General features: G+C 43.0%; 2 protein-coding genes across 18 annotated transcripts; one reads left to right on the top strand and one right to left on the bottom strand.

Annotated features, from left to right (window-relative positions):
- The first annotated feature begins 28,055 nt into the window (after window positions 1–28,055).
- On the top strand, window positions 28,056–44,848 carry LOC127295038 (ultraviolet-B receptor UVR8). Of its 3 annotated transcripts, none has more exons than XM_051324943.2 (9): window positions 28,056–28,122; window positions 38,462–38,716; window positions 39,321–39,514; window positions 39,610–39,657; window positions 42,125–42,197; window positions 42,797–42,968; window positions 43,611–44,042; window positions 44,155–44,346; window positions 44,631–44,848. In XM_051324943.2, exons 2-9 carry the CDS (start codon window positions 38,464–38,466, stop codon window positions 44,707–44,709), a joined length of 1,443 nt encoding a protein of 480 aa, XP_051180903.2. In that variant the 5' UTR covers window positions 28,056–28,122; window positions 38,462–38,463; the 3' UTR covers window positions 44,710–44,848. The 3 variants fall into 3 exon arrangements, with proteins under 3 accessions (XP_051180903.2, XP_051180905.1, XP_051180904.1); XM_051324945.2 differs by having other exon boundaries at window positions 28,084–28,163; XM_051324944.2 differs by lacking the exon at window positions 28,056–28,122 and adding an exon at window positions 37,849–38,283.
- LOC127295039 (uncharacterized) lies at window positions 28,464–37,749 on the bottom strand. Of its 15 annotated transcripts, none has more exons than XM_071819069.1 (16): window positions 37,407–37,749; window positions 37,044–37,149; window positions 36,737–36,944; window positions 36,597–36,666; window positions 35,722–35,808; window positions 35,569–35,620; window positions 35,413–35,461; window positions 35,208–35,292; window positions 32,125–35,067; window positions 31,888–31,997; window positions 31,734–31,805; window positions 30,577–30,872; window positions 30,288–30,412; window positions 30,024–30,106; window positions 29,658–29,825; window positions 28,464–28,927 (listed from the first exon to the last, which is right to left on the bottom strand). In XM_071819069.1, the coding sequence occupies exons 2-9, from the start codon at window positions 37,099–37,101 to the stop codon at window positions 34,975–34,977; spliced, it is 702 nt and encodes a 233-aa protein (XP_071675170.1). In that variant the 5' UTR covers window positions 37,102–37,149; window positions 37,407–37,749; the 3' UTR covers window positions 28,464–28,927; window positions 29,658–29,825; window positions 30,024–30,106; window positions 30,288–30,412; window positions 30,577–30,872; window positions 31,734–31,805; window positions 31,888–31,997; window positions 32,125–34,974. The 15 variants fall into 15 exon arrangements, with proteins under 15 accessions (XP_071675170.1, XP_071675171.1, XP_071675167.1 ...); XM_071819070.1 differs by having other exon boundaries at window positions 32,136–35,067; XM_071819066.1 differs by having other exon boundaries at window positions 31,888–35,067.
- Window positions 44,849–72,089: the final 27,241 nt, after the last annotated feature.

Raw genomic sequence — 72,089 nt, 5'->3', positions numbered from 1 at the left:
TTTTGGATGCTGCTATAACTTGAAGATCATTTAAGATTGTTTTCGAATGGTGCAATTATTGATAAATACTTGGACTTTCCTTCGGGCGGTTCACATAATTTTTCCTTCAGGTGAGATTGATGATTCAATGACAGTGGAGCTTGATACGTCCAGTTTGCATCACTATTTTATATCATAATTTGCTGTTATTCATTGATATATTTCATATTTGGAGATAATACTTATGTTATTTCATCTATTTTGCATATTTCATGATTATTGGAGGATCGCGCACCGGAGTCAGGATTCTGCTGGAAAAAGCGAAGTCAGAATGCATTATTTCGGAAGATCAACAGTTGAAGGAAATTATATGAAAAATCCTATTTTTCCAGAAGACGAAGGGAGCCAGAAGGGGGAGCCGAGGGAACCCGAGGTGGGCCCACCTCATAGGCCGGCGCGGCCCAAGGCCTGGCCGCGCCGCCCTGTGAGGAGGGGGCCCACAGCCCCCTCTCGCCTCCTTTTCTTCGCGTACGCCTTCGTCCCGAAAACCTAAGCTCCAGAGGGTACATCGCGAAGAGACACAGCCGCCTCTGCGGGGCGGAGAACACCAGAGAGAAAAGAGCTCTCCGGCAGGCTAAGATCCGCCGGGGAAATTCCCTCCCGGAGGGGGAAATCGACGCCATCGTCACCGTCATCGAGCTGGACATCATCTCCATCACCATCATCATCATCTTCATCATCATCACCGCCGTCTCCACCGCTGCACATCATCACCGCTGTAACAATTTGGGTTTGATCTTGATTGTTTGATAGGGGAAACTCTCCCGGTGTTGATTTCTACTAGTTATTGATGCTATTGAGTGAAACCGTTGAACCAAGGTTTATGTTCAGATTGTTATTCATTATCATATCACCTCTGATCATGTTCCATATGATGTCTCGTGAGTAGTTCGTTTAGTTCTTGAGGACATGGGTGAAGTCTAAATGTTAGTAGTGAAGTATGGTTGAGTAATATTCAATGTTATGATTTTAAGTTGTGGTGTTATTCTTCTAGTGGTGTCGTGTGAACGTCGACTACACGACACTTCACCTTTATGGGCCTAGGGGAATGCATCTTGTACTCGTTTGCCGATTGCGGGGTTGCCGGAGTGACAGAAACCTAAACCCCCGTTGGTATATCGATGCAGGAGGGATAGCAGGATCTCAGAGTTTAAGGCTGTGGTTAGATTTATCTTAATTACTTTCTTGTAGTTGCGGATGCTTGCAAGGGGTATAATCACAAGTATATATTAGTCCTAGGGAGGGCGGTACATTAGCACAGGTTCACCCACACAACACTTATCAAAACAATGAACATTAATTAGCCGTATGTAGCGAAAGCATTAGACTTAAATCCCGTGTGTCCTCGAGAACGTTTGGTCATTATAAGTAAACAAACCGGCTTGTCCTTTGTGCTAAAAAGGATTGGGCCACTCGCTGCAATTGTTACTCTCGCACTTTACTTACTCGTACTTTATTCATCTGTTACATCAAAACACCCTGAATACTTGTCTGTGAGCATTTACAGTGAATTCTTCATCGAAACTGCTTGTCAACACCTTCTGCTCCTCGTTGGGATCGACATTCTTACTTATCGAAGATACTACGATACACCTCCTATACTTGTGGGTCATCAAGACTATTTTCTGGCGCCGTTGCCGGGGAGTGAAGCGCTATTGGTAAGTGGAATTGGTAAGGGAAATCTCCACTGTTTGTGCTGATTTTATTTCTGCCTGCTGCTATAATTCATTATGGAGAGATCTTCTCTTGAGTGTTTATTTGGGAAATCTACTACTACTGCAAAGGTAGTGGATGAGGCGCCAGGTGAGGAAGAAATACCATACAAAATACCTATGAAAATTATTGAACGTGTAGTGGATAACCGTTATACAGGGGATGGAACTGTCCACCCTGGAGATCATTTACTGTTCTTACATGAATTATGTGGTTTATTCAAGTGTGCAGGTATTGCTATGGATGAAGTGAGGAAGAAACTATTCTCTATATCGATGTCTGGTAAAGCGGCGCATTGGTATAAATTACTGGATAATGGGGATTCTCTTGAATGGAATGATATTGTGCCCCGGTTTTATTCTAAGTTCTATCCTCCAAGTGAAATTCACAAAGATCGAAACCGCATATATAATTTTTGGCCTCATGATGGAGAGAGTATTGCCCAAGCGTGGGGGAGATTGAAGTCTTTAATGCTCAAATGCCCCATTCATGAGCTTCCTGGTAATGTTATTATTGATAATTTCTATGCAAGACTTTCTTTTGAAGACAAGACCTTGCTGGATACTTCTTGTTCTGGATCATTCACGCGTAACAAGGAAGAGTTTAAAAGGGACCTTCTTAATCGGATCCAGGAAAATACTGAAGGATGGGAGAACGACAAAGATAGAGAATCAGGTATAAATTATGATTATAAATGCATTGAAACTTTTATGGATACTGATAAATTTCGTAATATGAGTGCTACTTATGGTCTTGATTCTCAAGTTGCTGCAAATCTTTATAAAGCTTTTGCCTCTCATTATGAATTGCCTAAGAAGAATTTTGATAAGTATCATGAACCGTATAAAGATAAAATTGATTCATCTATAAATAAATGTGTTGTAGTTGAAACTGTTGATCATGTTATTCCTGAAGCTTATATTGAAAAAACTCCTTTCCCTGCTAAAATGAAGGAGTACTCTGTTATAAATAGTGCGGTTCATAAAAGTGAAAAGAAACCTATAGAACCTGAAGAACAAATAAAAGTTGAACCTGCTGTTGCAATAATTAAAGATCTTGTGACTGAAAATGTGGAGGATGGTCATATTATTTTGTGTGAAGATGCCTCTAACATTGTTTCACATCCTAATAAGTCCAAGCAAGCTAGTGTTCCTATGCTATCTGTTAGAATCGGAGATCATTGTTATTATGGTTTATGTGATATTGGTGCAAGTATTAGTGCTATTCCTTATGAGCTTTACACGGAGATTATGCACGAAATTGGTTCTTGTGAACTTGAAGATATTGATGTGGTTATTCGGCTGGCTAATAGAGAAACTATTTCTCCAATTGGTATTGTTCGAGATGTGGAAGTTCTATGCGGTAAGATTAAATATCCTGCTAACTTTTTGGTACTCGGTTCTGCTGCTAGTAAATATTGTCCTATCATTTTTGGTAGACCTTTTCTAAATACTTGGGGAGCTATTATAGATTGCAAGAAAGAGAAAATTTTGACTAAATTTGCTGGTGAATCTTATGAGTTTAACTTCTCTAAATTTGCTAAAACTCCTTATAAAATTGATTCGCCTAATAATGATTTTAAAGTTGAACAGTGTGCATCTGTTGCTCTTGCTCCTAATAATCCTTTGCAGCAACATTTGGAGAATAGTGAGAGTGAAGTTTTTAGGGAAGAAAGAGATGAGCTTGATGAAATTTTCCTTCGTCAACCTATTCTTAAGCATGATTTACCGGTGGAAGATCTGGGTACAACACCACCACCAAAGGAAGATCATGTCTTTGATTTAAAACCATTGTCTGACAATCTTAAATATGCTCATATTGATGATAAGAAAATATATCCTGTTATTATTAGTTCTAAGCTTTCAGAGTTTGAAGAAGAAAGGTTATTGGAAATACTGAAGAAGCACCGAGGAGCTATTGGCTACACTCTTGATGACTTGAAGGGGATTTCTCCCTCTATTTGCCAACACGCCATTAATATGGAAGATGATGCGAAGCCTGTTGTTGAACCTCAGCGTCGTCTAATTCCTAAGATGAAGGATGTGGTAAGGAATGAGGTATTAAGACTTCTTGAAGCTAGTATTATATATCCTATTGCTGATAGTAGATGGGTTAGTCATGTACATTGTGTTCCTAAGAAAGGAGGAATGACTGTTGTGCCTAATGATAATGATGAGCTCATACCTCAAAGAGTAGTTGTAGGGTATAGAATGTGCATTGATTATCGAAACGTTAATAAAGTTACTAAGAAAGATCATTACCCTTTGCCTTTTATTGATCAAATGTTAGAAAGATTATCTAAAAATACTCACTTTTGCTTTCCTGATGGTTATTCTGGGTTTTCACAAATTGCTGTTAAAACTAAGGATCAAGAGAAAACCACTTTCACTTGTCCCTATGGAACTTATGCTTATAGACGTATGCCTTTTGGTTTATGTAATGCTCCTGCTACTTTTCAAAGATGCATGTCTGCTATTTTTCATGGCTTTTGTGAGAGTATTGTAGAGGTATTCATGGATGATTTTTCCGTCTATGGGAATTCTTTTGATAATTGCTTGCGGAACCTTGATAAAGTTTTGCAGAGATGTGAAGAAACTAACCTTGTTCTTAATTGGGAGAAATGCCACTTTATGGTTAATGAAGGAATTGTATTGGGACATAAAATTTCCGAGAGAGGTATTGAAGTTGATAGAGCTAAAGTTGAAGCAATTGAGAAGATGCCCTATCCTAGGGATGTTAAAGGTATTCGTAGTGTTCTTGGTCATGCTGGGTTTTATAGAAGGTTTATTAAAGATTTCTCTAAGATTTCAAAGCCTCTTACTAATCTTCTTCAAAAAGATGTACCTTTTGTTTTTGATGATGATTGTAAGGAAGCTTTTGAAACTCTAAAGAAAGCCTTAACAACTGCTCCTATAGTTGAACCTCCTGATTGGAACTTACCTTTTGAAATTATGTGTGATGCTAGTGATTTTGCTGTAGGCGCTGTTCTTGGACAGCGAGTAGATAAAAAATTGAATGTTATTCATTATGCTAGTAAAACCCTTGATGCTGCTCAAAGAAATTGTGCTACTACTGAAAAAGAATTGTTAGCTATAGTCTTTGCTTGTGATAAGTTTAGATCTTATATTGTTGATTCAAAAGTTACTATTCATACTGATCATGCTGCAATCAGATACCTTATGCAAAAGAAAGATGCTAAGCCGAGGCTTATTAGATGGGTACTTCTGTTGCAAGAATCTGATTTGCATATTGTAGATAGGAAAGGTGCTGATAATCCTGTTGCTGATAATTTGTCTAGATTGGAAAATATTGCTTATGATCCTGTTCCTGTTAATGATAGTTTTCCAAATGAACAATTGGCTGTAATAAAGGTGAGCTCGCGAGACAGTCCTTGGTATGCTGATTACGCTAACTTTATTGTTTCCAAGAACTTGCCTCCAACCTTTTCAGCTCAGCAAAGGAGGAAATTCTTTTATGACTTGAGGCATTATTTTTGGGATGACCCACACTTATATAAAGAAGGAGTGGATGGTATTCTGCGAAGATGCATTCCCGAATATGAATAGCAAGAGATATTAAGTAAATGTCATGGTAGTGCTTATGGAGGACATCACGCCGGAGATAGAACCGCGCAAAAGGTTCTACAATCAGGTTTTTATTGGCCAACTCTCTTCAAAGATGCAAGGAAGTTTATTTTATCTTGTGATGAATGTCAAAGGGTTGGTAATATCTCTAGACGCAATGAAATGCCTATGAATTATACTCTTGTTATTGAACCGTTTGATTGTTGGGGATTTGACTTCATGGGACCTTTTCCCTCTTCGGAAGGTAACACTCATATACTTGTCGCTGTTGATTATGTTACTAAATGGGTGGAAGCCATACCTACAAAAAGTGCTGATGGTGAGACCTCTTTAAGAATGTTTTTAGACATTATTTTTCCTAGATTTGGAGTTCCTAGATATATTATGACAGATGGAGGTTCTCATTTTATTCATGGTGGTTTTAGAAAAACTCTTGCTAAATATGGTATTAATCATAGAATTGCTTCCGCTTATCATCCTCAAACTAGTGGGCAAGTAGAACTATCAAATAGAGAAATTAAATCTATCTTGCAAAAGACTGTTAATAAAACTAGAAAGAATTGGGCTAGTAAATTGAAGGAAGCACTATGGGCTTATAGAACTGCTTATAAAAATCCCATGGGAATGTCACCTTATAAAATGGTTTATGGAAAAGCTTGTCATTTACCTTTAGAACTAGAGCACAAGGCTTATTGGGCTGTTAGAGAATTAAATAAAGATCCTAAACTAGCCGGTACTAAGAGGTTGTTGCAATTGAGTTCTCTAGATGAATGGAGAAGTGAAGCTTATGAAAATGCTAAACTCTTTAAAGAGAAAGTTAAGAAATGGCATGATAGAAGGATTATCAAAAGAGAATTTAATATTGGGGATAAAGTCCTATTGTATCGGTCTCGTCTCAGATTCTTTGCAGGGAAATTACTCTCGAAATGGGAAGAACCATATGTTGTTGAGGAGGTGTATCGTTCAGGAGCAATTAAAATTAGCTCTCTCCAAGGCAATGCCACACAAGTGGTGAATGGACAAAGACTCAAGCATTATATCTCAGGTGATTCTTATAATGTAGATGTTGATATTATTCGAGTGGAAACACCGGAGGCTTTCATCAAAGGTCAAATCGACAGTCCACCAGCACTCGACTTTGAATAGGTAACAGTACAGGTAATAAAAAGTTCGCGATTTACTTTCCGAACAATATTTTTGCTGTTTTTGAAAAATATGAAAAATTACGAGATCGAAACGGAGTGGAGGAGACGCACGAAGGCGTGCCCCCATAGGCCGACGTGGGCCCCAGCCAGGCCGCGCCGCCCTATGAGCTGGCCGCCTCGTCGCCTCTTTCCGACTCCGGTTCGACCTGGTACTTTCCTTATGACATAAAAATTCCTGCTATATAATCCCCCGGACCCCTGGAGGTCCGTATATCGTTTTCTCGACGTGTTTTGTTTCAAGCTATTTCTGCCAGGATCTATTTTCAATCTAGGAGCACCATGGCCTCCAACAATAAGGGCAAGGGGCTTTCGGAGGAAGAAGTGAAAAGGGTGTCGTCAAAACAAGAGCAACAAGCCGTTGGGAGTAAGCAAATCTTGGTGGGATCTGTTGACACTCGACGTTCTTTTTCTCATAACTTGCAGGGACCCTTACCACCTGCTCTTGGCCTCGACTCTTTCCCTGTGTTGGAAGAAGCTCTACGGACTACCGATGAGTTTTGTGATCAGTACCGGGCTCTAAGAAGAGAAGTGGAGATACTCCAGGAGGAGAATTATCGACTCCGTAGAATGCTGGAATATTACTCGATTCGCATCACAAGGTCGCCACCGCCAACTTCAGATAACAATGAATCTCTTCGAGTCTTAGTGCAGAATTGCCAAACTGAGAAACTGAAGCTGAAGGAGATCTGTAAGAAGCGAGGGAGGAGTTCATCACCACCAACACCGAAGGAGTAATTCATCATCGGTACTGGCATCCCCTTGGTTTGTTCCAAGCTTGGGGGAGTGCCGCGGTATCACATCATCACTACCTTTTACTTTTTACTATTAAGTAGTGTCATATCATGAGTAGGGAAGTTATCATATAAGATGGGTTGCAGTGTGGAAGTATCTCTCCTTTAGTTGGTTGTTTATGTATCCCTTGGTGTGAGTTATCGTTATGAAATATTAATGAGAAGTCTTATCATTTACATATTGCACATCGTATTTTAGTTTGCAATCCTTATTATATGATTGATCTTGATCTTAGTATTGGTATCACTTTGGGAGCATTGAATAAATCTATTTGGTTTTGGCAAACTTAGCATTGGTCAATAACAACAACACCTTGAGGTTTAAGTAGAAAAGAGAAATACATGTAGTTATTTCATTGTCTTCCTTTCTTGTTAGCTCATAGCTTATTATTCTGAAGTTAAAATTGTTTGTGCTTACAAGAAAGATGCATGATTGTTTCTATCACATGTATATTTGTTTGTTTCCCTCAACTCTTGTGCTTGCTAATTAACCTTGCTAGCCAAAAACCCGCACTGAGTGGGAATACTTCTCGTGCATCCAAACCTCAACCCAAACCTACGCCACTTGTGTCCACTATATCTACCTACTACATGGTATTTCCTGCCATTCCAAGTAAATACTTCGTGTGCTACCTTTAAACAATTCAAAATTTATTATCTCTTATTTGTGTCAATGTTTTATAGCTCATGAGGAAGTATGTGGTGTTTTATCTTTCAATCTTGTTGGGCAACTTTCACCAATGGACTAGTGGCTTCATCCGCTTATCCAATAATTTTGCAAAAAGAGCTGGCAATGGGATTCCCAGTCCCAAATTAATTAACCTAAATAGACACTCCTCCATGGTATGTGATTGTTGGACGGCACCCGAAGGATTCGGTTAGCCATGGCTTGAGAAAGCAAAGGAGGGGAGGAGTGTCATCATAATAAAACTAAAATAAAAAGGCACTCCTTCATGGTATGAGATTGTTGGCAGGCACCCGAGGATTCGGTTAGCCATGGTTTGTGAAAACAAAGGTTGGAAGGAGTGCCAACCCAAAATAAAACTTTATGGGAGCCGCTCTTCAAAAGTTTGTCTGGCAAGGGGGTTAGAGTACCCGCTACCAGTTGTTGACAACAACAAACACCTCTCAAAATGTTACTTTTACTCTCTTTATATGATTTCAAAACTGAAAAAGCTCTAGCACATGATTTAATCCCTGCTTCCCTCTGTGAAGGGCCTGTCTTTTACTTTATGTTGAGTCAGTAAACCTATTTCCCTCCATCTCAAGCAAGAATTTGAGTTGTTGTGATCAAACCATTATATTGTGATTTGCTTCATCATGTCTTTTACTCTTCCTTGTTTAGTGCAAGTTTTATCTGAATGAATATAGCTTTGCAAGTTATCAATGATCATGAGGAGACTATTATGATTGAGTATGCAAGTTGTGCCATATAAACTTTAACATGCGAGCGCTGCTCGATAGATAAGTATAACCTGTTAATTGTTCTCTGACCAAGAACAAAGTTTGCCATCACCAACTATGATTTCTTATGCACCTTTATTTGTGATTACCTTATACTTGTTTCAAGTTGAATTATATGAGGAAGATGTTTACTAGAATGTCTTGTGTGAATGAATATGATGCTTCTTGTCCGTATTTGATTTACCGACTCTTCACTCCATAAACATGTGGTCCTGTTTACCGAGTTCAGTTTCGCTTGGGGACAAGCGAAGTCTAAGCTTGGGGGGAGTTGATACGTCCAATTTGCATCACTATTTTATATCATAATTTGCTGTTATTCATTGATATATTTCATATTTGGAGATAATACTTATGTTATTTCATCTATTTTGCATGTTTCATGATTATTGGAGGATCGCGCACCGGAGTCAGGATTCTGCTGGAAAAAGCGCCGTCAGAATGCAATATTTCGGAAGATCAACAGTTGACGGAAATTATATGAAAAATCCTATTTTCCAGAAGACGAAGGGAGCCAGAAGGGGGAGCCGAGGGGACCCGAGGTGGGCCCACCTCATAGGCCGGCGCGGCCCAAGGCCTGGCCGCGCCACCCTGTGAGGAGGGGGCCCACAACCCCCTCTCGCCTCATTTTCTTCGCGTACGCCTTTGTCCCAAAAATCTAAGCTCCAGAGGGTACATCGCGAAGAGACACAGCCGCCTCTGCGGGGCGGAGAACACCAGAGAGAAAAGAGCTCTCCGGCAGGCTGAGATCCGCCGGGGAAATTCCCTCCCGGAGGGGGAAATCGACGCCATCGTCACCGTCATCGAGCTGGACATCATCTCCATCACCATCATCATCATCTTCATCATCATCACCGCCGTCTCCACCGCTGCACATCGTCACCGCTGTAACAATTTGGGTTTGATCTTGATTGTTTGATAGGGGGAACTCTCCCGGTGTTGATTTCTACTAGTTATTGATGATATTGAGTGAAACCGTTGAACCAAGGTTTATGTTCAGATTGTTATTCATTATCATATCACCTCTGATCATGTTCCATATGATGTCTTGTGAGTAGTTCGTTTAGTTCTTGAGGACATGGGTGAAGTCTAAATGTTAGTAGTGAAGTATGGTTGAGTAATATTCAATGTTATGATATTTAAGTTGTGGTGTTATTCTTCTAGTGGTGTCGTGTGAACGTCGACTACATGACACTTCACCTTTATGGGCCTAGGGGAATGCATCTTGTACTCGTTTGCCGATTGCGGGGTTGCCGGAGTGACAGAAACCTAAACCCCCGTTGGTATATCGATGCAGGAGGGATAGCAGGATCTCAGAGTTTAAGGCTGTGGTTAGATTTATCTTAATTACTTTCTTGTAGTTGCGGATGCTTGCAAGGGGTATAATCACAAGTATGTATTAGTCCTAGGAAGGGCGGTACATTAGCACAGGTTCACCCACACAACACTTATCAAAACAATGAAGATTAATTAGCCGTATGTAGCGAAAGCATTAGACTAAAATCCCGTGTGTCCTCGAGAATGTTTGGTCATTATAAGTAAACAAACCGGCTTGTCCTTTGTGCTAAAAAGGATTGGGCCACTTGCTGCAATTGTTACTCTCGCACTTTACCTACTCGTACTTTATTCATCTGTTACATCAAAACTCCCTGAATACTTGTCCGTGAGCATTTACAGTGAATTCTTCATTGAAACTGCTTGTCAACACCTTCTGCTCCTCGTTGGGATCGACATTCTTACTTATCGAAGATACTACGATACACCCCTTATACTTGTGGGTCATCAGAGCTGCAGGTAGAGCCAAGGGTTTTGAAAGATCGAGATGTCGTCTAGAGGGGGGTGAATAGGCAATTAAAAACTCTTACGGATTTATCTTGTAAGAATGCGGAATTAAACTAACGTTTAGTTTACAAGAACAAACCCTAAATATGCTAAGCCCAACTAAGTGTAACAATAGCAAGTAGAGCTAAGCAAGATAGGCACAAGATATATGTAGCACAAGTGATAGCAAGGTATATGTACTTCAAGCACGATGGCTATCACAAGGAAAGAGAGCTCGGGTATAGAAATAACCGAGGCATGCGGAGACGAGGATGTATTCCCGTGTGCCCTTCCTTTGCAAGAAGGTACGTCACGTTTGGAGGAGTGGAGGTCCCACGAAGGATTCCCCGTGCCACGAAGGCTCACCCTATTCTCCGAACCACACCCACGAAGGATAATGGCCCTTTCCTTATGGTTAGCTTTTCCTCCGCTCCGGAGATGGCAAGCTCCACAACCACTTCACAAGCTCCACGAAGGAGAAGCCCGGGCCTCTTCACAATCTTCTTGAAGAGATCACCGGAGCACCAACCGCCAAGCCAACTAGGAGGTCTCCCTCCAAGAGTAACAAGCTCACGGTCTCTCACTCGAACTAATCGTGGTGGAGAGCTCAACACTATGCAATGATGCAAAGCAAGAACACTAGAGGTGTTCAAATCCTTCACTCTCAAATCCCACCCAAGCAACAAATGCTAAGATTAGATTGGAGAGGAAGAACAATGGGGAAAGTCAACAAAAGACTCCAAGATCTAGATCCCAAGAGTTTCCCTCACTTAGAGGAGAAATGGATTGGTGAAAGTGTAGATCTAGATCTCCTCTCTTAGATCCCTCAAGAATGAGCAAGAATCATGGGGGGGGGGGGACAAGAGAGAGAGCAAGTTCTTCAAATGCAACAATGGAGGAGAGAGAATGGGAAGAACTAACTCAGCCCAAGGTGGAAGAAGGGCTACTTATAGCCCAAGAGCAAATATAACCGTTGGGGAAAAGTTGGGCTGAGTCAACCGTCGAGGAGGCCGGTCAACCGGGCCTGGGGCTGGGCCGTCCGGTCCAGGGCCCGGTCAGACCGGGCCACAAACCGGACCAGCCGGTCCAAACCGGGCGGCAGATTGGACCCCGACCGAGGTCACTTTGCGTCTTCCAGGAGGTCATCCGGTTGGTGCCCGATTGGCGCCCGGTTGGCGCCCGGCCGACCGGTCGGCACGCCGGACAGGCCGGTCGCAGCCGGGAGCTGGGCCGGACCCAGACCGGCGGCCTTACAGCAGCAGGCCCGGTTGGCATCAGTGCCATGGCCGGCGCGGACCGGGTGGGCCGGCGGGTGGGCCGGTCAGGCCAGTCGGCCGACCGGCCACTACCTCCCCTTTTTCTTTTCATCTCCTTTTTATTCTTTTCCCTTTTTCTTTAATAACTAATGCTCCCGAACTCCGATTGACATGAAACCAATTTTGTTGGAAATATGGAGACTCCTCACATAATATTTTATATGATTTTAGAGAGGGAGTCTTCCACCGTCAAGAGACGGTGAAGACGTCCAAACTCGAAAACGCAATAGAAGATGCATGCGGATTCCGTTTTCGATGAATTTGGGCTTGTTGTAAAGCTAGCAACAAGCTCAAGAACCTCACACAGAGAAACACCTAGAAGCAATAAGGATATGCAAAGTATGCAAAGGATTGAGCTCCCTAAGACGATGTGATCAAGTTACTCAACCGAAAGCCCCTCTTAATAGTGCGGCTATCTATCCTATAATCCGGTCTCCCAACATCCACCTTGAGACCGGTAAAAGGAAAACCTAGCAAGGCCATACCTTTGCCTTGCGCATCCCGCTTGATCTTGATGATAACTCTTCAAGCTTAACTCAAGCCGGAATGCCTCACTTGACCAATGTTGCTTCGTGAAGACTCACAAATGCTCCCCATACACTATGATGGGAAAGCTCCATTGATGCACATATTCACATGACCATTATCACCAAATGGACGGCAAGCTTCAAGCATGTGATCCACTTGAGATGCTCATCTTGAACTTGCCCAACTCAACCTTGTATCTTCTCATACTCACTTAAGATAGAGCATGCCTAATATTGAGTTCCACATAAGAACTCCATCTTCATTTCTTCTTCTTGATCATATCACATATATATCTTCATATCGATGATCTGATGCCAATACACAAGATGTATCTTTATTTACATGGCATCCATACTTGAATCCAACACATGGAATACAAGTAGAACCTATGGAATATTCCTTCATATAAAATCAATGAAAACATTAGTCCATAGGGGTTGTCATTAATTACCAAAACTATACATAGGGGCAATGTACCCTTACAGGTTTAGAAGAATCGAGTTGAGCATGTCATGTAGAAGGGAAGAGCCTGTAAATGCAGGTTACATGATCATATCTGAAATATTAGTTGATCAAGAGATGGCTGATTTTGTAGAAACCTTGCATATATGTAATCTCATTGTTTTCACTTTGCAAGTGTGTTAGCTATCAGGAATCATTTCTCATATCTCTGAAGCTGTCCATTTTATCTTGCAGTTTACCTGCACCGGGCGTGCCGCCAGCTCCGTCGACCACCAGTCCAAATGTCCAATGCAAATGTTGAAGCTAGGGAGTATGGGAGCAGGAGAGCACTGATGTCACTGATGTCGCTTTGTTGATTACCCCGCTTCAATCACATATTTCTAGATTGTTACAAGGAATGTTCTAGATAGTACTGATTATTCTTGATCTTTTTAAAGTCATGTTAGGCTTTCTAGAATGATGGGAACATATTGATATCTTCACACTTCAGGTTTAGCCGAGAATGCCTGACCATCTTGTGTCATTTTGATAATTGAGCACCATGGTCATATGCAAGTCTGAATTGGGATTATTTTTACTTCGAGGTTGGTAGTGTGTCTCCATATTTCCTGAAGGTATGTTTCATTTTTTAGCCATTTTGGATATGTAATTTTTTTATGCAGTAGAAATCAAAATAATTGTTCCCATCAATCACTCAGGAACATAGCTTGTGTCAGGCATTCAACAGAGGTAATACACTAATACCGAAGTTAGCAGTGATAATGGATGTTGTTCGGTTTGTCAAGTGTTGTGTCGTCCCGTACAGATATAAACTCAGGTATTTGTTTCATGCACATTTGTACTCGATGATGGCGCCGTGCAAATAATTATTGGTGTGTTCTTCCCTCTACAGATGTGTATAATCACTTTTATAGGTCTTGGTTCGTTGATTTAATAATTTATTAATTGTATCATTGAAGTGTAGTAACACATAATTTGCTGGTTGTCAAATGTTCCAAACAGAAAGACGATGGCAGCTTTGAGTCACTCAGTTGGTGGTATTACTACAATTTTATACGTTCTGTTCAAGTACAACTTAATATTGTGGAATGTGTGTTGGTTTTGCAATCTGGACATTGTGGAGGAGGCCAGCGTGAGGGGTGCGACAGTGAGCTCTCAAGAGATAATTAAGTACAGGTCGTGCGTTGTACGTGCAAATTTACTAGTATAAGAAAATAGGATTGGTCAAAGCAAGCTCAATAAGCAATTGTTGAATAATGAATTTGAAACATGATTAATCATTTTATATTACAGAGTTGGATAAATACCTTCTTGTTTGGTCTGTAGTAGCATTAAAATAGTTGAAGGAATAATGCAAGGAAATCAGTCAAAAATTTGAGTGGGTAACATCAACTATGAGAAAACAACTTGATGAAGAGCACATTGCACATAAGAGAGAACACTATGGTGAACAATATGTTGACCTGAAACATGGTACAAAAGTGCCACAATCGATAGCTGAAGATTTTAGTTGTATATAAAACAATGTCTTATCGCCAATACAAATCTGCATATTATTTTCTATGCTTCAGCATGCAGAATAACAGAGAAAGGGATGCAAAAATAATAATACTTTTATGAGTGTATTAGTGGTGTGCCATGCTCCAGCAAAGCCAGTATTGGTAGGGCAAAAGTTGCTAGCTGAATAGGACCGTACAAACTAAAGAACCAAAGTAGATGTCATGATAAAAAAAACAATAGGAGAATTAATTAATTAGTAACATAACATAGAAAAATGTACTACTGGTTTTGTCAATGCCTTGCTTAACATGAGAAATTCTCCAACTCTAATGTTGAGAATCGTAAATTTATGAAGGAACAAACCAATTAAAATGTAGGTGACCTAAAAGGATGGTAAAAGTTAAATGTAAGTGGATTGCCAGTCATGGGCATAAGCAGTCGAACAATATAAATCATTTGCCGCATAAACAACACCGTAGCAACATGAATGAGAGAGAAAGGGGCTTGGAATGGCATACCTTCTAGACTTCCTGTTAAGAACATACAATACTCCATTAAACAAATCGGGAAATATAATATTTTTGAGAGAATGAGTAACATGATACATCCTTGACATTGAGGTGGTTCTTGGCGCTCTAATCTGTTGGTAAAAAATCAAAAATAAATATCTGAAATATAGGTAGGCTGGAGCTGTCATAAGACGGCTCAATGATGAATGTTTCAGAAAGAATCCCCAATCAAAATGTTGTAGAATATTGGATTCACAGATGGATTCTACTTAACCAATTATAAATGAAGCCTATGTTGTTTCAGACTGCTGTGATGATGCTTAATAAAAGATAATTTGAAAACCCTTTGGGGCAAAGCATAGATAAGCGCATTGACATGCCAATTACTGTTGTATCCTATCATTGCAACCGGATTAGAGGACGGATGTTGGCAATTCCTAAAGGGCCTGCATTGGCGCAGCTGCATCGAGAGGAGCATCCGGCAGCAGCTCAATTTGTTTTGAGTAATAAACTGATAAAACCATAATCAAAACTATTAAGGATAGCTGTTTTAGTAGTTGCCAACGCCACCAGACATGAAATAAGTATAGCACTGTGTCCCTCCTCTAACCAAAGTTGGACGCTCTGCTTTAAGCAGCGCTCAAGGTAGTGTTGAGAGAACAGAAGCAAATTTGCAAGATCGAGAGATTGGAACTCACATGTACATGTCTGTCGGATTTTTTCCCTGAGTCTGCATCAATACATATGCAATTCAACTCGACAAAGCACACAAAATCAGAATCACTGAAAGAGGAATTGGGGCTCACATACCAAATGTTGAGTATCATACTGTCTTCCGGCAAGGCTGCAAGGGAGGAAATTGATTTTTGTCTAACAATTTGCACCATATCCTGAAAGTAGGCAAAGCTGATTGTAGGTAAACAAACCTTACAGTTTTCTAAATAACAAAGAAATCTTACCTGACAACAAAAGTAGATCCGGAAGAAACAAATTGATTCCATTATAAATCATCAAATTCTATTAGAGAGAGAGAGAGAGAGAGATTGGAGCAACAAATTCATACCGTTCTAGTGTGGAAGGAGTGGATGGATGAAGAGCATGGCCAGTAGGATTTGGAGGCGGCCGGATGCAACACAGGATGAAGATAAATGGGGCCATATGCGGGACCTGCACTGGAAAAGGATGAGAGGGGAATAAATGGCAAGATAAATTGGCAAGATAAATGGCAATAGGAGATGAGTGGCCACGCCGCCGGTTGTGCTTCATATGCTTTTTGTGGCTGCGGGAGCATTTGTGCCGAGGAGGCCGTACGTAGCATCGCGAGGCAGCGGAGGAGTTTGATCTTGATTAGGAAGACGAAACAGGGGCAGCTGTTACTGGGAGGACAGGAACGCGCCTTGCGCGATATCGTGTGCCTTTAAGACGGCGGCGGCGGAAGAAATTTCCGAGCAGTTTCTACAGGCAAACGGATTTATTGTGAGAGAGAGACGGAGTCCGTGTCGGCCGGTTCATGGGCCGGTGTCAGCCCATCTCGACTAGACGCGTCGTTCTGGCGAGCAAGAGCCATCGGTGGCTTCACGCGTGTCCGTATGGGCGAGTGGATTGGTGTTGTACGCTGGGAACGAAGCGGGGAAGTGAAAACTCCTAATCCGGTGACGTGGCTCGCTTTGAGATCAGTAAAATGGGGCCATCTATTAATAAATAGAAGATTATTAATTGCTAATATAACACGTTCTGGACCTAGGCGCTCCCGCGGCGCGCCAGGGTTTCTCTGACCTTGGTGACGGAGTTCGCTCCGGCGAGGGACTAATCCTACCCACTTCGTGGATAGATCTCCCCAGGGGCCTTCCGCCTCCGTCTTGGTTCCTGCTCGTGGTGTTCTTAGGTCCTGTTGGTTGTGCCCTACACGGGGAGTTGGCTCCTAGCAGGTTCTAGGGTTTCGGCGGAGATTGATCTGATTGACTTCTGCAACATGGCAAGTCCTGCGAACTCCAGCAATCAAGCCTAGCGGTTCTGGTAGTAAGAGGAAGGAGGCGATCGGCGAGATGCTGAAACGGCTTGGTATTGAGGACGATGAGTTGGATGACTTGGTTTTCGAAGAGGAGGATTCTCCTCCAATCCACGGTATTAAGTGGATGGCTCTAGCAAAGGTACACACAACAAATAACTTCAGTCACTTGGCTTTCGAGCAGCATATGCGGAACGCATGGTGATACGGGGTGGCTTTTGGACACCTCCTCAAGACCAACAAGCCCTCCTCGTGGCCCAATGACACGAGCTCGGTCCAAAGCTATACACCAAGAGGTGAGTTCTCTCCTTTCCACGTATACATTGGATACCTCATTGGATGGAATGCTACCTCATGCAAATGCTCTATGTGTCATCAGGTACAAGTCTCACCAAGGATCTGAAGAGGAACAAGCTCCATGGGTCAAGGGAGAAGAAGAAAGAAGGAAGAACCACTTCAGCCGGTGGCATCAGCTCAAGGCCGGCACTTCCGCCCTCCCCAGGCCGGCACTGCCGGTGGAAGCACCACAACACTGCCGGTGGATGCACCCCGACACTGCCGGCCGACGCACCCCAGCACTGCCGTCCACTACGCACCGGCACTGCCGGCCCACATCTGCTGATGTGGGCATTACCCTTCGGGTAACTAGTATTACGCTATCTTCTACGGCTCAACCACGGGCCCATGAAGATCACCCACCAACCAAGGTGGGCTGATATGTCGGTTCCAAAGAAGGATTCTTGACGTACAAGGCAAGAAGACGAAGAAACTAGGAAAGTTTAGATGTAGAACTCTTTGTAACTTAGTCGAACACGGATAGAACTCTTGAGACCTGGCTCGCAATGTAAGGGACAGGAGAGGGTCTGCCGAGGGACACACAATCATCGTAGCCATAACCACCGTAAGTCTAGAGCCAGGTCATCAGAAAACTTAGTCTCTCGACGAGATCTTAGTCGAAGCCTTCGGCTACTCTATTGTAACCCGATAGTTTCAATATTCAAGATCAGACAAACTGAAGTAAGGGTTTTACCTCATTGAGGGCCCCGAACCTGGGTAAATCTCTCTCCCCGTTTGTTTGGTATCCGATGTCTTGTGTCAGCCTGCAGGATTCTGTCTACCCTAAGCCCCAAAAGATGGGCATTGCCGAGGAGCACCCTCGTCAATAGGCATCGTCTATGGGAAACCTGACGGTACAAGGGATGTCATCGGCAACTTCAGTCATGTCAGCAGCGTTTGTGTTGGATTCACCAACACCATCAAGTCCAAGAAACTCAGTTCGATGTGGATCCTTCGAGTTCACACTAAGCGCTGAGGCCTCGCGTCCAATCTCTTCGGAGTCACGCGGCAGTATTGATACAACTTTCGGTGGTGTCCACTTCATCATCGACTCCAGAAGATTTATTTGACTTCCCAGTTCAAACGCGTCAAGCCCAAGGACATCGGTTCCAGAAAACATTGTTTCGCCAACAACTTTGGTAGTCTTGCCTGAAAATAACAGCGGGAGCAATCGAAGCCGCTTTGGTAGTAGAGAGGAGCAACGGAAGAGACGAAGGGATCTACGCCGTGAAGAGGAGGAACGAGCCGCAAGTCATCTTCGTCAGTGTGAAAGAGGATGCTATAACACGCAATCGAGCAAGAACCGCCTTCGTACACCTTACTTATCGGCCACGGAGCAGCTTGAAGCGCCATGTTATTTGCACTCTTATATCGACCCGAAGGATAACATCGAGAAGGCCACTCATCTACTCAAAAATTGTCAACAGTTCCTCGACATTCAGAAGTTTTGTGATGAGTTAAGGTTTGAGAGAGAGGCAAAAGCTCGTTTGGCAGAGAAAAGGGCGGTAACTTACAGTCACTCGAAGCAGCAACAAATAAAATTCGCAGAAGTGGCTATGGAGGAAGTACCCAATTATATCGACTGGTCGGATGAAAGCATCCTGTTCAGCAAAGCAGATCACCCGATAGCTGTCCCAACGCCCGGTGACGCGGCCTTAGTTCTTGAAGCACAGATTGGAGGATACACCATGAGTAAGGTGTTCATGGATGGAAGAGGTGGTTTGAACCTGTTATTCGCAAGCACAATGAAGGCAATGGGTTTAATGGTTGATATGCTGAAAGAATCTGATACATGCTTCCATGGCATCATCCCAACCCGACCCGCTTATCCCCTTGGAAAAATCTCACTAGATGTAGTCTTCGGCACACTTAGCAATTTTAGGAAGGAGAAACTTGAGTTCGAGGTGGTCGATTGGGAGTCACAGTACCATGCCATCCTGGGCAGACCAGCGTTTGCCAAATTCATGGCGGTACCTCATTATGCATACTTGAAGTTGAAGATGTCAGGCAATAATGGGACAACAATAACTGTTCACGGAAGTTTTTCTTGTTCTGATAACTGCGATAGGGATTTTCAGAAGATTGCTTCAAAGTTTGGAGTCAGGGAAGAACTTAATGCACTCGACGTTGTCACTGACCATACACAGCCTCCTGCCGATAATCGGAACGTAAAATCCGATGAATTTGACATTGCTAAGGAAGCCAAGAAGCATCAAGTGCATCCCTCTGATCCGAAGAAAACGGTTAACACATCGGCAGATCTTACTGTCGCATAGGAAGGCACGCTCATCGAGTTCCTCCGTGAGCGCTGGGAAATATTTGCATGAGAACCATCCGACATGCCAGGTATTCCCAGGGAACTCGCTGAGCACGCCCTCAATGTTGACCCCAAAGCTAAACCCGTACAACAGACATTACGTCGTTTCTCAGAACCAAAAAGAAAATCTATTGGCGAAGAAGTTAATCGACTCCGCAAGGCTGGTTTTATTCGGGAGCTCAAAGAAGCCGAATGGGTAGCTAACCCAGTCATGGTGCCAAAGAAAGATACAACAGTTCTCCGTATGTGTATCGATTACACAAGCCTCAATAAGCATTGCCCAAAGGATCATTTTCCGCTGCCTCGCATCGATCAAATAGTCGACTCCACAGCAGGCTGCTATCGTCTCTCCTTCCTCGACTCTTACTCAGGGTATAATCAGATCAAGCTCAGAAAACAAGACCAAGAGTTAACTGCATTTATAACTCCGCATGGCGTTTACTGTTACAATGTCATGACTTTTGGACTGAAAAACGCTGGTGCAACCTATCATCGGTGCATGCAAGCTTGCCTTGGAGAGAAAATTGGCCGAAATATCGAGGTCTACATCGATGACATCTTCGTCAAAACCAGAAATGCAGCTACTCTCATTGATGATTTAAGAGAAACTTTCGACAACCTCGACATATACAAAATCAAGCTGAACCCGAAATGCTTCTTTGAGGTGCCAGGAGGCCAAGTACTCGGGTACTTTATTTCAGCTAGAGGGATAGAAGCTAACCCTTTGAAAATTAAAGCTGCTCTTGACATGGAACCGCCAAAGAGTTTGCAGCAGGTGCAACAATTGGCAGGACGGTTGGCGGCGCTTAGCAGATTTATCGCAAAATTGGGAGAAAAGGCCTTGCCATTTTACCAACTGATGAAGAAATCTGAAAAGTTCGAATGGACGGCCGAGGCACAGGAATCTTTCGACAACTTAAAGAAGGTCCTGTCGACCTCTCCAATCCTCGTGACTCCACAGGAAAAGGAACCAATGCTGCTCTACATAGTTGCGACTGTGCAAGTTTTTAGCACTGTACTCGTCGTCGAACGAACAGAGGCAGGGAAAGTCCATGGCGTACAATGTCCCGTTTACTATCTTAGCGAGGTGCTTACACCGGCAAAACAGCGATATCCTCATCACCAGAAGTTGGCATATGCCGTATGGAGGACAACACACAAACTACGGCATTACTTCGCAGATCACCCGATCATCATTGTAACCAAAGCACCGTTGAAGAACATACTTATCAACCCAGAGGCTACAGGCAGAGTATCACAATGGGCTATCGAGTTAGCACCGCATGATATTTCTTATGTTAACCGGACAACAATCAAATCTCAGGTCCTCCCCGATTTCTTGGTTGGTTGGATCCAGTCACAAATCCCGGTAGCACCCGACATGTCCGGATCTTGGACGACGTATTTCGATGGATCGAAGCGGAGCACAGGTGCAGGGCCGGAGTAGTGTTAATCTCGCCACAAGGAGACAAAATGAGATATATTTTAAGGATGAACTTTCCGCTACCAACAATAATGAAGCAGAATACGAAGCACTATTACATGGGATGCGTATGGCCAAAGCATGTGGAGCCACTCATTTGGATATCTATGGAGATTCAAATCTCGTAGTCCAGCAGTCGATGAATTTATGTGATGCTGTCAGTGACAACATGATTGCTTATCATCAGTTATATCAATTGATGGAAGCCAAGTTTGAAGGTTGCGAGCTGAAACACATCAGCAGAGCCATCAACGAGGAAGCCGACGCCTTGGCTAATATAGGATCCACATGTTCCTCTATTCCAGATGGAGTCTTCTATGAAGTAATTACTCAAAGGTCCATTAAAGAAAAAACTTCGGCACCCCCAGAAGTATCGGCTACTAACTCGGGGGCTGAGCTCCAGGAAGTTGTCGAAGATCTTACGGATAAATCTACAGGGCAAGTTCTTCTCCTCGAGCCCTTATGGACTGAACCTTTTTTTAGCATATTTGATGGAACAACGATTACCAGATGATCCGACGGAAGCTAAACGCATCGTGCGTCGATCTAAGGCTTTTGCCATAGTGGATGGTGAACTTTATAAGCGAAGCATCTCTGGCATCTTCCAACGGTGTATCGTCATTGATGATGGAAAAGCTCTGTTGCAAGAAATACACGAAGGAACTTGTGGTCATCACGCAAGTAGTAGGGCTCTTGTAGCCAAAGCTTTCAGAGCTGGGTTTTATTTGCCGACAGCATCAGCCGATGCAAGAGACTTAGTTCGGAAGTGCGACCCTTGTCAACGTTTCACACCAAAGCCACATGCACCTACGACGGATATAATGACAATACCTTTGGCCTGGCCCTTTGCACAATGGGGGCTCGATCAAGTTGGTCCACTGCCGAGATCATCGCCTGGTAGACATACTCATCTATTGGTAGCAGTTGATAAATTCACCAAATGGATCGAGGCCATACCAGTCACAAATCAAACAGCCAAAACTGATGTCAAATTCTTCAAAGGAATAACTTGCCGTTTTGGTGTGCCTCATAGCATCATTACAGAAAATGGAACTAATTTTGATTCTAAGGAATTCCATCAATTCTGCGATAGCAATGGTATCAAACTCAAATTCGCTTCGGTTGCACATCCTCAAACCAATGGGCAAGTAGAAAGGATCAACGGCCTAATATGCGATGGCATTAAAAAGCGCCTCACAGGTGCATCCGGAACTTGGGTCGAGGAATTACCGTCTGTACTTTGGAGTTTGCGGACTACACCAAATAGGTCAACACAGTATACTCCATTCTTCCTTTTTTACGGAGCAGAAGCAGTTTTTCCAGTCGATATTCGCTTTGAAGCACCTAGGGTGGCTGCATATACAGAGACAACCTCTACCCATGCACTACATGATGCTGCGGATCTTCTTGATGAGGCTCGAGATATCGCCTTAGCCAGAACATCAGTATATCAGCAGGCAATACGGAATTACCATAGTCGAAGAGTTCGCAACCAAAGCTTTAGCGTTGGCGATCTAGTACTACGGCTGAAGCTAGCAAGATCTTTGAAACTCGAATCTCCATGGGAAGGACCGTTCATTGTCTCCGACGTAATACCAGGAGGAGCTTATCGCCTCAAGAATCCTGTTTCAGGAAAAGATGTTGGGAACCCATGGAACGTTGCACACTTGCGACGATTTTACGCATAGAATTCGACCTATTTCTTCACTACATGGAGGCTTCTTAGCTTGTTACATATTATGAATAAAATTACTGGTTCGACTTACATTGTTATTTCTTCACTTGAACAAATGTTCAGGCTTTTTTATCGACTAATACTCCCATCGGGAGATCGGCTAAATTACGCGTCATAAGCTTACCCGAGAATACTCGGGGGCTGGAAGGAATTACTACAATATCGATAATTAATTAATACTCCCATCGGGAGCTATGGTTATCGATATACTAAAACCCATCCAAGCCTCAAATAAATTTACGAGTGCTGCAGTTGACGGAAGCAATACTACTTACAAAGGGCTCATACCGGTGCACCGTGTTACGAGGCCAAACATAAAGCGTCTAAATCCCTCGTTTACTCGAAGGGTATCATTCTTACAAAATTTACAAAAAGACTCTGCAAAAATTGCGATTACAACAGGGTCATCGTCTGAGCAAACTGACTTGATCACTCAGTTGCCTTCGACAAAATATTTCAGTTGGACTTACAAGTTCAGACAATTCGCAAATGATGTTTAAAAAAGAACATCAGATACATACGGGATTACATCAGCACACACAACATGTTACATCACCAAAACTGGCCGATTCAGCATGTAACTTATCCCTTCGCCCCACCCACTATAAATAGCCTTGTTGGCTCAGATCTGAGATTAGACTTGTTGTGAGAATAGACATGAGCTTTGCTCCTCCCTATGGGAAACCCTTCTAGATCCAAATCTATGAAGTTATCAAGACTCTTCTAAGGAATTGGTCTCTTCCATTCTAGAAATTCTAGTGTTTGTGGGTCTTTTGCTTCTTGCAATTCTATCTATTTGCACTATTTTCCTCTTTGGAACTCTACCAATTGCTTGCCAATCTTTTGTGAGGGATTCTACTCCTTGTGGGTATTTCCCTTGAAATTCTATTGGGTTGGTGTATCGGGCCAACGAAGAACAACCGGTTGTGTGTGTGTGTGTTTGTGCGTGTGTTTGTATCTTCGATCCCCCCTCCGCTTCCCACCCGTGTTCTTAGTTTTCCTCACCCCCGTCCCCAAATCCGTGAAGATCGGGCCTCCCCTAGGTTTCAACCCTTATCAAAGACATCCCATACACTATAAAGCACCATGTGATCCTAGGCAATGGGACAACATCGAAGACTAACGACTTAACAAACATTCTTTTGTCTTTGCTGTCTCTTTTGAAGCAGTCTCAAGACATCTTCCTCAACAAGCTTCCTCTAGGACTACCACCGCTTCAAGGCATAGAGCACCACATCGACCTCATGCTAGACGCCACACTACCATGAGATACCGCTTACCGCATCAAACACGACGACAAGGAGGAGACGCACCATCAAACCCACGATCTCCACGCACACAGGTATGCTCATGACAGCCTTAGCTCGCGTGTGGTTCCGACAATCCTTGTCTTACCTTCGGGATTTTCCAAGGTTTCGTCACCCTTTTTGCGTCTTATGCAAAATAGCTTGAAACATATTGTTGGCAAGAGTGTTACGGTAGGTCTTGATGATATCCTCGTATATTCCAAGAATCTCAAGGACCATGTTCTACATGTGAGAGAAGCTTTATGCATCTTGTGCCCCTTTGCACACAAAAAGTTGATTTCCTTGCGATTGGCCGTTTCACCCGTTGGCATTGAAGTGGATTCTTTCAACCTTGAGGATATTCATACTTGGCTAACGCCAACCACAATTGCCCAAGCTACAAGTCTCCATAGCCTTGCCATTTTACATACCAACCTTGAGGAAAATTTCACCACCATTATTTGCCTTTTGAATGTTCCATTTGTTTGGGACAACGCTACACAATATGTTTTTGACGATTTGCACAAGAACCTTGCCCATGCACTACCATTTGCTCTACCAAAGGTTGACTACACCAACACATGTTATGTCCCCATTTATGCCAAGTGTTCCTTTGCGAAAGGATTTGATGATTCGTATTTGCATGAGAGCTTCTTGTTCACCGATAACAAAATTTGCAAACCCAAGTTTTCTATTCGAGAGTTGCTTTTACCAAAATTCTTGTTCGGACGCGACATCCTCTATCCACCACTTCATGAGAGAACCATCATGGACTTCAACAAGAACGCCCTCACCACGAAGAAAATTCATAAGGATACAAGGGCAACCATACAAGAACATGTCCTTCGCCAAGCTACAAGAACTAACGCCAAGAAGAAAGAACGCTTTCAACAACAATGCAACTCCAAGGTCAAGCCAAGTGGAGATGGCCCCTTCAAGGTCAACAAGCGCATTAACAACAACGCCTTTGACATTGACATCTCGGACATATCACCCTATCACGAAGATGAGGAGGAACAAGAGTCGAGGACGACTCTTCTCCAAGGGGGGGAGATGATGTAGCCCCGCCCAAGGACGACACTACACCAAGGCCAACTAGTCCCCCAAGTGGACCAATGACTCGATCCCAAGTGAAAGATCTACATGTCAAGGTGAACTCAATCCTCTCTACACTCGACCTCAACACTACTTTGGATGGAATGCTACTTCATGCCAAAGTTCTATGTGTCATCAGATACGAGCCTCGAGAGGAGTACGCCAAGGGTGGCCCAACACCGGACAAGGAAGGAGAAGGAGAACCACTTCAGCTGGAGGCCACAGCCCAGGGCCGGCACTGCCGCCCCATACAGGCCGGCACTGCCGTTGGGCACACCCCGGCACTGCCGCCCGGAGCACCCCGGCACTGCCGGCCAGGGCACGCCGACACTGCCAGCTGGAGCACCCCGACACTGCCGGCCAGGACACCCCGGCACTACCGACCCCGCCAAAGTCAACTTCATCTGAACAATCCATTATCATCCTATGGCTATGTTTATTTCGTACAAATGACTAAGTTACCTCTGCTCCGAATTTGGACTATATGTATCTCATTCCCCACCTAGATTAGGGTTAGACAATGATTTGAGAAGAAACTTGAGCTTTGTCTCCCTAGAACCATAGTTCTTTGTATCAAGGCACTCTTGTGGAATCTTACTCTCTTCATGGATGATTCTAGGTCCACCCCTCTCTCATCCAAGTTCTAGAGTGGATCTCCTCCCCCAATCTTTCTCTTCTTGGATTCTACCTAAGGGTCTCTCCAAGGATTGATTCTATTGGCTTGGTCTAACCTACCAAGGGAGTATAATTTGTTTGTATTGGGTGTGTGTGTGTGTGTGTGTGTGTGTGTGTGTGTGTGTGTGTGTGTGTGTGTGTGTGTGTGTTTGGTTTGGATCTTGTGTTCTTCTTCCTCTCCCACCTTTTCCATCCATAAACTTGGTCAAATTCGTGAGATCTGGGCACATCCTAGACCTAAGGCCTCATCAAAAGGCTCCCCTCTACCACATAAATCAGTCTTGTATAAGGCTGTGGCACTATCTATAACATCGATAGTTACTTGGTAGTAAACTAAGCAACTGGTGACCATCATAAACATTGCTGACATCTTATTTAAACCACACATTTCAAATCTTCAAGCGAATACATAAAAGTGGAGTATGTCTTTAGCATTTCCCAGCTTGTCATTACTAAATTATATACGTCATTACTAAATTATATACTTCAGAGAGTAGATGACATTTCATACAAGGATGAAATCACCTTGTCTCCACCATCATGGAAGCTGCTTCCACTAAGTCTTGACTGATGATCGGTGCCATTACCAAAATAAGTAAATTCGATAAATTAAGCAGCATTGCATCCCTCGAGCAGTTCCAGTGAGCTCCATGCTCCAGTCATAGTGTAGCCGTGTATGTAGTACACATTGACAATGCATACTGAATGGCTAATGATAATGTTCAATTTAACTTAAATAGATTTAATTTAAAAAGGTTGTGCTTTAAGGATGCTAGGTGTTCCATGTACTCTCCAGAATCTAAAAGAAAGATCTTGAAAAAGTGAAAAAAATAATTTTAGAAAGAATATGTACACAAACATACCATACATTATAACTCCAAGCGTTAGTGTTCAGTAGAACTTCATATGGAAGAATGAGCAGCATCAACTGACAAATTATCTTATTTAACAAAAGCAGTGTGAGGATCGATTTAGAATGCACTGCTTCCCTTGCTAAATTATCTGGACAAACTGCAGTTATCTAAGTTACTTTTACATGTGTGCATTTGAATTTAGATAGAAACTTTTGGTGCATCTAAGTTACTTGCTGTAAGTAGGAGGGTGGACTGTTGCACTGTGCCAACTAAGAAAGCTGTGTGCTCAATGATCTCCCCACTTCTGTTATGAAATCAAAGCTTGCTTTTATGCTAGAACCATGAAGATGCACTTAAAATGATTGTGGAATATCCAAGGTACTTTATTAATTTCTGAGTGGAGCATAAAGCTTACGGTTTTGGCTAATAACTGGTAGAAACATAGACCGTCAAACATGTTTTGCTCCCAAAAATAATAATACATGGAATCAACACGGGCGGTGCATCGCGACGACATCCAGGAACCGCTCCGAGAACCGCGTGCTGGGCTTGGCCGCCTTGGTGAGCGGCGAGGACGGCGCCGTTGATCTTGGATCCATGGCTCCACGCGGAGGCCAAGGGTCAAGGCTGCCGCCGGCGCCGCCGAGACAATATTGGGGAAGGGGAGGGCGGAGGGGTAGGTCTACATAAGGACTTCATGCTTTCTAAAGGGGGCGAGGGGCCGGTGGTGCCGGAGTTGGGGATGGAGAGAGAGCGGCGGCGGAACCTGCCGTAGGAGTATCGCGGAAGGAGAATCGAGCTGACGCTGCGATCGACATACATTGGGGCTGGACCACAGGACCAGTCTATTGGGCTGAGCCCATCTAATAAGCTGGCCCCGTCTAATAGGCCGGCGCCGTTTATGTTTTTTCTTTGAGGTGCGAAAGTTCTCCCATGTCTGCAACATACCTGTCCAAACTGTGGTATGAATCTATTTAGACCATTAGATGAACAAAAATTGATGGCTGTCATTTATTTGGAGTATCACAGAAGAACCCTATTTTTAGAAAAGAATTCAACATCATAGACAACACGGACACGGCGTGGGCCACGCCTTAAACTTCCTAGTGTTTTTCATAGTGGCATCGTGAGGTAAACACCGACTCCGATTAACCCCCTCGTTTTTTCCACAAAAAAGAAAGGTACCCTCTTAGCTTGTGGCTGTAGCAGTTTCATCCTCTTTCGGTTTGGGCACGTGACGTATGCGTGAACCATTTCTGGTCTTCTTCCTCCTCCCACGGAACTCGGAAGCTATTCCCAGAGTCTCGCCCAATCCCTCCCTCCCTCCCCACCCCCCCTCCTCCCCACCCCCCCCCCCCACCCCCACCCCCCCGCGTCCATCCAAGGGAGCACGGCTGGTACCCTGTAAGTGAAGATCCTTCCGGGCGTAGTTCTTTCTTTTGTTGGTACTAGTATAAATGCCCGTGCGTTGCCACGGGTTTTCAAATTTTATTTTTTAATGAACATATATAATTCACAACTCATATAAAATTCAAAACAAAACAGGGATATCATAATGTATTGCAATAACAAGATAACATTGTTGCCCATCTACGTGGTTCTAAGTTCTAGGTCTACTTGTTACTCTTCCACGGTAAAGTCCCACACCTATGTTCATGGCCATCATAATTGTCAACTCAACAACCTCTACTTTTGAATATATTATTGTCTCAAAAAGCGAAACGTGGATGCTGCAAACATAGGTATACCTTAAGAAATACTTCTTTTCTCATTAGTCCAAACAAAACTTTGATATTCATAAATATCTGGAGAGAACCCTGGATCGTAGCCTTTTGTGTGAAACATACAAAAGGGGCTCCTCACTCTTTGCAGAAAAGGAAATCTTAACACTTCTTTTTCCTAGAAACCCTTTGCAGAAAAGGAATGTGGACGATGTAAAGCCGATCGCCTCCTCACTCTCTTGAGCTCACCCACTTTATCGAGCTCCACCACTCTCTCGAGAAGACGGAGCGGAGACCGATCCCTCTCTTGCCTCTTCATCATAGGTGCGAGGACTGTCGCAGTTCCGTGTTCGGCGGCCTTCGGAGACCACACCTAGTAGGTTCATTTCTAACGACATGGGTTCACCTAACCTCCATAAAAGCCGGTAATGATTCCTCTTGCAAAGAACAGCTTGCATACCTCCATTCAAATGATCAGCATACAAAACCTGTGACAGGAAACATGATAAAACCATATAGCTTAATGTAAAAACTGTGTACATGCTGAAGCTCAAGCACAATATGCAACATCAGCTTTTAGCATCACAATGTTACTGGCCAAAACAAATCTGTGAGCAAACCAAAATTACACGTGCTTTATTCTACAATAATATATAGACCATTAAAAAATCATATTAACAATACTTATAAACATATACTATTATATTTTGTTAGAGAGCTTATTTGCCACTCACACACATAAATTTATATGATTTTTTCCACTCACACTCACACATAGTAATGTTATTAAGATGATGAGGCAATAGATGCATTTATATTTAATTATACATGCACCCATTCCATCTATCCTTCAAGCAGATTGTTTTCAACGGTATTATTCAAACTGTAAAAGAGGACTTACAAAACACATGAGATGCTATAAAAATGAAGATACATATCACCATCTGTAGCAAGAAATACAAAAGCAAATCTAGGGAGCCAAACTAAACCTTTGTATCATCTCTTATAAGATGGAAGGCATTAGAGATAACATTGTCCTCTCTTTCGCAGACTCTTATTTGCATCTAGGCTGCACCCGATCACTTTTGGTTGGAAAGGACTGCAATAATATTGGCTCCCTAGAGAATTTCAAGCTACCAATTTTGTATTCCATCAAAGTAGCTCAAACATGAAATTTGTCCTTTTCTATTCAAAAAGCATGGTTTCCCATCTAATTACCTTCAGCATGTAGGGGCATTTTGCCAGAGATGAAACATATGTCTGTTCCTCCATTCTATGACAACGCCTCCAAGTGTTTCTCTTTCATGTGTACGAGTCCGAACATGGCGGTGGGCGGAAGGATCAGGGCGCGGAGGCGGTGGGGAACCCAAGGAAAAGCAGGATCATCTGGAATCGAACATGTAGTTCTTCATGTAACCAGTGACGGTAATACACTCCAAGATAATCATAAGATGATATACTGAGGTATGTGTTAATTCAATGAGGTCGAACATGAGTATCTCATATAAGCATTCAGTCAAACATGATGCTCTAGGAGAGAAGAAGCTACAGTACGTCATGTTCATTAACTTTCGTGATGCTTACCTCCGACTTTGATAAGCTTTTGCATGCGCTCCAGGGTACCAACGCTAGCCACACCGGCCTGCCACTCCGACATCTTCTCGCTCCTGCCATTCAGCCACCATCCAGCGTTAAGGCTGATTTTGAATGCTCGAGCCAAGATATCTATCGGATTTGCAAAAGCACTTGGTGGTAAAATTAAAAGAGAGTCTCTCACAAACGCCTCATGGATTTGCAGAACTTAAATTTAATCACAAATACAACTACAAATATTTTATGTGCAGGCACCTATGGCTCAGCCAACTTGCCGGACTTGCTATAGTACAAAACCCTTAGCCAAGAATAATCCCTCCCATTGAATACATAAAATAAGATCTGTAACCAGGTAACAAAGACAACATCACTGATTTTTTCTGCAGTAATACAAAACAAACAATTAAGCCATTGAATGAAAAGTTTCTGAACATAATTAGTTATGAAAATAGTGCAGTACGAGTCACAGGTTTGCCGAACAGAAGGAGGTCAAGAGACGAAGCACCACATCAAACAGAGAAGCCAAATTGCTTTCGACATTCACCTTTGTACCACCTGGGGGAGGACTCCACTTGATGCCATGTCTCCTGCCCATATATAGGCCTGCATATTACTCATCATGTCCTCCACCATCTATAGGCCTTTGTGATACTGATTAATGTTTTTTTTTGTTTCTTGCCATCCAGACTGCCCACATTCCACAGAGTATTGCACAACACAATTTCCATGAACATAGATTGATGGCATGGTTTCTTTTGTTTCTTACAATCCAGACTGCCCACAATCCACAAAGTATCGCACATCACAAATCATGTGAACATAGATTGATGTCAAGCAAGTCTGTAGACCAAGTCACAGGATGTAAGTTAGGTAATTTATTTATTTTCGAGAGCCATATAGGTTTCTTTTAAAAAGCCGAAATAAGAGTGCAAAGGTACATTTAATCAGCACATGATAAATTTGCTTCTTCTTTGGCCTCACAGTCCAGTAAATGGAGACAGATTTGCACCTACTGGAATATAGTTATTAATAACTCTCCACCAAAAAGATTTTTTTGGGGGGGCAGCAGGGGGGCTTTTGACTTCCATAGTTTACACTATAATGTGTTATTATCAGAGACATTTGCAACGTTATTTTTTTATGAAGCTATGACCAAATAACCCAAATCTATGACTAACATTTTACTTAATGAACTCTGTTTTATCCTCTCAAAAAAAGAATATGTTTTATCGGCACACGATATTTCTCATAAATGCCCGAAGGGAGAATCTCAATTACATGTTTTATACATCATTCTTAGGCTCAAGCTAATTGATGAAGAACGCTGACAGTACTTTATGTTATAAACAGAATCCATTGTAGTTTAAAAACTTTCAGAACATTATATGAGAAAGCAGTATTGTAGTTTAAAAACTTTAAGAACATAGATGAGATAACAACATTTTAGTTTTAAAACTGCCAGTACTTAATGTTAACTATGTACATCTTCCTTAGTTTGCAACATTTTTTGAGTTTGCTTGAGAGTTAAAAAAATATCGATTCCTATTTAATTTTATTTGATAAACTTCTCATCAATAGACTCAGTAACTAACTAACTATCTCTAGTTAACAACATATCCACTTTGGTAAACCACAAAATAATATCAAGTTGAGATAAGATCCTCCAAAGTAGCACCTAATAATTTGAGAAAATGCACGTACCAAAGTATTTTCCCAGAAGCATAACAAATCACCATCTGATAGAGGCTTCCATCTGTAGGAATTCTCCCTCTTCTGAAGTATAAAAAAAATGCTTGTTATGTCAATAAATTGAACCATTTGCACTTCAAATGTCTGAAGAAATATGTGCACTTACACTCTGCAACCCAATGATGTAGTGGAAGCGCCTGATCTAGGCATGACCCCATGAGCACTAACACAATAGCTTTATGTAACTGAAATTGTGACACTAAATGCCTGCAAAGCCTGATAGAGCAACCATGGGTTGTATGATTGTACTCGTTTTCTTGGAATCGTGGATGTAAAGAGAAGAGAAGAATCACATGTATTCGGAAGTAAAACAAAGGCTAACAGAAAAAGGGCATGTACATACGTGTGTGTTACCTGCGCGGAGGCCACACTTGCGAATGATGATGCCGATCATCTTGAAGACAATGGATGCGATGGATGACGAGATCGGAGGCCTCCAGGCCCACACCAATTCTTCACTTTCGATCACACGGAGATTGAGCGATGGAAGGAGGTTAGGGGAACCGGCGGTTACGGCGGCGGAGAGACGAGGAGGCGACGATGCAGTGGAGCGCGGCAATGGAGGCGACGATGCAGTGCAGCGCCCACTGCCGGTCACTCTCTCCCGGCGCGGGAGCCCATCTCCCGCAGGGTTTTCCCCCGAGCTGCTCCGCCTCTGCGACATATTCCGGCCGCAGCATCGCAGAGCTTCAGGCGCATGGAGGCGGCGACCATGCAACCCAGGGAAGAGGTATCGGCGGGAGGAGACGCCGTGGTGTCCAAGGACCCCTTGGAGGACGACGCGCCCATGGGCAGCCTATGATATCGCCGCCCACGGCCTCCTCCAGCTCCTCAGTGTGCGTCTACACGCCCTTCCCGACTCCGTTCATGAGGCCACCTGCGAATGAGGCATCGACGACCTCAATTCTCCACCTCCATCCTGAGGACGCGGGTGTGTCCAGGATTCGGGCGGTGGCGGACCACCTCCATCGGTGAGAGGGTAAGAGTGATTTGTTGGGCTTGGCCCATTTGTGCGCGAGCGACGCGGGACAATGAGGTCGCGGGCGGAACGGGCGAGGAGGACGACGAAAATACGGTTGGCAGAATAAGGAACACGTTCCTCCTTTTTAAGTAGTGTAGATAAGTCGCATTTATACGACGATTTATAGCTACGGTACAATAGGAAATCGATAAAAAAATAACACAGTGAGAATCTTTAGCACAATGTCAGACAATATGGAGTTAAGCAGGACAACGGAACAAACAAATAACTGGTATTGGTGTTGCACAAGCCATGTATGAGAATCCTTTAGCACGTTCTAAGGAAGTCTGAACTTGCGAGCTGAAGATGTTAGTTTGTTTGTAACTGAATTGTAGCACCAGAAAACTGTAGCAACACTACAAGCAGGCTACAAATTGTCAACTATAATTTATAGCAGAATCGGGAGGCTATGGTACCAACTGTATTAAGCCAATGTTGTTCCATAACCATACAGATGTACGAACTACAAGGTGAACTGGTTGTATTTCCTCCTAAAGATCACTTAGATCAGTATGTAGATACTCTAACACGAATTGCAAAAACAGTCACAAATGTTATTGTAAACCTGAAATAGTAGCTACAAAGTGTTATTGTATAGTGGTGATATGTAATAAAGAGAGCAAGAATGTTGGTGTAAATCTTCACCATCTTTTCACGAAAATTATTGTCAAGAGAACATTAATAAGGATAGCTGCTTCTATCTCTCTTGCTGGTTAAAAAATTGCTCGAGTGAAAGGAAAAGGGCACTCACAATGACCGCTACAGTCCAGCCAAAAAAATAGTCTAGTAGGCTATAAACCAACATTTCTATATCCAGAACTATGTGCCATGACCTCTTGATTATATTGATTTTCTCTATGAGACGTCTAAATGATGGAAATGGCACACACAACAATGTGCTAAGAAATGGCTTGCACTCGATCGGTAAGTTCACCAAGCAAGAGATGAAAAGGAAGATACATCTAAGGTTGCACAAGAAAATGCAAGCTAGCAGTTGCAGCCTCTGCAAGTAAAGGAGCTTCAGTTCATACATGCCCCATCATGAATCAGTGGCCTACTTGTCTTCCTATGGGTTGGGGTGGCTAGGCTACAACCTGAAAGTATGGCATTTGGGCAGCTAAATATCTACCCTGGTGATACCCGAGTTCCATCTCCCTCATGCTACCGCTCAGCTTAACTTCAGTAAGTTTCCCTATTTCGAAATTTTATTTTCAACAAAGCAGAAATAGTGGTTACCATTCACTAAAACTGAACCTATGCAGTGAGTTGTGCCATCAGAGTTTGAGTTATTCACTTTGACTTGGTTATCTATGTGTTAACCAGGGAATTCATCAAAAAGAACTGCAGGAAAATTTCTAAATAGTATTCAAGTAATTAATCTAGAGAGCCATTGGACAAGATACCTTCAAGGGCTCACATCATGGATATCAAGTTTAGTATAACACCGTTTCTCTTCAGAATATTTCATTGAAGATAGCTCCAAGGGCTTCTGCTACCACTCCACCCATATGGTACACTCAACCCAGATGATTGCATTTTCACAGCAGTATTGCTGAAATTTTCAGTATACTGCCGAAAATTTTGCTTCAAGCAACGAGAGGACAAGAGAAGCTGAAGAAAAGACCCATTTTCTGTAATTGTAGTGACATGTTTTCCTTCAACAGTCTCACCTTAAAATGCCCCTTTGATACAGAGGCTGGTTCGGCCTGAAGCTATAAACGGTATTTATGAAAACTCCAAGGATCTGGTAACCTGTTTGAGGTGCTTGTCCTTTATCTAAGATATGGTACTGATATACTAAATAGATTTATAAACAAAAGTGGTAATACTAATCTTGTCAGAAACACAGAAAAAGAGGAAGAATGAGGAATAAAGAAATCTAAAAAAGGACCGCTGAAAATAGGAATAGTGAGGAAGTTAATCTGCAATAAACCACTGCAACCTATACTGGGATAGTATTATATGAACCTTTGATGTCTTATCACAAGTATTATGCTTGGGCACTAAATCGCAGGTTTGCAAAACATAAATGTTATATATTCTGATCTTCCCAGTGAAGATAACATAAATTGGAAATTAAAGGGCACTACAATTCAATGGAGAGATCTACTGAAATATCGGAACACCTAAAGTTAGTTTGTGTCATGTATATTGTTGTTGATGATGATACAGTTATCCAACTTTTAAAGTTTCTGACTTCCTGTGCACATTTAGCATACATAAGTTGACTGGAGGCTTTGAAATTTTCGACATTCTGAACTTTACCTGAATGTGTGGTAAAGAAAGTAAGCAATTGAGACACGCCTATATGAATAATTGAACTTAAGACAAAATGTGGACTCTAAAAATATTCATAGGAAGAAGACTTAAGAAAAAAAGGAAAAAAAAACAAAATATGGGTATACCTTCTCATCCAGTTCATGGATATAACCTTTTTGAAAGAGGCTCATGACTCTTCCGAAAGGCAGCAGGAACTCAAGGTTACTCCACCTGTAAATTGAAAACAATGAAACAATGGTCAGAATGATATGTTCAGAAAAAAGACACTACTCCGTAAACTATACTCATACTTTTTCAAGTACTTGAAAGCAATTGTGTCATCCAGTTCACCTATGTCCAGAGGGTATACTTCCCCATTTACCAGGATCATTGGATTCATCTACATGAATGAGAAATCCAAGTTTGCGGTAAAAATAAATAGTTATAAAATGATTTTGACGGCAAAGCAATAACTTTAGTTTGTGTGCATAGGCAAGTGCAAGTTACCTTGGAATATAAAAAATGCCCCTCGAATGAAATCGCCTTCTTTTGTGCGGACCTGAAATTTACAGAGAAACTTTATAAATGTTGGTTAATGTAGAATTAGATTATATGTGGCAGTAGAAAATTACTTCCTAATATAAGGAATTAGAACATTACAGATTGCATTCGATAAGGAACAACATCTGTTTTGGGAGCAAAAACAATCCAATAGTCCGGCTGAAGAAAAAGGTATTCATAGCGAATCTGCAATGGTAGAATAAAAGTGATTCTTTTCAATTTTTTGATTGCTAACCTAAGATGACAAACCTATGCAAAATGATACTCTGATTCTGGCCAGTACTCCCCCAATATCTGATCATCTTCAGCTTAGACAAGTCAAAATGATACTCTGATTCTGACCAGTACACCCAAGAATTATGAATTCAAGATGTTGTCTCTTTTTTTAGATCAAGATGCCATCTTTTTGAAAATAGATAGCAGCTTACAGGTTCCACTAAAATACAGAGCAAGAAAACACACAAAGAAAAACTAATCTTTTACACAGTTTCAGTCTATTGCACTTTATTACTCAGAGCCGATAACAAGCATCGACGCAAATGAACTCAAAACAGAAGAACACATGGTTATCCGAAACACGGCATAATTGGAAGTTCTAACGTACAACGTTGCAATATGAAGATGTGCATGCTTCTGTTGCTCCCTTTGAACATTAAAAAAAATCAAACCAAACAATCAAATTTAAACAAACAGTCCCAGCAAAGGAAATGCTATTCAACTCGCTTGCTCTGAAGCGTTCGCAACACCAAATAGTATATATTAGTCAACCAGGCATTTGACGGAACAAAATTCAGTCAAACATAAACAGACGTACTTAAATAAAACAATGGCACTGAAAAATTAAATTTGGGATAACTCACAAAAATTTCATATGAATACAAAGACTGCATATAATATTAATGATTGCATCATGAATTTCGGTCAAAAGGAGTGTTTTAGCATGATCAACTTGGCATAGGCATTTTTTCAAATACCTTGTATGCAGAAGGATTGCCGATTGCTGGAACATACACCTCTTCAATATTTAGCAGGGGCCTACACAACCTTGTAAGTAGTAAAAATCATGATTATTCAGGAAAATCTTGAACAAAAGCAAACATAAATTAAGCTTTACCTCATCACAAGTGGTGGAGGAGATCTGGGGATGACTGGTATGGAGCTGCACATGAGGACGGGAGAGGAGATAAAAGAGAGAAGCAGCTCGAACCGTGCGGCCGCGTCGCCGTCGTTGGCGTCGGCGGGGAGTGGCGGCCTGCGTCCCTCGGTATCAACGGTGAAAATATCCATGCACAGCACATCAGCCCAGTGGTCGCTGGGTGGGACTGTGGCAGAGCGCCAATGGCAGCAAGAAAACTGGACAATGCAGTGCAAGAAACACATGAACTGAACTCCACATCCCAATTTAAATTATAACCACTCACTGCTAATTGGGAGACCGTTCAGATGCTGCGGGGACAACACTGACTGCTCACATACCATCAGGAAATTGTATCCAATTCGGCCAAATTGCAGAGTAGTATCGACGTTCTACACATAAGAATAATTTGGGCCATGAAATCCAAGTATACTGAGTTCAGTGCATGCTGCGTGGATGCAATAGCCACCAGCGACCAAATCAAACAAAAATTGTGGCCTTCCGTCCTAGTGTCACCGACAACGTCTGGTATGCTTCAAATAGCCGTCGGTATAACCGTATAGCTCGTCCTTCGCTCAATAAACCAATCTGAAGAGGTTCAAAATAGAACATGATCGTAGAGAGCCATACAGGTTAGATTGGATCGTACCCTATTTTACAGCCGCGGTGCCCACCAGGAGCTTGGGCATGAATCTTGGCCATCGACCTCTGTAGGGCCTCGCCGCCGCCACCAGCCAGCCGTCCCCATCACCTCGTCCTCTTCCAGGCAGCACTCCCCGACGGCGACGTCGCGGATCGAAGGCTGAGGGCAGATGGGAGAGGTCGGCGGGCTAGGGACGCTAGGACCCTCCTCCTCATGAGGCCGATGACATCGCGTCGCCCGCGTGACAGGACTGGGCGACGAGCGGGGTTTGAGGAGAGACGGAGAGAGGGATCAGACTGTAGGTTAGAGACGAACCGCTTGTTGGGCTTTGGCCCATTTGGGTGCTATCGATGGAGGACGACGAAAGGTCTCGACGTATCGCTTGTGACGACCAAAACTTGCCAGAATAAGGAACATGTTCCTCCTTTTTAAGTAGTGTAGAAAACAGTACCTACCTTTCTTGAATTGATGTTCGTTTCCCTCTCATTTCAGCACCCGCCCATATATTTTGTTGCTTTTATTAATATGAACATGTTTACTTTTTTGACAAATTGGGGGCTTCAATTGATTGAAACAATCTTCATGCCCCTCTCCCCTTATTATCTGGGTATATTCCTGCTCAGCCCCCCTAACTAAAGTGCCTTATGTTGGGCTTCGTCACCAGGTTTTCATTTTTTTCGATTGTCTGCCGAAAATAAAAAAAAACCTGGGTGCCATGCGTCCAGTTGCTGATTTGATGGATGCTATTGAGGAATTTCCGTAAAAACTTCCTAGTCAATGGTGTAGCTCTAGTGCCTTCCTGATTGGTGATTGTAAACTAATGCTTTTTTTTCATAAGTGAGAACCTGAAAGAAGACGTGAATTTGGATTGCACCTGTGCCAGGTAACTGAAGTTGTGATCAAAATTGGACACTATTTTGCGAAAGTGCTCCATTTTAGCACTTTGTAGACTAAAAAACAGCAAACACGTATAGATTTTTCTGTGTAGCCTTGTCACTTTCTTTACTGCTTTTAATTTGATCAAGATGTTGTCTTGTGTGTACTAACTCCTAAACAAACAGCAATGGATATAGATGATGTGTTTTGCAACCTGCGCGTTGTTGGTGTACCAACGAAGAGTGCAATATACATGTGGGGGTATAACCAGAGTGGCCAGACTGCACGGAAGGGCAAGGAGCGCCACTTGAGAATCCCCAAGAGCCTACCTCCCAAACTATTCAACTGCAGAGATGGTGAGAACTTCAGATGGATTGATATTGCTTGTGGCCGTGAGCACACTGCTGCAGTTGCTTCAGATGGATCACTCTTCACATGGGGTAGGTCCCTTAATGTTCTTACAACAGGAAGTGTTAGATAACCATCAAATTGGAGTGTTGTGATTAGTACCATGCCATCACATTTATGTTTGGATCTGAATCAGCTTTGTTGAGTTATTATTCCCATGGTTACCACTGTCATTGTTACATGCCAGTAAAAGTACTTCCCTTAGTAATGAATTGACTATTTCCTCTATTCATGGAAACTTGGCATATTCACACTACCGAGACATTCTTTCTAGGACCGTCTCACCACTTGTATTTATATCTCCTTAATTTACTGGTTTGTTTTTTGTTCTTCTGATAGTTATTAGGTGATATTTTTTTGATTTGACCCTCTTATGTAGCCTAGTTGTGCTTATCATTTGGTAAAAAACTAAAATGTAGCAAGTATCTATGAACACGATTATGGTTATTTTTCTTCCAAATGCAGATCTACACTGAGAGTTATACATGCCAAGCTCAGTGTCGGTTAGTGCATAGAGTCCTTCCATCAATTTATTACCGTGCATCAATATTGGAAATGAAATTTCATGCATTTGTTGGATGGAACAACATTTGTTCTAGTGAAGCATATAATTCATGTTCAACTTCAAACTTACAGGTGCAAATGAGTTTGGCCAGTTGGGAGATGGGACAGAGGAGAGTGCAAAAGAACCTAAAAAGGTCAATGCACTGGAGACTGAGTTTGTGAAATCAGTGTCCTGTGGTGCACATTGTACAGCTGCTATTGCCGAACCTCGAGAAAATGATGCCACAATATCAAAAAGCAGGCTCTGGGTTTGGGGACAGAATCAGGTTTACCTAAATATTTATACTTCTGAATCCATGCATTGCAGATTGAGAACCAACTTGTGTGACAAAAATACTCAGCTTTCGCATGATCTCTTCAGGGCTCAGATTACCCTCGTCTATTCTGGGGTGCTTTTGCACCAAACACGGTAAAGTTCCATTACAGTGGGTCAGTTATATCGTATGTTTCAAGTAGATTCATGAGACCAAATGTTTGTGTAGTCAAATAGCCTTTTTCTTGCTTTCATGTTCATTTTCTAACCTATTCTCCATGAACTATCTGCGTCCCCCCGTATCATGGTTAACTGGGAAAAACTTTACATAATTTGCCAAATAAAACCTCTATTCGAATTTCTACTGGCCATCTAGCAGATTAATATGCTTGTATGCTATTCTCACTTGCACTTGAAAGTATTTGTGTGCGTTCTTATGGGTCATCATTTCTGCGAATAGCCTTATAATTAGAGAAAAGTAATTAATGGTTAACACTAAATTAATCAACTGTTACGAAAAGAGAGGGGGGGGGGGGGGGGGGGCGATTGATGGAATAATTCTTGCTTGCTGTTTTTTTTCGGGACGCAAATGCAATATGTAGCCTGCGTCACTTGCCTAAGGGGTTGGGATGCATCCAATGTTTCAAATAGCGAGCTACAATAAATAGCGGTGGCCTCCTCCAAATGCTACAGCGTGCTATATTTCATATGACATTTCGAAGAAACCTAGATATAGCTTACAAATAAAGTATTTCAGCCAAAAAAATAAGGATATAGTCCAAAAATGATAGAATAATACATACATAACCACATAAAAATAGTTCTCCAATTTTCTAGAAGCCTAATATCAACATCCCACAGGACAACAACATAGCATAAATTACTTATTAAGAATCATCAGCATTAGCGATGTCATCTTCAGATTCAGGAGAGAAACCAGCATATTGCGGTTTATCACCACAACAAACAGAAAACAACTTCTTTTTCTAGGGAGGAAAACTCGAGCCCTTGGGCCAATAGGCTGGAAAAAATAGCATGCTGACGCTATGACGTTTTAGCGCGGTATAGCATGATGTTTTTCGCAAATAATGGCATAGCGACCAAAATTATTAAAATTTAGCGTGGACTCTTCAGATATGCTATAGCGCGCTATTAGCGCCAACACGCAATCTTTTCATGGATACATCCCTTTGGATTGGCCTCACGTGACCATATGTCATGCCACATATGACAGATGTACCGGATGCTTCATTGACAGATATACTTTGTGTTTTATGCTTTCTTGATTTTGCAATCTGAACCTAGGGGTACCTCCTCTTGGTGTTCTAGCTTTATACATTGTACACCTCTAAGAAGCTGGTTGGATGTAGCCAATCGAAATATTATGTTGTTAATTTGATCCATGCCAATCATTGCATCTTAAGAAGTCCACCGGGAGGATAGTTTCACAGTTCCTTTCCACTGGTCCTCCTATGCACAGTTCCAGGACTAGCACTGATTTTCTGTCACTTGAAGTTTTGTTCATATACTCAAATCTTTTTTCAGGACACAAGACAAGACACGACTTTTTTTTATAGATGTATATAGAACAAGAACAAACATACACGAGAATCCACAACAAACACAAAACCCATCACAAAAGCCGGCGAAAGAAAGGGACTAACTACTCACAAAAAACCCACAGATTTCCACCTTTCCACCTCTAAGACAATACCATCTAGGACTTTGGCCATTGGGTTAACCTTGGCGTTGAAGATCCTCCCATTCCTCTCAAGCCAAATCGAACGAATGACAAGGAGGACGATCGACATGACTTTAGGCTTCAGCTTGGAAGGCTAGCACTCAGGCACCTTAGACCACCATTTTTGCAAGGAATCCAAAGACAAGGGGGCGAGATCAGGGTGCCCAAGCCCCGCCATGACTGCAAACCAAATAGAGCGTACAAAATAGCACTGAAGGAGGTGCTCAATCGTCTCGGTTTCCTGCAAGCTAAGGGGACAAGAGTCATCATTGGTTAGACCATGGCGCCGGCACCGCTCTCCAGTCCAGCACCTATCCCAAGCGACTTTCCACGTGAACAGCTTGAATTTAAGCGGAGCTTTGCAGCTCCAAATCTGCTCATGCAACGGCCAGCTCTCCCGTCCTTCGAAGAATGCAAGATACGCCATTTTTGCCGAGAAGGTTTTGGAGAAGGTCGAGATCCACTGAAAGTTCTCTTGGCGTTCCAGAGATTTAAGAATTGCATCAACGCCGCGACCAACAAACCAGACATGTCCCGCACCCAAGCATGCTTCAGAAGCCCTATATCCAGTGTGCCTCTTTTGAATTTTTGGGTCCACAAACTTGGAAAGGAGAGGTGCAATCATATGCACACTTTAGTTGTTAATCCATCTATTGTGCCAAAATAGGCAGCTCTTTCCATTTCCAAGCACGAGGCTCGACATGGCAACTGTTGCACAGATTGCGATATAATGCTTAGCTTCGCTTGCCTGATATAACTCCCCCAAATAAATAGTTGCAACTGTTGAAAATTTTCTATGTCGTTCACATCTTCTGTTTATAAATTGTAATGTATGTTTTTGAGATAATGCCATGTTACTGAATATCAGTCATATATTCACAGGTAATTCGACAAGTTTCTTGTGGAGCTGTTCATGTGGTGGCCCTGTCGGATGATGGCCTGTTGCAAGCATGGGGTATCGTGCCACGCTAAAAGTCTTGTCCATCTTCTGTTCTCGTATTTTACTTGTAATTTTTTAGAGAAGGTCTATCCGAAAATCACTTGTAGCTCCCGAGCTCCAGTGATCTTGTATTAAATTTTTTTATTTTTAGGTCTCCAAAAACTCCGAAAAAAGCATACAAGTACATATACATGTCTAGTATGTACTAGTAAATTTGCATCGAACTCTGCACAAAAAATATAAATAAGAAAAATGATTTCTTTTCGCCTTTTCAGAGCCTCGATTTTGTGATTTTTCTGTAGCCTACAATACAACGATTTTGAAACTTTTTGAAACTTCAAAATACCATTTTCGATTTTGTAAAAATACCAAAATCACTGGACCTCGGGAGCCAAAACACCTCTCTCTCTACCAACCTATATACAACTGAGAAACTTTTTTGTTTGGTGCTAGCTTTGTCAATCAGTAATGACCAGAACTTAAATCTTAATCTATCAAGATGGCTAACTGACTGCTACTTTTTTTATCAAACAAGCAACAGGAAGCACCTTTTATTTTCGTTGTTTAATTTTTTAAACTATTAATAAGGTATGTTCTATTTTCTTACTAACCAGGCTACAATGAGCATGGTCAGCTTGGCAGAGGTTGTACTTCTGAAGGACTACAGGGAGCTCGCGTGCTAAATGCTTATGCAAGGTTCCTTGATGAAGCGCCTGAGCTAGTGAAGATTGTTAGAGTATCATGTGGAGAGTACCATGCAGCAGCTATATCAGAAAATGGGGAGGTGTAAGTCATCTCAAAGGATGCTGTTCTCTGATGTTAGTGCAAGTGGTGTGGGTTCTTCAGTTGGCAAAATGAAGATTTGGACTGTTATAGGCTGACTATGACTAAGGAGTAGGGGCTAACTGTGACGGGAACAGGCACCGTGGTTTATCTTAACTTAGTGCCATGTGAATTAATGGGTGGAATCGATACTGCCTCGCACCAGCCTTGCTACTTAAATCACTGTATTTCTCCACATTTTAAAGCAAAATGAATGTCATATACTTTATGGTTAGAAACTGGAAAGCACAATGCCATGAATTGTTATTGAGCTCTTTGTTCGCTCTCTTGGATTTTATCATGTACTCCCCCCATTTCCAAAAATATATAGTTTAAGCAATCATGTAGCTAAACTTTTTAAACTTGAACGATTAATATGCTTGTAGCAATCTATAACTTCTAGTGACATATATTGGAAACAGTACTGGTCAAAGTGCGTAGATCGTTTTGATGCATAAACAACATCATTTGGAGGGCGTTTCAAGTTTTTGAGCATGTTCTTTTCAAAGCCTTCATGTGAAGTCAGTCCGTTGTAACATCGTTTGATCTTCAATCTTTCATCATGCAGACCCGTTTCTAACAGGATTTTGCGCTTGGATTTTGCAGATATACATGGGGACTTGGAAGCATGGGGCAGCTTGGACATTGCTCGCTTCAGTCTGGAGATAAGGAACTAATCCCAAGGAGAGTTGTCGCGCTTGAAGGAATAGTAACTACAGATGTGTCTTGTGGTGGGGTTCACTCTTGTGCTGTAACTGAAGGTGGAGCCCTCTACGCTTGGGGTGGAGGACATGTGGGTCAGCTGGGGCTCGGACCTCAGAGCGGCTTCTTTTCATGCACTCTTAATGGATCAGATGTGCTACTTCGTAACATTCCAGTCCTGGTCATTCCGTCAGGTGTACGGCTTGTTACTTGTGGTCATTCCCACACACTTATATCTGTGAAAGATGGCCGTATATATGGATGGGGCTATAACAGTTATGGTCAGGCGGCTAATGAGAAATCTACTTATGCTTGGTACCCCTCTCCAGTTGATTGGTATTTCGCCTATTTCCAGCTCTCTTTTTTGTGTGTGCAATAAGTAACTACTCTGGTTTCTGAAGTTCATTAGCATGTTATGCGAAGTGTTATGTTCTTTTCTGTGATCTAGGTGTGTTGGAGAGGTGAGGAGACTTGCTGCAGGTGGTGGCCATTCAGCTGTGTTAACTGATGCATCCTCCTTAAAAGAACTATGTGAGTTCAAACTAGCAGAGATTGTAAATCTGTCGAATGCTCGGCTAATTGAGGATATTGCATCACGAACTGGGGCTGATGCTTTGGCACGTCTGTGTGAGAAATTAAGGTATGGAACAGAAAATTGTGGTTTTGTATTAATGTTTTGTGTGGCTAAATTTCCATGCAATCTGTTCAGCACGCCAGTACAAAATGAGGTGGGGTAAAAGTGTACTTTCATCACAATCTATTTCAGTGTGAGCGATTTATACAAGACCGAACTAAAACAAACATTTTGGCTACTGAAGTGCATACCTGCCAGAATTGAATTATTACAACAGCCAAAAATAAGACATTAATTTTTGCGGCCTCCTTTTTTTTTTCATCGTCATTGCTCAACTTTGGCATTTACAGGGAACATTTGGTTGAGCAAGGGGACTCTGAACTTCTGGAAGTGCACGTGGTTGAAGAGATTGAGGCTAAAGCGGGTTAGACTAGTAGGGAATCTATGATCCCTTCTTACCATACACATTGATTCAAGCATTATTGTGTTGCATTTCATGGAAATTTTACTTGACTGAAACCTTATTGATGGTCTCCTAAGCGGAACAAAAGAGTGGAGGATTTGTATATGTATCATGAACTTCCAAGTGGTTTGTATCACCAAGTAAACATGTACGCAGGGCCGTCTCCAGAAAATCGGGGCCCTGTGTGATAGGGCAAAGATGGCCGATATTTCCATGATATGATGATAACGTCGATTTGTTGGTGGAGTTCGTGCTTGACGATCTGACTACACGTGCAAAGCTCGTGCGTCAATGCAATCGCTAGGACAATCTCCGGGAGTTACTGATCTTGCAGATGCACGATCAGCCTGACCAAAAGGTCTTGATTCCTACCAGAAATCGAGAACAAGTAAGAACTAATATTGCAATCAAATATATTACGGATATAGATGAAAGCTTTATTAAAAATGTGGGATTTCGAATAGTCGGTCTTGTTCTGAACGTTGGGCTCAAAAGAAGTACACGAAGAGTTGCAGCATTGCTAACTTTTAGTCTAATCACTTTTAATCTAATTAAAATTCAAGTCTAAACGTGACGGCTATGGAGGTATTTAAAGGAGGAAAAGGTGGTGTTTCGGCTAGCCATACGTATGGTGGCCGAACCAAACCCTAGAAGGCCTTTTCCCCTTCAATACAGACTCTAAACGGGGGCTGACTTAATTCCTGCGAAAATTACATGGGTCTGGCCCAAACTTTAAAAGTGACGCAGCACCATGTAATCGTATGGACGAAATTATGAAGTGAAAAGCTCTATATTTCGTCCATGTCTTCATCCCCAATTATGGTGGCTTCAAAGTTATGAAATCTCCACTTGCAGCGTCTTCTTCAATCCTCACATGTTTGCGGCCATCTCATCTATGTGTGATCATGCTCCAATGCTTGTCCTTCTCATCCATGCTAGGTCCATCATTCATAAGAGTAACAAACACATCTGATTTAGGCAGCATCATATTCTCATGTATGTGATGAATAGTTCAAAGAAACGGAAGTACCTGATAGTTAAGTTGTTTGGCACAAGCTCTAGTGATTGGTCCTTGTATTTGTGTGGCTGTAGGTACATCGGTTGTATCAACAGATAGGATGTCCTCATCATGACCCCCTTCTTGAATTGAAGTCGTCCTCGACGCAAGCTCATCTTCTTCACCAAAGTAAGGCTTCAAATCTGCAATGTTAAATGTAGGACTAACCGGACCCAATTCTGCAGGAAGCTCAAGTTTATATGCATTATCATTTATTTTCTCTAACACCTTAAAAGGACCAGTAGCGCGTGGCATTAGCTTAGACTTGCGTAGTTCAGGAAAACGATCTTTGCGCAAATGCAACCGAACAAGATCACCAACATCAAACACAACATGCTTTCTTCCTCTATCCCCAACAATTTTATACTTAGCATTCATGCGTTCTATGTTGTCTTTAGTAGTCTCATGTAATTTTAATATCAATTCAACACGTTGTGTAGCATCCAAATTATTTTGCACCGAAGATGGTAAGGCAATAAATCAATAGGTGCACGTGGAACAAAACCATACACAATCTCAAATGGGCACATCTTAGTGGTAGAATGCAGCGAATGATTGTAAGAAAATTCAATATGAGGTAGACATTCTTCTCACAATTTTAAGTTGTTCAAAACAACCCGCAACATAGTAGACAATGTTCTATTTACTACTTGAGTTTGTCCATCAATTTGGGGATGACATGTAGTACTAAACAATTTAGTCGCCAACTTAACCCATAAACATCACCAAAAATGTCTAAAAAACTTAGTATCACGATTAGAAATAATAGTATTTGGCACACCATGTAAACGAACAATTTCACGAAAGAAAAAATCAGCAACATGTATAGCATTATCAGTCTTGTGGCATGGAATAAAGTGTGCCATCTTAGAAAACCGATCCACAACAACAAAAATACTATCCATCCCCTTCTGTGTACGAGGCAATCCCAATACGAAATCCATATAAATATTCTCCCAAGGTACACTAGGAACAGGAAGAGGCATATATAAACCATGTGGATTAAGTCGAGACTTAGCTTTTTGAAATGTAGTGTGATCATGCATGCATCACATCCATGTTTTGATAAAATAAAAATATTTTATGAAACCTAATTATTTTGGTATTTTTTCTCCCACCTCCCTATTTGAATTCAAACTGTGTTTGAATTTGAACCTTGTTTAAAAATCAGTTTTCAAATCAGAAAAAGGAAAATAAAAGATTTTAAAACCTAACCAGCTAACCCCCTGGACTCTATTCCTCTCGGCGGCCCACTCCCTCTTCTTTCTCCTTGGTGGCCCAAGCAGTCAGCCAATCCATCTCTGGCCCAATTACCCCTTCGCACGCCCTCCTTCTTCTTTTCCTGATCGTCCTCGCTCGACAGCGACCCGAGCACGCACATGGCGTGGGGGCTGTGGTTAGGCTGTCAAGTGGAGCGGGATGCGGGATCACTTTTTGCACTACCGATGCTTTAAATCCCCTTCAAATCCCACGTCCGTTTGTTCTATTTTTTGTTTTGCGGGGATCTAGGATGCATGTTTGCGGACGCCGCTTTGCAACCCTAGCTGTGGTCCTCCACCACCACAACCACCCTGCTCCCTCCTTTTAGTCTTCACCACTAGGTCTTGCAAACCCTAGCCCCTCTACTCCTCCCTCGCGCCGTCACCTCCCATCTCTCCTCTCGTTTCATCCTCTCTGTGAGCAACGAAGCACACACACCGTCAAGCTCACCATGGTGCCGCCGCTACCGACCACCCCACGTCGAGCCGAGACCACCAGAAGATGCGCCTCGTCGTCCTCGTCATCTGATCCACCCAAGGTGCCCTATAGTGACCGTAAATTCGCCGATTCCTTATCCAAAGCCGGCGGGAAAAGCTTCAATTCAGGCCACCTCCGCCGTCCTCCAGCCTGACCGACGCATCCTATCTCTTCCGGGTGAGCTTGCGCCCCTCCTGGACCTCTTCCCCTTCTGTTTTCCTTGCTTAGCCACCCCACCGGCGTTGACCGCCGTGTTTTCTCCGCAGGTCCTCGTCGCCGGCGAGCTTCCGGTGATGCTCCGGCACCACAAGGGACACGTTCTGGTTCACCACGTTCTCCCGCACCGAGCGCACCCTCGCGCCCGTTCCGTCTCGTCCGTCCCCGTCGTCTCGGTGCTCGACTTACTTCCCCGCCATGGACGTTTCCATTTCAGATCTCTGCCTGTGCCTGGTTCAAAAGGTCGAGTGCATCGTTGCAAACAAGAAATAGTCCAGCAGCGCACTGGTTTGTTCCTTGATCCGTCACATAGCAGGTCCTGTGGTCAAATCATAGGGGAAGCGATATTAACCCAAATCCGAACAAAAAGAAGGTTTACTGAAAAAAACCCCTCTCCTCTCCCGCGCCCCGCGCCGCCCCCCCCCGCGGCGGCCGGGCCGCGCCCCTTCCCCTCGCGCTCCCCTCCCCTCGCGCTCCCCCTTGCCGCTGCCATCGGCGGGAGCCGCTAGGCCTTGCCTAGGCGGTGCCGGTGGCGGGGGATCGTCTCTACCCGTCGCGGCGCTGGGGGCGTGGGGGTCCTGGCGAGCGGCGGTGCTCTTCGGCGGCAGCGGTCTGGCGCGGCGGGGTGGAACCCGTGCGTCGGGTGGGTGGAGGACCGGCGGCGCGACCGTTGGTGGCGGAGCTGCGCAGGCGGACGGCCATGGCAGGGCCTGCTCGGCCCAGATCTGGGCCTAGTTCGGGGCCCAGAGGGGCTAGGCGGGCGGGCTGCGCAGGGCGCACCGGTGATGCTCCCTGGAGGTGGAGTTGATGCAACGACGGTGACTGGGTGGCGGCGGTACTCCGGCCGGCCTGCTGCAACGTCGTAGTGAGGTCTTTGCGGGCCTTTTTGGGCCCGACCGGGCGGGTTTGACCTCGCTGCCATGTCCGATCGGCTACCGCAAAGGCGGTGGAGGTAGTTCCCTCCCGCTCAGCTGAGGTGCTGCTACCCCCGACCCGGCTGTCTTTCATCTCTACGTCTAGGCCCTTCTTCGGCGACCACAGCGAGACAGCGAGGATGGCTTCAAGATCGCGGTGGCGTGTGCTGGTGGGCGGCAAGTCTGGTGGAGCACGTCGAATCGTACGGGTTTGTGGGTTGGGGGACGGGAGAAATCTTGTCGGCAGGCCCGACACTGACGCGGTGACGCCTGCGGGTGTCGCCTTGCCTTCTTGAAGGGCGTCGGTAGTCCCTCCTCCCCAATCCCTTCCGCGTATCGGGGGAAACCCTAGGACCAGTCCGGGCAGCAATGGCGTCGTCGTCACTTTCCTTGTTGAAGGTGTTGCTTGATACGCGGCGCTTCGGTGTGCTAGGAGTGTGGTGGCATTCTCCGGAGGGCGCAGCGGTTGCGAGTCGTTCTTGTTCTTGTCAAGCTGCCGGTGTCGGCTTTGTTTTCTCTTTATTTTCTCTTGTGTTTCCTTTTGGGCTTGGTTGTGCTGCAGCCTCAGCATGCTTGTTGTATCGGTTGGTTGCTATATTAATATAGCGGGGCGAAAGCCTATTTCGAGGATATTAACCCAAATCCTTTTTGCTTCCCCTCCAGATCCGCTGATGGCCTTTTAGCCCAGATCGATTCGGCGCCACCACTGGGCCGAGGCCCAGATCCATCTCCCGGAGTAACCATCGCGAGCGAGCAGCAGGTAGAAGCCCGACACCCTTCTAGCTCAATCCCTTTTCCCTGTGTTTTTCTTCTTTTTGCAAAATCTGTCTATTTTATATCTTTTAATTGGTAACTCGAAATAAAAAAGTGTTATGTATGAAAATTGATCAGAAAAATGTGTTGAACATGAATATGCTATTCATATACCTGTTTGCATCTCGCATCATGCTTTTTGCTTCCCCTCCAGATCCGCTGATGGCCTTTTAGCCCGGCTCCACCACTGGGCCGAGGCCCAGATCCATCTCCCGGAGTAACCATCGCGAGCGAGCAGCAGGTAGCAGCCCGACGCCCTTCTAGCCTAATCCCTTTTCCCTGTGTTTTTATTCTTTTTGCAAAATCTGTCTATTTTATATCTTTTAATTGGTAACTCGAAATAAAAAGTGTTATGTATGAAAATTGATTAGAAAAATGTGCTGAACATGAATATGCTATTCATATATCTGTTTGCATCTCACATAATGTTATGACGTGATAGTTTGTGCATTTCACTTCACATAATATGCGGAGTATTTCGGACTCCGACTAAGGTTTCTCTGCTCCGTTTAATATTGAAGTAGCTCACCCTTGCCATGTTGTGTCATGCTAATCAACACTTGAATTTGCCGGTAGAAAATCCAACTGCAACTCTAATTTGATTGTCTGGGGTTTCGACTCCGATTAATTTGGATAAGTTGCATTGCACCATCGTTGCCATGTCATGCATATCATCTTCATCATGTCGGTTCTTATCCGTAGTTGTAAGATTTGCATCCATTGTTTGTTGTAGCATTTGCTTCTTCCCGGATAGGATCGCGAAGTGGTGCGGTGAGATACGACAAGTTCTTCGGATGTTCCTCGGCATTCTTTAACAGGCAAGCATTTCCTAAACTCCTGTCTCTGCAGGAGTCACTCACCTATTTTATTTTGCCTCCTCCCTTATGCTTGCCTTGAGTTGCGTTCTTGTCACCTGTCCTATCCACTTGTTACCTCAAGCAACCCATATTGCCACCACCACCTCCTACAACTATTGTTTGGTTATCGGGTCTGCCTTGCGAGTCGTAGTGCATGCTAGTGCTGTTTATATATTGTTACCATTATCATTATCTTATCGGGTTATCTGTTGGGGAATCATGACACATGGTTTTATGGATATATCTGTTAATAGTTGTTTAGCGGAGGCATCGGTGGGTCAGCTGCTTGTTTTGTGACGGCTCACTTGTGTTTATTAAATAACCTAGGACCCCGAGTTCTTGTTATCTTCTCCGAGACTGAGCGCTCTAACCACACGTGGGTATGCTTACCGGGTCTCTCCTCGACCACTGACGGAATCTACAGCTTTGTCCAGTGGCTACAACTAGTTTGAACGCTTTGTTTCTCCCGGGCGTGCAAGCATGTTTCTTTGTGGTCAGATGATATGATATTACTTTTGGGAAAGCCGTGAGTGCCTTGTAACCCCGTTGTCGATTGCACGTCGCTTGCACGTTCATAGGATGCGGTATGTATTGTTAAGAGGTCATCCTCTAGTGGGCTCTGATCCTTCTTAGCCGTAGACGCAAACAGCTAAGTCCGCTTCGGAGCACGGCCGAACTTCGATACGGGTTAAATTAGTTAGGTGGCTTCCTGGATATTGTTGTAGTGAAGGAGAGTGCGAGTCGCGATATCCACCTGTCGTAAGTGGGTCGAGCGTGCGTGTGGGCACATTTGGGCACCCCTGCAGGGTTACAATCTTATAGATAAGCCATGTCCGCGGTTATGGATGACTTGGAATTGTATGACTCGACAATAGACAACTTACACCTGTTGTTTCAATACTAATAACTTGCATAGTAAGATAGAACAACTTAAATAATAACTGGTTAAAACTTGTCAACCGTGTGAGTGCCTTTGTAAGTACTTCTTTGCGAAGGGGGAACACATCGGCTGCGTTATGTTTGCAGAGTATAGATTTGTTAGTTTATGCGCTCTCTCACCTTCTCTGATAGACGAATGTTGTAGAGTGTCTCTATAGATTTTTAGTGCTTGCGCGCTGCCGCTTAATCCCACCATATTGCCTATGACGTTCCTCTTGCGTCCTCTAAGTCTCCTGGGTGCCTCAAGTACAAAGGACGACTAGTTGACGAATGCTTATACGTCTTGAAGTCTTGTTAAGTACGAACCCGTACTTATTGCTGCTTTGGGACATAACCGGGCAGGTATAAAGACATATTCGATGAAGACGACGTTAGCAAGGTTACCCTTCCGGCTTGGCCTGGGCAGGGTTATGGACGCCACTGGTTATCTTCAGGACTCTTAGTCCAATTTGTATCTTGTCCGTACTCGGATGTATTTGAACTTCTGTATGATTTGGATCTTTGTATTGTATATTTGTATCTTGACTCGTCGGAGTCGTTGTTGTAATATGTGTATCTTGTGAGCTCTATTGTAAACCTGTTGTAATGTTACTACTCGTGGTAATTCCTCCGGCATCACGTGTGTGATTCGTCGCGCACGTCGTATCGGAGGGCGTCTCCGGATCGATATCGTGCGGATTTCGGCGAGTTCGCTGGGATCCTCATGGTACCGGTTCCGGGGCGTCATAAGCGTGCCACAAATCTCTCAACACCTCGACGCATACGTGGCCAAAAGAAGTGTGCAACAAGTACATCCTCCGTCTTCCTCACAACAAAGTGACCCATCAATCCTCCTCCATGCGCCTCCTGCAAAAACAAAAGACGAACGGAACTATCTAGGATGCATAGTTTGTTAGCACGAAACACAAATCGATCATTGATGACGAATTTATTCCATGTTCTACCATCTCTACAATTCAACAACACATCTTTAAAATCAGCATCATGCAAGTATTGTTCCTTTATAGTTTCTAATCAAAAAATCTTGAAGTCAAGTTGAGATAGCATAGTATAACGGCGCGATAAAGCATCAGCAATAATATTATCTTTATCCTTTTTGTGTTTGATAACATAAGGAAAAGACTCAATAAATTCAACCCACTTTGCATGGAGGCAATTCAACTTATCTTGAATACGAATATTCTTTAAAGATTCATGATTAGAATGTATAAAAAATTCTTTAGGCCATAAATAATGTTGCCAAGTTTCTAATGTCCGAACCAGCGCATATAATTCTTTATCATAAGTAGAATAGTTCAGACTAGGCTCACTCAATTTCTCACTAAAATATGCAACATGTTTGCCCTCTTGTAACAACACACCTCCCAAACCAATTCCAGTAGCATCACATTCAAGTTCAAAAGTCTTATTGAAATCAAGAAGTTGGAGTAACGGAGCATGTGTTAACTTATCTTTCAGTATCATGAAGGCTTCTTGTTGTGCATCGCCCCACACAAAGGGCACATCTTTCTTGGTAAGCTCAGTCAGTGGCGCAGCATTGGATCCAAAATCTTTCACAAAGCGCTTATAAAAACCTGCGAGGTCAAGAAAACTCCTCAGTTGCGTCACCGTCTTGGGCTGTGGCCAACTCTTAATTGCCTCAATCTTGGCTGGATCAATTTTAGTACCCTGCACTGTAACAACATAGCCAAGAAACGCAACTCGATTGGTGCAAAAGGTGCACTCTCAAAATTACCATACAAACATGCATCACGTAAAGCATTGAAAACATCACGCAAATGATCCAAACTAGTGGTTGGGGCGCCCCTTGAGGCGCCTCCTCGCCGAAGCTGTGCGTCCCAAACTCGCAATTTTATCCCACGAAAGATTGAAAGTAAAATACACTGGGTGGGTCTGACAAACAATCAATAGTAGGTCTGACAAACAATCATTAGGAGCAGCTGCTGTTTACTTTTCTTATTTATTACTTAGTTCCGATTGCACAGTGAAGTTGTGTTCTGGACCAAACTGGCACAAAATGTTTACTCCGCACCACAAACTCTACATTCAGTTCTGCAAAGAAGACAACACCATGAGCACTTTACATTGGCAATGATATAAACCGAAATGAAATCATGAAGAATGCTGGGCCGAAACTTTTAACTAATCTAGTACACCCTGACTCAAAGCATTACCTAGACAAAAAATACTTGCATACAAGAAATTTAGAAGGATAGCTGGACTGAGTTTCAAACTAATCTATTGCATTGTTGCTGTTGTAATCCTAATCAAATAAGACTTAAGCTCCTCATAGCAGTGATAATGTGTGTCTCCACATAGATAGCAGTACTTCTGAATTCTGATACAGCCTTCTCAAGCAGAAAAAGTACACATGTTATAAATTTCATACAATAACACAGCAGGAATTTCAATTAAAATAAGCAATTAGAAAACTTGTTTCTCTCTGAAATATAACAAAATTTCCTGTTGAAGTTATTAAGATTGGTTATATGTAGTTCCATAAAAGCATTTCCCATCGAAGAAAAAAATAAGTAATCATGGTTAATGGCATTAGATTATATGTTAAATTCCAAAAAGAAATCTCACAGGATGCAAGATATTGTAAGGCACTTAGAAAACAGATTAACATGGAAACTTACATAATCCTAATAATATAACTACGGCATTCTGGGTGGTGTATGTAGCAAGCAACCCGCAAAAACACTAAACCTTAAGTTAGTGGTAAACAGCTAAACTTCAATATTTATAGACTGAAACATACTACTCTTCCAGTGGAGACACTACATAACCTCCTCATCAAAACCTCTAATGCCAAGTCGCCAATGGTGTGATAAAAAATACATGAACAAGTACATCAACAAATATAGCTCATACCTTCTTACTTATGACATTGCTTCTGAAAATTATAGAGTAATTTGATCGCAGACATTCAATTCAGGCTTGTTAGCCTGAACAAAGACACAACTGGTTATAAATTTATATTATCCTCCTAGCTTAAGTATAATGTCAACAACAGCCGTAGAAATTTAAATAAATGGAAGCAGTAATGTAGACGACCAAAGTATTAAAAGCAGCATCCTGTGAATGGAAACTAAACGAGGTTAAATAAGTAATTCTTACAGGACATTTGCTTTGAAGGAGCTGCCAAACTCAAACTGGAGAAAATCCAGTAAGTTGGTCAGAAAGAAATTACATGTCACTACAAATAGCTAGTCATGTCTAGATGGAAAAATGCTAACTATTTTAACAAGACGGAAAACAATCTACATTGAGAAATTGCTGACTTAACAGGTAGTCTGCAGAACACACGCATGCAGGCAAAGAGCAGACCATTGTTCAAGAAAACCGGCAATGCCCAGGCAAATGGACCCAATAAATCAAGAACATACCTCAACAAATACCTACTGATAACTTTAACGTCACGGCACCAGCGATGATTCATGATGAAACTGCGCAAATTAGAGCCATAACTGAAAGAATGTAAATCAGTATAATAACAATCTTAACAGAGCATGGTGAGTCAGCATAGTTATTTAGGCACCAATAGACAAGATAAACAAGTCTGTTGCCGCTCCTAGGGACTAAAATCGCAGATGTAACTTTTGGTGAAAATCGCATGTTACAATTTGCGACAAGTTATGACTCAAAGAGGTGTCAGCATAATTATTTACAAATACTTTGAATGCATGCTTCACTGCAGCCATTATAACAGTTTGACAGTGGGATCAAGACACGCAACTGAATATTAGAAAGGAACACTTACCTAGCGACCATATTTCGGGCTTGGAATCATATGAAATATTCGCAAGAAGTTCAAGGCAACATGTAAATGGGAGTTCCTACAAGCTTCAGAAAGAAATACAGTGTATCAAAATTATAAGAAACTTAGAACAAGAAACACGTAAGAGTAGAGCAAGAACAACTTAAAGACAAAATTTAACTAGCCCAAAATCATCTGTTTCAGACAACAAATTCTGCACAGAAAATATTTTCATCAGCAATTTTAAGTACTTCATAGTCCAAGTATTTTTTTCTCATCAATATTACAGATCATACTTTTAAGAAATATATTTAAAAGCTGAAAACCAATACAATACATAGTGAATACGCAGCTACGAAACTGTTTTTCAGTAGGACAGAAATAAAGGTTGTGGGCATAAGAGCATCTCCAGCAGGGGCGCGCTAAACCTCAGATTCTGCGCGCTGTAAACCGTTGCCGCGCGTCGGAGCGATTTCTTCCCCGCCGGGTGCGCCATTTTGCAGCGCGCGTTGGCGCGGTAAAATAGCACCTCCGCCGGACGCGCCATTTTACAGCGCGCGAGCGCGGCGCAAACAACAAACACACACAAGTATGCATCCAACAAGATCAAACAATATATAAAAATTCACAAATAAATTGTACCATCCAAATACAATGCATTGTTCACAACAATACTTCACACCAAATACAACACGTCCAACATACAACGCGGGCGCGGGCGTGTCAACACCCGGATTTTTAAGTCCAGATGCCTATTATGCCCTTCATCGCAATCCCAGGAATATTGTTTTTGCGAGACATAATAGATTGATATCACAGAACATCATTCATTACAACATCGTAATTGTCTTACAACAAAGGATCACATGATCCAGTCTAATTACAATAGTAGATGATCTATTGATCAATTACAAAACACATAGCGGAAGCGAAGTAGCGTAGTAGTAGTCCATCTATTCCACAGGCAACTGTTGACGTCAGGAGTGATCCTAGTTGTCGTAGACGTCCTGCTGTCCTTCTTCCGGGTTCTGGTACTCCTCTTCATAGTCTGGCCATTTGAATAGCCAGGGACAAAGCCATGAGTACTTTAAAGTACTCGCAAACTAATACTAAGGTAAGTATTATCAACTATGGAAGGGGATGCTAAGCTCTAGTTTCATTTCATAAAGCCAGTTTTATTTCATAAGCACTTTAGTAAACAAAGACTTTTCATTTGCCTAACTTAACTCAAGTGGGAACATTAGTGTCATTCCCACAACTCAGTTGTGATTCAAAGTCAAAGTCACCTTTCAAACTCAAGTCACAAGTCACCATTCATATTTTTGGAAAAATTCTGATGACGGAACAGTATGGCCTTTCCAACTGTCCATGACCGCGGACGCGGCTATTCGAATAGGTTTACACTCTGCAGAGGTTGTACACTTGTGCCACAACAATTGCAATAGTCCGTCAGGGTAATCGGCCCTGATTTATCGTACGCAGTACGCGAACTAGCAATCCTAACCTTTCATTTACATACCCTAGTATAGGCACCTCTTCCCATGAGTTTGGCCTCCTAGTGAAGACAGACAGTCAGCCTGGGAACTGCACAGGGCTTGGGCCGGACATTCACCTCGTTTCACGTCATTTCACATCATTCCTTTTGTTGTAGAGGCAGCCTCCGGCATAACCCCGATGACGCTTGTTTTAGAGGGAACCCATACTAAGATACATAAGTTTCCAGCTAAGCCTTACCCAGATTCAGGTATTGTGGGGGTACTTGTAAAATTGGAATGGTATCGCATCCGAACCCAACCATCAGTGTTTTTGTAAAATTCACCAAGTCATTCACCAGTCATATTCACCTTCAAAATCTCTCAATAGAATGACTCATCATTCCAAGGTTTTCAAAGTCATTTCAATTCACAAGTTCCCAACTAGAGTAGTCACTTTTAATATTGAGCACTAGCCACTAGTTATGAGGGGTGCTAAGTATCTTGGAGCTTGCTAGGCTAAGTGTGATTCTCTTGTATTACTCTATAATTCAACCAAGTGAATCATAAATCAAAAAGTAACTTTGATAAATAAAATCAAATAAAGCTTGTAAGGTAAAAACTTGGGATAGGTTCATAAGGTAAAAATGTAATGGTGCCTTGCTCTTGTAGAGCTTTGCACTTTGCAAGAATATAAACTTGCAACCAAAATGGTTTGCATTAGTCTAGCTTGCATTGGTAATAGCTTGCCTTGATTGGTGATGTGATCAAAGTTTTCTTGCCCTTCCTCTTGGTAGAAGACCTCTTCTACTTGATAGTCTCCGGTACTAGCGTCTATAAACGAATACGAGGATACAATCACCAAACAACACTTAAGTAGTCTTAATTAGTCTTAATGGCTCACACAATGGATCTAGCATCATTACTTAACATCTATTCACACATTAAGCTAGGGTTTCCTTATTTAATAATAGGAGAATAATTTCCTCTTATTGAACATTGAAGTTAGGGTTTCTCTTTGGTTTGGAGGAATAATTTCCTCTCATTGAATTCTTCTTAAGATTTAATCTTCTCAAATAACCAGGGGTGATCACATGTTGACCAAGGTCAACACTTCACACTTATCATTTGAGAAAAATGATTTAAATGAGATTCATCATCTCATGTGATTTAAATAACTATTGCAAATGAAATACTATTATGATTTAATTTCTACAAGTGAGAAAGTATGAGCCTAAGTAAATAAAGGTCAACACATTACTTCATATCACTTGAGAAAGGATTTAAATGAGGTGCTACACCTCATAGATTTAAATTCTAAAATTTGGATATAGTTTAAATGGACTAGTATTGACTACATAGCCAATATTTTGCTTCTAGCCCATGATCATGTACAGAACCCATAGCATCTTTTTACATAAACAATTAGAGTTTGTGAAATGTGAATTATGAGAGGTGGAATCACCTCAAAATTCAAAAGGGTTGATTTTTAATAATTATTCTAAGTCAGAAAAGTCTATGTCTTGTTTATTTTCCTACTTTAATTCTACAACAGATATTGGTTTGAATCCAGTGGCATTGGATAGATAATTTCACAGGCTTTCCATCCATATGAAATTTTACTAAAAATGGCCAAGTAGATTTTAAGATATTTGATTTCTAGCAAAGCATCTGATAGCAATTTAAATGAAAAAGAATTAAACAAAATTTGAATTCAAACGGGGGCGGGAACGGAGTTGGGCCGGCCCAGTTGCTGCCCGGGCCGTGCTGCATGGCGCATGCACGTCGCTCGCGGGCGGAGCATGCGGCGTGTCGGATCTGGATCCGATGGCGCTGGGCCGTCGTTTTCCCCCCGACACTGCCGGCTTGCGGCGGCGCTAGCGCTCACCTCCGGGCACGGATCACGGCGGCGTTTGTTGCGTTTGGCTAGGATTTTCCAGGGCTTCAAATCGGTGTAGGTGGTGGAGGCTGAGGGGGTGAGAAAATGGGGCGGCGGTGGTGTGCTCTCCGGCGAGCTTCGGGCTCCGGTTTGTGGCGATGGGAGCGAGAGAGAAAGGCTAGGGGCGAGAGAGGTGAGCTGCTGGGTGGTGTGGTGAAGTCCAGAGGCGCGGGGGAGTTTATATAGCGGCTGGAGGCGCGGGGCGCGACGTGGTCGGCTTGGCGGTGACGTCGCCGGGCGCGTCGGGTGCAGGGTCTCCGGGGACAAGGGCTGCGTCAGCTAGAGAGGTACCGGGTAGGTGGTGACGCGCGCGCAGTGGCCGGCTGGATGGCATCGTGTGCAGGGCGCACAGGTACGAGGCCGACGTTGGCGTCCTCTCGGGGCGTCGCATCGTGGCGTCGTCCTGGGGCGCGAGCGTGCCAACGGCCGTGTCTGGCAGGTGTGCGGGACCGAGAGGGAGCTGGTGGCGCAGGGTGACGTGCTGGAACGCGGTGTGCATGCGGGGAGAGGAAGGTGTCCACGGGCTGGTGATCAAGTGACGTTGGCATGAATGTTTTTGGTCCAAGTCTTGCTTTCCTTGTCTCATGGTCATGTCTAATAGGTCCAGCAGAGCAAGGAGAGGCTATGTGACATGGTTTGGTTGGCTGGAGGTGAGGGGAGAGAGGGTGAGCATGGTGAGTGTCATGAGGGCCGGCATGGCTTGGCATTGTCCAAATCAATGAGGTACAAGGGGGGTACAAGGTCTGGCAAGCATGAGTGAGGTGATAGGAGGTTGTTTGGTAAGGCTAGCATGGTGCAAGTGGTCTAGGGTGTGCACCATTAAATTATGTCAAGGTGCATGTGACATAGTCATGGCATGGTGGTCTTGTGTCATGGTGGTCTTGTCTACTTGATGATGTCAAAGCTAAGTGATGGCAGGGTGAGTGGGTAGAGGTACTAGGCACTATAGATGAGCTCAAGGAGAAAAAGAAGGGGGGTGGTACATAGTTGGTGGAGTAGGTGTACCTTCATGTAATAATTTGGTTCTCATGTAAAAATCTCTTTTGTGTGTAACTTTTGCTATGATTCTTCATAGATGGGTTTTTACTGATGTTGGGCAGCCACTCAAGGCATTGGTTCGAAATTTGAGGTTGATTTGTGAAGGTTCGAGAATTTGTTGGAATCTAGAATTTGTTTCAAAGTGGCATTTTGGTTTGACTATTGTGAGCAATGGTCAAAGATCTGGTCAAAGTGGTCAACACCAAAGTTGTACATCTTGATGAGGTCTTGGATGAGGTGCAAAGAGTTGAGAGGGTTTGGTTTGAGAATCTCCCAATAAAAGGGCTCAAAGTGGGTATGATATTAAAATTGTCAATTTTGACCATTAGTGTATGTAAGCTCATTTTGATTTCATATTTGATTTGAGTTGAGTTTCTTTGGTTCCAAATGTGTTAATAAGTGTTTATTAACCACTTCCAACCAATGGGGCAAGCCAAAAGGGTCTAGGTTAAAGATTTGCAAAATTGGCCATAGCCACATATGTGATGAAGTGCATTTTTCTTAGTTTCTTATTTTCTTTTTATTTGCTTCACTTAGGCATGGTTTAGGGTTTATTTAGTATTAGATTGAGTTTGGTAAAGGTTTCAAACCATTAGGGTAAGGTAGGAGGGCATAGGTCAAAATTGGGTAATATGGCTATGTGTTACATATGCCTCTATGCATAGGTTGATTTTATTTTTGTCTCTCACTTGGTTTGGTTGGTAAGTACTAGGTTAGGTTTGTTGATGTTTTCAAAACCTCTAAATAAGGTAGAAAAGCCTAGGTAAAAGTTTTACCAAAAATAGCCATAGGCACATAGGCCCTTTTCTTATTTAATTTAATTTCTTTTTATTTTGTTTATAATGGATGGTGAAAAGAGGTGTGAGGTTTAGGGTTCAAGATTATTTCAAAATACTTCAACAAACAATCATGGCAATCACACCAGAATTAAGCATGAGTACTATGCATAGCACCATATGTAATAAAAGTTTTTCTTGGTTCTCATTTTTGGAAAAAGGAAAAGTCATTTTCTTCTTTGTCTGAAAATTTGGGATGTTACAAACCCTTCCCCCTTAAACAAATCTCGTCCCGAGATTTTAAGAAAAGTTAGGTTCCTAAGAAAGATTGAGCAATTGGATTAACAGGGAGACATACTTTGCATGGCCTGAGGTGCTTCCTGGCTTCTGTGGCATTAATCCGGAAGTAGCGACCGTTGCGGTTGTTCGGGTTTCTTCCGGTGGAGATACGACGCTGTTGCTGGGCAGGTGCAGGGGTATTGGGGGTTGTCTTGGCAAGCTTCTTGGGGCATTCATTGGAGTAATGACTCACAGTTCCACATTCATAGCAGGTTACCGTTGACTTGTCCTTTGGGGCAATGGGTACAGCATTGCTTCCAGTCCTTGGGGCATTGTTGGCGGCTTTCATCGGGCACTTATTAGAGTAATGACCAGTAACACCACATTCATAGCAAGTCATAGTGGACTTGTCTCTGGGGGCATGGTTGGGTATTGGGATGAGCTGCTCCAGTGATGCTATCCTCACGCGGAGGCGGGCAATGAGGTAGTCCTTCTTGGCGTGCTGATGGCGAAGTGCCTTGCGCTCCATTGCAAGGATGTTGATGGTGTCAGTCATCTTGGCGTGCTCAATGTGCATCTGGTTGGCCTGGGCACGGGAATTGTTGCGGGTAGGAGGGGCCATCTGAACAATGAGGTAGATCATCAGATAAGAGGGAAATTTCTATGGTTTGTTTGAGATAAAATTTGAAAAGTTTCAAAACTTGAGTAGTGTTGAGGGGGTAAAAGCCAACAACACCTTTTTCATTCATACCAAACCATCACACATTACAAAACTAACACACCGTTGGTTTTAAGAACCATTCCTTCGTTCTACGATACAAGGGACATGATACCAAACTCACACTTAGTGCTCTCTTGCTAAGAATTTACGCAAGTGCTCTAGTGACACTACTCTTCATCTTGAATGGTGGTTTCTTCGTCTTCATAGGCGAGATGCTTGTCGTTGGTATAAGGCACGAATGCTGTCCAATTCCTTGCGGGTATTGTGCAGTATGAAGTCAAGGTGTGCAAAATTTTATGGAGCAGTACAAAGAAAAGTAGAGCATGTCTTTTTGAAAAGATCTCAAGGATAAGAGTGCGAATAAGTTTTCAGAAATACCCTTTTAAAAAGGATCTCAAGGATAAGGGTAAGAATAAATTTCCAGAAATAATCTTTTTGAAAAGATTTCAAGGATAAGAGGGAGAATAAATTTTTATAAATATTCACTTTCTTTGTTTTGAAACTAAGTTTTTCAGACGTCCATTCTAACTAGGGTCCCCTAAGGTCAAACAATGGCTCTGATACCAACTTGTCCACACCCGGATTTTTAAGTCCAGATGCCTATTATGCCCTTCATCGCAATCCCAGGAATATTGTTTTTGCGAGACATAATAGATTGATATCACAGAACATCATTCATTACAACATCGTAATTGTCTTACAACAAAGGATCACATGATCCAGTCTCATTACAATAGTAGATGATCTATTGATCAATTACAAAACACATAGCGGAAGCGAAGTAGCGTAGTAGTAGTCCATCTATTCCACAGGCAACTGTTGACGTCAGGAGTGATCCTAGTTGTCGTAGACGTCCTGCTGTCCTTCTTCCGGGTTCTGGTACTCCTCTTCATAGTCTGGCCATTTGAATAGCCAGGGACAAAGCCATGAGTACTTTAAAGTACTCGCAAACTAATACTAAGGTAAGTATTATCAACTATGGAAGGGGATGCTAAGCTCTAGTTTCATTTGCATAAAGCCAGTTTTATTTCATAAGCACTTTAGTAAACAAAGACTTTTCATTTGCCTAACTTAACTCAAGTGGGAACATTAGTGTCATTCCCACAACTCAGTTGTGATTCAAAGTCAAAGTCACCTTTCAAACTCAAGTCACAAGTCACCATTCATATTTTTGGAAAAGTTCTGATGACGGAACAGTATGGCCTTTCCAACTGTCCATGACCGCGGACGCGGCTATTCGAATAGGTTTACACTCTGCAGAGGTTGTACACTTGTGCCACAACAATTGCAATAGTCCGTCAGGGGTAACTGGCCCTGATTTATCGTACGCAGTACGCGAACTAGCAATCCTAACCTTTCATTTACATACCCTAGTATAGGCACCTCTTCCCATGAGTTTGGCCTCCCAGTGAAGACAGACAGTCAGCCTGGGAACTGCACAGGGCTTGGGCCGGACATTCACCTCGTTTCACGTCATTTCACATCATTCCTTTTGTTGTAGAGGCAGCCTCCGGCATAACCCCGATGACGCTTGTTTTAGAGGGAACCCATACTAAGATACATAAGTTTCCAGCTAAGCCTTACCCAGATTCAGGTATTGTGGGGGTACTTGTAAAATTGGAATGGTATCGCATCCGAACCCAACCATCAGTGTTTTTGTAAAATTCACCAAGTCATTCACCAGTCATATTCACCTTCAAAATCTCTCAATAGAATGACTCATCATTCCAAGGTTTTCAAAGTCATTTCAATTCACAAGTTCCCAACTAGAGTAGTCACTTTTAATATTGAGCACTAGCCACTAGTTATGAGGGGTGCTAAGTATCTTGGAGCTTGCTAGGCTAAGTGTGATTCTCTTGTATTACTCTATAATTCAACCAAGTGAATCATAAATCAAAAAGTAACTTTGATAAATAAAATCAAATAAAGCTTGTAAGGTAAAAACTTGGGATAGGTTCATAAGGTAAAAATGTAATGGTGCCTTGCTCTTGTAGAGCTTTGCACTTTGCAAGAATATAAACTTGCAACCAAAATGGTTTGCATTAGTCTAGCTTGCATTGGTAATAGCTTGCCTTGATTGGTGATGTGATCAAAGTTTTCTTGCCCTTCCTCTTGGTAGAAGACCTCTTCTTCTTGATAGTCTCCGGTACTAGCGTCTATAAACGAATACGAGGATACAATCACCAAACAACACTTAAGTAGTCTTAATTAGCCTTAATGGCTCACACAATGGATCTAGCATCATTACTTAACATCTATTCACACATTAAGCTAGGGTTTCCTTATTTAATAATAGGAGAATAATTTCCTCTTATTGAACATTGAAGTTAGGGTTTCTCTTTGGTTTGGAGGAATAATTTCCTCTCATTGAATTCTTCTTAAGATTTAATCTTCTCAAATAACCAGGGGTGATCACATGTTGACCAAGGTCAACACTTCACACTTATCATTTGAGAAAAATGATTTAAATGAGATTCATCATCTCATGTGATTTAAATAACTATTGCAAATGAAATACTATTATGATTTAATTTCTACAAGTGAGCAAGTATGAGCCTAAGTAAATAAAGGTCAACACATTACTTCATATCACTTGAGAAAGGATTTAAATGAGGTGCTACACCTCATAGATTTAAATTCTAAAATTTGGATATAGTTTAAATGGACTAGTATTGACTACATAGCCAATATTTTGCTTCTAGCCCATGATCATGTACAGAACCCATAGCATATTTTTACAAAAACAATTAGAGTTTGTGAAATGTTAATTATGAGAGGTGGAATCACCTCAAAATTCAAAAGGGTTGATTTTTAATAATTATTCTAAGTCAGAAAAGTCTATGTCTTGTTTATTTTGCTACTTTAATTCTACAACAGCTATTGGTTTGAATCCAGTGGCATTGGATAGATAATTTCACAGGCTTTCCAACCATATGAAATTCACTAAAAATGGCCAAGTAGATTTGGAGATATTTGATTTCTAGCAAAGCATCTGATAGCAATTTAAATGAAAAAGAATTAAACAAAATTTGAATTCAAACGGGGGCGGGAACGGAGTTGGGCCGGCCCAGTTGCTGCCCGGGCCGTGCTGCATGGCGCATGCACGTCGCTCGCGGGCGGAGCATGCGGCGCGTCGGATCTGGATCCGACGGCGCTGGGCCGTCGTTTTCCCCCCGACACTGCCGGCTTGCGGCGGCGCTAGCGCTCACCTCCGGGCACGGATCACGGCGGCGTTTGTTGCGTTTGGCTAGGATTTTCCAGGGCTTCAAATCGGTGTAGGTGGTGGAGGCTGAGGGGGTGAGAAAATGGGGCGGCGGTGGTGTGCTCTCCGGCGAGCTTCGGGCTCCGGTTGGTGGCGATGGGAGCGAGAGAGAAAGGCTAGGGGCGAGAGAGGTGAGCTGTTGGGTGGTGTGGTGAAGTCCAGAGGCGCGGGGAGTTTATATAGTGGCTGGAGGCGCGGGGCACGACGTGGTCGGCTTGGCGGTGACGTCGCCGGGCGCGTCGGGTGCAGGGTCTCCGGGGACAGGGGCTGCGTCAGCTAGAGAGGTACCGGGTAGGTGGTGACGCGCGCGCAGTGGCCGGCTGGATGGCATCGTGTGCAGGGCGCACAGGTACGAGGCCGACGTTGGCGTCCTCTCGGGGCGTCGCGTCGTGGCGTCGTCCTGGGGCGCGAGCGTGCCAACGGCCGTGTCTGGCAGGTGTGCGGGACCGAGAGGGAGCTGGTGGCGCAGGGTGACGTGCTGGAACGCGGTGTGCATGCGGGGAGAGGAAGGTGTCCACGGGCTGGTGATCAAGTGACGTTGGCATGAATGTTTTTGGTCCAAGTCTTGCTTTCCTTGTCTCATGGTCGTGTCTAATAGGTCCAGCAGAGCAAGGAGAGGCTATGTGACATGGTTTGGTTGGCTGGAGGTGAGGGGAGAGAGGGTGAGCATGGTGAGTGTCATGAGGGCCGGCATGGCTTGGCATTGTCCAAATCAATGAGGTACAAGGGGGGTACAAGGCCTGGCAAGCATGAGTGAGGTGATAGGAGGTTGTTTGGTAAGGCTAGCATGGTGCAAGTGGTCTAGGGTGTGCACCATTAAATTATGTCAAGGTGCATGTGACATAGTCATGGCATGGTGGTCTTGTGTCATGGTGGTCTTGTCTACTTGATGATGTCAAAGCTAAGTGATGGCAGGGTGAGTGGGTAGAGGTACTAGGCACTATAGATGAGCTCAAGGAGAAAAAGAAGGGGGGTGGTACATAGTTGGTGGAGTAGGTGTACCTTCATGTAATAATTTGGTTCTCATGTAAAAATCTCTTTTGTGTGTAACTTTTGCTATGATTCTTCATAGATGGGTTTTTACTGATGTTGGGCAGCCACTCAAGGCATTGGTTCGAAATTTGAGGTTGATTTGTGAAGATTCGAGAATTTGTTGGAATCTAGAATTTGTTTCAAAGTGGCATTTTGGTTTGACTATTGTGAGCAATGGTCAAAGATCTGGTCAAAGTGGTCAACACCAAAGTTGTACATCTTGATGAGGTCTTGGATGAGGTGCAAAGAGTTGAGAGGGTTTGGTTTGAGAATCTCCCAATAAAAGGGCTCAAAGTGGGTATGATATTAAAATTGTCAATTTTGACCATTAGTGTATGTAAGCTCATTTTGATTTCATATTTGATTTGAGTTGAGTTTCTTTGGTTCCAAATGTGTTAATAAGTGTTTATTAACCACTTCCAACCAATGGGGCAAGCCAAAAGGGTCTAGGTTAAAGATTTGCAAAATTGGCCATAGCCACATATGTGATGAAGTGCATTTTTCTTAGTTTCTTATTTTCTTTTTATTTGCTTCACTTAGGCATGGTTTAGGGTTTATTTAGTATTAGATTGAGTTTGGTAAAGGTTTCAAACCATTAGGGTAAGGTAGGAGGGCATAGGTCAAAATTGGGTAATATGGCTATGTGTTACATATGCCTCTATGCATAGGTTGATTTTATTTTTGTCTCTCACTTGGTTTGGTTGGTAAGTACTAGGTTAGGTTTGTTGATGTTTTCAAAACCTCTAAATAAGGTAGAAAAGCCTAGGTAAAAGTTTTACCAAAAATAGCCATAGGCACATAGGCCCTTTTCTTATTTAATTTCATTTCTTTTTATTTTGTTTATAATGGATGGTGAAAAGAGGTGTGAGGTTTAGGGTTCAAGATTATTTCAAAATACTTCAACAAACAATCATGGCAATCACACCAGAATTAAGCATGAGTACTATGCATAGCACCATATGTAATAAAAGTTTTTGTTGGTTCTCATTTTTGGAAAAAGGAAAAGTCATTTTCTTCTTTGTCTGAAAATTTGGGATGTTACAGGGCGCGCCATGTTGCTAGCAAGCTCGAGGACGACGAGGACGACATGTTGACGCCTGCACGGAGGAGAACGCGACGGCGGCGCGAAGGGGGCCGCGGAGAAGGAGCGCCGACTACAACTCGTCACTGGCGGCGGTGCGAGCGACACAGTGCGGCGGAGCGTCCGCCGCTGCCAGGAGGAGGTGCGGGCGACGCGGATCTACGACGCGGCGGCGCGCAGAAGCGGGGGCGGCGGCGGAGTCGACCGGCGGCGGCTGGATTTCGCGCCGGCGGTAGGTGGGGAAATGAGGGCGCGCGCGGGGGGGGGGGGGGAGGAAATTTCCAGCCGTTGGCTTTTTCGCGCTTGGACGAGCGTTGCCGCGCGCTGTAGCCGACGCGCCAGATATGCCTCTCCGGTTTGTGCAAAACACCGCGCGCCCTAAAATTTTTACAGCGCCGCACCGTTTACCGCGCCTGCTGGAGCGCCACATTCCCTCCCGCGCGCGCTATATCGGACGTTTTTATGCCGCGGGGCCTATATAGCGCGTATGTTGGAGATTCTCCAATCTTCACATAGTGATGAAGGACATGATTAGCATGGAAGTAGTCAAGTGCTATTAGGACCTGCACAAGGCATACTCAGAGTTTCTGCTTGCAGAAAATGGACAGAAGAGTCAAAAATTTGAATAATCAAAAATTGCAGGTAGTGAATATCCCATATTACAGACCAATTAACCACCTCTTCCAAGAGGTGATTGGCATTAGACCTTTTAAGCCTCTAACCTGTACAATGAAACAAAAATAACCAAAATTTCGTTACAGGTTCAAATACAATTGAGAGCTTACTTCACAAGTTACATAGATGTCTGCTCCCCTCCAGTAGCCGATCACAAAGCAGACACACCACCCCTAAAAACACCAACAAAATCATCCATTCAGGATCATACAAATCCTCCAATTGGATCAGTGAAACATGAAGGAAGGGCACAATAGCAAAGATTGCTCTCTAGACCCTGCCAATATGGCATATGCACATATAGGGCAAGCGAGGACCATGCTCACCTTATCCACCCAACAGTATTTGTACTCCACAATGTAAGGGCACCTTACGTTTGCAATGCGCTTCATCTGTAAGAACAAAGTCGTGAATTTTGCATGCTCATCGAAAGGGGCCAATAGCTCCTATGCGACACAGTTGAGTGAAATTCTCCACGGTGCAATGTTGTTGGCTCAAATAGCTACCATGCGTCGTTTTTTCTGCTTCAAATAGCTCGCATGCGATAGGCAGCTGACGCGGGTTAAGAAACTTAGTTAGGATGCGATTAGGTTAGGACAGTGAGGGTTATAACAAGTGGGGTCCACCATGGTCCAGGTCATGTAGAGTCAACCGTTCACGAGTGAGGGTCCCGCACGTCTCAACGGTCTGCTCGACTCGCGCGTGGTGAACTGGGAACGGCGGCGAGCGGCGGCGCCCTGGGCTTCTTCTCCGACAGCGGCCCTTTTTCATCTCAGCGGCGGCGGAGCGTCTATCTCGGCGGCGGCGGAGCTATTGCAGGTGAGTAATTGCAAAACCCTAGTCTCATACCCCTGGATCTTGGCCTGATTTTCTTTTTTATTGCCGATTTAGAATCTACGTATCTGGGCGGATCGAGAGGAGCGCGGGCTGAATCGGATGGAGGGACGAGACGGTGCTTCAAATCGGTAATGCGCCCCTTCTTTTAATGTTATCGTTATCGATTTGGGGATCAATTGCTTACCCCGCCGCTGCCCACCATTGACAGGGGAGATGCTGCGCCCGATTCTGCCAGCACATTCGCAATTACAGTCGAATTTTTTCCATGTAAAGCCAAGTTGAGTGATGGAAGCGTCCAAGACATTGCAAATAGCACCATGAGGTTGGCTCTTGATCTTGAAGATGTTGATCCGCAGGAATTGGAGGGAAAGGAGGAGGAGGCCGTGCACAATCTGGTGGAGAAGATAGGGGAGAAGATTGTTTGGGGTCCAGAACAAGAGGTGTCTGTGCTACGGTTTGACAACTATAAGGGTGAATATGTGAGAATTGAAGATGGAGAATCTATGGTTGCTGAAATTGATCGTCAAGAAGGGTGGGAAAGCAATAAAGTAAGTTTTCATGCAGAGCTTATTGATCTACAAACAAATTCCAGAGTAGGTTATGTGCCATCAAAGATGGCTGCACAGATGCAAGATGATGAGTGGGCTTCACAAAGGAGGGGGCAGATGTTGGCATTGTTCACTGAACCGACAATACTAGCTGAAGATATAGGGGCTGATGCAGATGCAGAGGAGGGAAACCATGGTGCTCAAAAGATTGTTGTTGACTGGAATGTAGTAGAGTTAAATGAAAAAACAGATTTAGTCATTGTACCAATATCTGACATTGAAATGGCCAAAATGTTTGGCATTCCAGTTGATGATAGAGATGAAGGCTGTGCAACTGAGGATGACAGTTCTTTGCCTGCAGATGGTAACACAAATGCAGGCCGTGGAAATGAGGATGAAGAAGACCTGATGAGACAGGCTGCAGATGATGTGGATGATGCAAATGACAATGAGCTGGTCTGTTTGTATGACAAAGAGAACCCAGTTGTTGAGGTTGGAAAGTTGTGGCCAAATATGAATGAGTTTAGGATGTCTTTTAGGACCTATGCAGTGAAAAAAGAGTTTGATGCCAAGACTATGTGGACTGATAGGAAGAAATTTTATGCTAGGTGCAAAGGCTATGATGGTGGTGGAAATCCATGCAAATGGTACATATCTGCCAGACTACAACCTGATGGCAGTACAGTCAGGGTAAATCAAATACCAAACCAGCATACATGTATGACCACTTCACAGAGAGTTTCAAATATGACAAACCAGCTTTGGATTACAGAGAAGATTACTCCTATTTTAGCAAAAACTCCAAACACTACTGCAAAAAGGCTTAAAGTGGACTTGGAGAAGCTATACCTCATCAAACTGAAATATACCACAGTTTGGAAGGCAAAACAAAGGGCAATGAAATCATTGTATGGTGACTGGGCAAATACATTTAGGATGTTGTATAGCTTTAAAGCTGAGGTGGAGAAGAGGTCACCTGGAAGTGTGGTGGAGATAGATACAGAGGTTACAGAGGATGGCAAAGTGTTTACTTGACAAGTTTTTTATGTGTTTGAAGCCTTGCATAGATGGATTCAAAGCAGGATGTCGTCCATATTTGAGCATAGACTCTTCTTTTTGACTCGGCAAGTGGAATGGTCGGTTGGCTGCATGCAATGCTTTGGATGGACACAAGCTGGATGTTCCCAATTGCGGTTGGACTGTTTCAATCGAGAGGCAGATGCAAGCTGGACATGGTTCATGATGCAACTGAAAAGATGCATAGGGCCAGTTTCACCTTTGGCCATCCACACAGATGCATGTAAAGGGCTGGAAAATGCTGTAAAAAATGTTTTCCCCCATGCTGAGCAGAGAGAGTGCTTTGGACATATGTGGATGAATCTGATAAAAAAATTTAGAGGAGATGAATTTGGGCGCATGTGGCCAGCAGCAAGAGCTTACAGAGCACATACACATTCCTACCACCTTGGTAAGATCATGGAAGCTTGTGCTGACAATGAATTTGCTTCCTGGTTGAACACATACCATTCTCTGTTGTGGTACAGATCAGGTTTTAATACTGCAATAAAATGTGATCACATCAATAACAGCTTGGCAGAAAGTTTCAACAATAAAGTGAAAGATTTAAAAGATTTGCCTGTGCATGACATGGTGGACCAAATAAGGATCATGATCATGCGTTTGTGGGACTTGAGAGGAAGACTTGGTGATATGTTGGAAGGGGACAAGCTTCCAGCAGTGGTACAACAGGTGGTCAACAAGAGTAGAAACCTTTCACATCTATCTGTTGAGAAATCCTGCTTATTTGATGCTGAAGTTAATGATGCAAGGAGTGTCAAGAGGCATGTGGTAAACATTGAGTTGCAGGAGTGCACTTGCCTAGAGTGGCAACACACTGGAAAACCATGTGAGCATGCCATAATTTTTTTGGCATCTAAACCCAGGTTAAATATGCACCCATATTTGCATGAGTATTACTCAGTACAAAAGTTTAAGGCTGCATATGCAACTCCAATTCCAGCCCTGATCGACCAATCTCGGTGGCACGAGGTGGATATAGAATTTACACTGTGTCCCCCTCTGAGTAAAAGAAAGGCTGGGAGGCCCAAACAGAGCAGATACAAAGCTTGGTTTGAGAAGGGGGGTTGTAGTAAGAAGGGGAAAAAGGAAAAACCAGAAAAGCCTAAAAGGGCTAAAAAAGGTAACAAAAACAGGTGCAAGTTGTGTGAGGAACTTGGGCATAGAATTGGTTCCCCAAAATGCCGTTACACTCCTGTACAACCAAAGTATGTTAATGTTAATCCTCCAATTTATGTACCTTGTTTCATTTGCTTATTTCAGTATCTAATTTATATCCTTGTTCCAATTTATATGCTTTTTTAAGGAGGAAGCGTGGAGAAAAAGCCCCACCTCTTGTTGTTGAACAGTGCTGGCCAATGAAAAAGCCAAGACTCAATGGCTATAAAAAGAAAAGAAACAGTTTGGTCAATGCACCAGTGCCAGATGAACCTGTTTCAGAGCTACTTCTGTTGCCTCAACCAGATTTGACTATTGAGTTGCCAGATGAACCTGTTCTGGAGGTTATGATGAATTCTGAACCTGTTCTAGAGGTTGTGCTGAATTCTGAAGCTCAGGAGGTTATGCCAGATGTGCCTGTGGCTGCTGATGTGCCTGTGCCTCAGGAGGTTATGCCTGTGCCTTAGGAGGTTATGCTTGTGCCAGTTTAATGAAAGATGTGTTCAAAAACGGCCTCCGGGTGAGGGTAAACGACATTTCTAAGCAACTTTTTTTTCAACCTTGTCTAAATCATCTTATGTTACTTGAGTTGTTGCTAGATGATATAAGAAGACAATGTGAGCAGGATTCATATTTTTTTGAATTTTTTTGAATTTTTTATCCTCATTTCAAATCTGGTCAAAGCTATGGTTTGACTAGCATTAAAACAAGTTCAAAACACAAAATTGAGAAATGAAGCATGGATCCTTCTTACTTACACCTAAATGAACCTATTTCCAAGTTTTGGTTCCATTCCATGATTCAAAGTTCAAACCCTTCTCTCAAATCCTCGACTTCGTACGGCAGAGTTCAAGATATCACATTGTACACATGATTTTTTCGTTACAATGTATCTAGACCATGTTTATCAACTTGAGTTGTTGCTAGATGATATAAGAAGACAATGTGAGCAGGATTCATATTTTTTTGAATTTTTTTGAATTTTTTATCCTCATTTCAAATCTGGTCAAAGCTATGGTTTGACTAGCATTAAAACAAGTTCAAAACACAAAATTGAGAAATGAAGCATGGATCCTTCTTACTTACACCTAAATGAACCTATTTCCAAGTTTTGGTTCCATTCCATGATTCAAAGTACAAACCCTTCTCTCAAATCCT

Source organism: Lolium perenne, chromosome 4, assembly GCF_019359855.2.
Source record: "Lolium perenne isolate Kyuss_39 chromosome 4, Kyuss_2.0, whole genome shotgun sequence".
NCBI lineage: Eukaryota > Viridiplantae > Streptophyta > Magnoliopsida > Poales > Poaceae > Lolium > Lolium perenne.
This window is presented reverse-complemented; position numbering and strand designations above follow the sequence as displayed.

Coding starts and splice junctions, on each gene's coding strand:
- LOC127295039 (XM_071819066.1), bottom strand. CDS start 37,101: ATGGTATGTGAGCAGTCAGTGTTGTCCCCGCAGCATCTGAACGGTCTC. Junction 35,293..35,412: donor AGTATACCCTCTGGACATAG/GTGAACTGGATG, acceptor TTCAATTTACAG/GTGGAGTAACCTTGAGTTCC. Junction 35,068..35,207: donor TCCATGAACTGGATGAGAAG/GTATACCCATAT, acceptor CCACACATTCAG/GTAAAGTTCAGAATGTCGAA.
- LOC127295038 (XM_051324943.2), top strand. CDS start 38,464: ATGGATATAGATGATGTGTTTTGCAACCTGCGCGTTGTTGGTGTACCA. Junction 39,658..42,124: donor GTGCTTTTGCACCAAACACG/GTAAAGTTCCAT, acceptor ATATATTCACAG/GTAATTCGACAAGTTTCTTG. Junction 42,198..42,796: donor TGGCCTGTTGCAAGCATGGG/GTATCGTGCCAC, acceptor CTTACTAACCAG/GCTACAATGAGCATGGTCAG.